The following is a 72,089-nucleotide window of genomic DNA, read 5'->3' as shown; positions in this document are numbered from 1 at the left end:
ACGGAAATCTGGTTGCAGGGCTGAAGACTCTGGTGCTGAAAGCATGCACCCTATCTCATATGCTTGTGAGGATATAAGTTCTTTGAAAAGTGAGTATATCAATACTTTTAGTCTTTAAATTTAGAAATGTTTTTACCTTCTCAAACAAATTTTATGAACATAAATGTGCATTTCAGCAGTGGAAGTATGTACTTCAATCTCATAAAAAAGAAAATCAATAACACATGAAAAGTATATCGAATGAAAAAATTGTATTCCTTTTTATGCCACAAATAATGGTAAAAGGTATGAAAAAATACAATATATTTGTTGATTGGATTATCTAAAATTAAGAAATGCTGTGTTAATATGTAGGTTGTTAGGCTATATAAACTGCAAAATCTTTCCCATGCTTTACTTGTGAGAAGAAGAATCCTTTGTCAAATGTTTGCTAGTGTTCTATATTATTTGTTCAGTAGTAATTTTAACCCCTTCTTTCCTTTTACACTTTATTTTTTAAAACTTGTTCATCTCAGGTATGTGTAGTCCAGTGTTTGGTTACCTTGAAAAAGTCAAGGAGAAATTACAAAATCCTGAGGTTTTCCAGGAATTTTTGAAGTACCTATATATCTACAGCATGGAAATAATTACCAGACAAGAATTGCAATCATTGGTATGGTTTATACATTTAAATTTTATTATCTTCTTTTCTGGTTTTGTTGAAATCAATACCGATGAATATAATTTAGCTGGCATTGAACATTGACCTTTAATAAAATTTTGATAGCTCAATATGGAAATAAAAAATTAGTTATAGGCAAATAGAAACTAATCCTGTAAAAAGTTTCTCTCTCTCTCTCTCTCTTCTAGAAAGGCTTGAAGTATCAATACAGTGAGAGGAACCAATCATCATGGTTATATCTTGCAGTATGATTAAGATTAAACAATGGGTTATGATATTTCTTAAATGACCATTAGCTTTTTACATAGTTTTAATTTTGACTATTTACTGGACAAAGAGAAGGACTTTGCCTTTTACTTTCTGCTCTTGTACATCTATGTTACATGTGTGTTTACAGTATAATCTGTGCAACTCCATCAAAGAAGATTAAGTTTCAATGTCACAAACTACTTCAACTTTATAATGTGCCAAGCTTTGAATTAGCTGAATGTTCTAATAAACAAGCAAACCAACAAACTGATTGATCTGTTTTACGAATAGCTTTCCAAATACATTCAAGTTCCAACCATCTACCATGTTGAAAATCTGAAAAGATTGAATTTTGTGTAAGAAATGTTAAATATCATGAAGTGACTTATCTTTTGTTGAAGATAGTTGAGGTTCACTCAATTTGGTATCAGCTTGATGTGATTCTGTCTTTTAAGCCTTTTACTCGGAGAAATTTGTTCTCTTGTAGTATACTTTGTTTAATTGCTAACATCTAGTGGTTTATTCTTCTAGGTGGGCAATATACTGGGAAAATATGCAGATCTTATAGAGGGATTTGATGAATTCTTGGATCAATGTGAGAAAAATGGTAACATTCCACATCAAACTAAAATTTAAATTTTTTCACTTGTACAATGTCTAGCTTTTTTTATTCTTTATAATGAAGTATTTTCAGCTTCATGTTGTGGACCAAAAAATCTGACTGTTGTTTATTCATCAGAGATCTTTTGGCATGAAGGACATGGACCTAAACCAATGAAAGTAGAGGACAGGGATCAGGATAGGGATGACAAGATGGAAAAAAGGGATCGCAAATGCCTAGAAAGGGTCAAGTCCAATGCAACTGCTAACAAGGATGTTTCAGTTCCTAAGATGTCTCTGTATGCCAGCAAGGATAAGTATGCAATGAAGCCTATAAATGAGCTGGACCTTTCTAACTGTGAACAATGCACTCCTAGTTACCGTCTTCTACCAAAACAAGTATGTTTGCTTACTTGTCTCTTTGTTTTATTTTATATATGAAATTGCTAAGATTCTTTTTCTGATTGTGCTTATATTTTTGCTCACACAGTACCCAATACTGCCAGCTAGCGACAGAACAGAACTTGATGCAGAGGTATTGAATGATAACTGGGTTTCTGTTACTTCTGGCAGTGAGGACTATTCATTTAAGCACAGGTACAAAAACCAATATGAGGATAGCATGTTTAGATGTGAAGATGACAGGTTAGAGATTACCACTGATATCTATTTATCCTTTAAAATACTTATTTTGTTGATCTATATTTTATTGGTTGTGGTCATATTTATACTTTACTGGTTTGTTGATCTATATTTATCTTTCACTTGCACATTGCTGATATTATTTCAACTTATGCTGGCAGGTATGAACTTGATATGCTGTTAGAGTCTGTAAATGCGACAACTAAGCAAGTTGAAGATTTCTTAGAAAAGATTAATGCTAATATAATTAAAGGATACTGTCCAATTCGTATTGAGGAGCACTTAACAGGTATTCTGCTTTCCAATTGATGAAAGAAATTTATTTTGTAGTACAAGGTAATTTCTTGAATTTTTCCATGTTCTGATATGACCTTTTTTGCCTTGTTCTTTTAGCTCTAAATCTTAGATGCATCGAACAAATATATGGTGATCATGGGCTTGATGTAGTGGATGCGCTAAAGAAGAATGCACTTTTAGCTTTGCCAGTCATATTAACCCGCTTGAAGCAGAAACAGGATGAGTGGGCAAGGAGCCGTGCTGATTTTAATAAAGTTTGGTCTGAAACATATGCAAAGTACCATCACAAATCACTTGATCAATGTAATGGTACTGCAATTGCCAAGGGTCATGGTGGCCATCATGTTGGATTTACCATAATGAATCCTAAGAATTTCAACAACAATACAAATGGAAATGAGAGTGTTCTATTAGAAGAATCAAATTCCTGCAAACAACGGCAAACAATTGGGGATAATAAGGTTGAAGAGGATAATTCTCTTGATTCAGACTGCTCTGCACATAAAACTGAGACTGAAACCTTTGGAAGTAGTACACAGCATGGTCAAATGCATTTAATTGCAACCAATCTTGATGAAATATCAAGAGCCAAAAAGCAAGATCATTCAATTGATCGGTTGGTGAATGCTAATGTCTCAATGTCCTCTGGTATGGAGCAAAGTAATAGAAGAACGAATGTGGGTAATGCATCAGGTTAGCAACTTGATTAAACAATGATGACACTAGATTTTTATTATACCATTTATCTTAATACTTTGTTGTTACATACTTACATCATCTAGAGTTATTATCATTAGGGTTTCATTAAGATGTACCCTATGGGAACATGTTAAGAACTCAGTAGTAGAATCTACTGAAAGAAAAACACAAGCATTTAATATCTCTGAAATCTAAAAGGCAATGCTTTCTTCTTTGAGTAATTTGAGTAATAAATGCTAATTTTTATTGCTTAATATGTGCTCTAATGGAAAATTGACAAAACCCTCAATTCAGTTTTCACACAAGTCCTTTTCTTCTCATAAGGGTGTCTTATCTTTGGTCTACTTCTGTTCTGTTGCAGTGTTGCTCACCCTTTCAAATTTTTTTGTTTGTGCATTCCGAGTTTATTTTAAGCCTCTAGGGTTAAACTTATTTTATTCTTTGACTCCTGTACTTGTGTGTTTAGACGTCTATGACTTATGAACATACGAATGTCTTTAATTTTGGATTTTTATTTTATTTTTTATGTTTGAGCATTTATATGTGCACTAAAAATTATTTTTACATATGTTAAAAATCTTCAGTATAGTGGTCATCCCACTATAGTAATTAGTAGTATATAACTGATAACTATACAATTATGAGTCTTATGACAATTATGTGTAGAAAATAACTGCTGGTAGTTATGTATGTAGTTATGTATTAGGAGTATGTAACTGATTGTAGGTTATGTAATTAGGAGTGTGAGGTTATTTGTTGTTTGTGACAGAATACTCTCTGTAGGAGACTTTTATCTCCGGGACAACAAGTGTAGTGCTAGAGAAACGCTAGCAACACACTCTTTTTAACACACCCTCTCTTATTGGTTGAAATTTATTTAAAATTATAAAAAATTATGGGTCCCACATCTTATTAAATGACTCTCACGATTTTGTAGTTTTAAAAAAAAAACCTTATAGTGTGTGTTGCTAGCACTTCTCGTATTGTTATATTGTGTGTGATTTCAATGTTCAATATTATATTTTATTACTTTTATCAGTTGGTGTTCTATCAAACTGAGTCTCTGAGATACACTTTTCTTTTTTCTGCAAGGACTTACTGCTACTCCTCCATCAAGACCTGGTAATGTTTCTAATGAGGGAGGGCTTGATTTACCTTCATTGGAGGTATGGCTTAACCCCCTTTTCAGCTTATGGCAGTCTATTTCAATTTAAAGTGGATATTGAATTTATTCCTCTTAAGAGGATTATTTTTTATTCACTTTTAGTGGAGTTTTTCACAAGCAACGAACCAGTTAAATGCCCATTGTTCAAAGGGGAAAGTATAACTTCCACTCCGACTGAAATACCTTAAAATAATATTCAGTGTTGTCAAAATTTCTAGTTTACTGATGGGGGATCACATATAGTTGTCTTAATTATATCTGTCTTTATTTCTAATTTCAAATGGATTTGGAAAGAAACATACATTGTGTGGATTTGGAAAGGACATACTTTGTTTCTCCTTTATATAAGCATTCTCCTGATTGACATTTTGCCTTGCACTTAACTAGCAATTAAAGCTACTTGACTTATAGATCTGGAGTCTCTGTGTTGCAAACTTAATTCTTACTTCTATGACTTTTTATCTTCCACAATAGTTAAAATGGTTTTTTTTTAAAAAGGTTGGCCCAAATAATTATTCTTGTAGCATTTGGATGCTTTATCACTTGATTTAGTATGATTATCTTTCTGCTATGCATTTTGTACCTAAAAGAATCTCATATCAACCTCTCTAAGAATATTTATTTTTGTGTATTGCAGGAGACATTGTCACAATCTGTCTCGCAAGAGGAAGTTGCTGATCATGACCACAATGATATCCTTGGTAGAACCTTGAATGTCCCTAAACACTTAGGCCGTGACAGGGGATTGGGATTTGAAGTGACACAGAAGATTAATGTCTCACTCCAACAAATGCCACTATCTATTACAAATGGGCATGTGCAACAAATCCAGAAGGGCTTGGTTGACCTCAAAAAGGGAACGAACAAGTTGGAAATGGAAGTGCAAATGCAAATGAATAAGGAGCCACAGGAAGAAGGTCTGGGTGGCCTAAGTGGTATAAATAGTTGCACACCTACAGCTACTCATATACCAGAGGTAATTATTAAACCTTATAACTACTAAATTGCTTAAATATGAAGTACTCACGCACTATAACTTATTGCATATCTCTACTTGATTAAATAGGTAATTGATAGTTTGTTCATTCATTCTTTAGTATGAATCACAATTCACGAGTTATTTGTTGCTAAGAGGATGATATATAACATTGAATCAGATACATTACATTGTCAACTAGTGCCCGTTAACCCTAAAGGTTGTGATTGATGTTTTTTAATGTTGATGCACCACTTCCAGTACCTATTAGTAATATGTCAATAATCAAATATGTAATAGGTACTTTTGTTGTGTCATGAATCAACTTGATTGTATGTCATTACATTACTTGATATATTGTTAACTTTGTTTCATGGTCGTATCCAACACTATCAGCAAAATTTTAGACACCTATAGCATCAAGAGGAAAGGGAAAAACTTGTCAACTTACAAATGTGTCTATCACGACTCCAGAAAAAGAATAGCCATGCACTTCATTTTTCATGCCCACCCATTGGTTTTGACTCATCATCGCATGCTGAGTTATATAAAGATTTTTCAAGGGAGGCAACCAAGAGACTGTATATATTACAAAGGAAATTTTTTGATTTGTTGGTATGGGGTACATTAGTGAAGAAGATTGTTATGATCTTATTCACTTTTGGATGTTTTTGCCATTAGTATATATTTATGTTCATTTTTAACTATGTAATTCTACATTTATTTTACTTTTCTTTTTATAGATTTTAATGTTATGATGATAATTTTGTTGTATTTTTTAAAAATTTACTGTTCGACATATCTTTAGCATCATGTTGGTTGTCATTGCAATTTATGTTCTTCCATCCATCTGATGCGAGGTTGCTATTAAAATAGTGACGTTACAAAGAAAAAACAATTAGTTACATATAATTAATTAAGACTTAAATATCTTTTCACTCTCTATAATGATAAGTTTTTATTATTTCTTTGTAAAAAAGCTTTAATTTTTATCCCTAAAAAAATTGAAATTTATTTTTAGTTCTCAATACTACGTGACACTTGCTAAACACCTGTGTTGAATGAAAGTTCAAGTGACACTTTGATGCATAAAAAATGCGCTCAAGGATAATTGTATTATAAGCATTAGTAATAATGGATCTAAAAGTGTGAATATCATACCCTAGGGATTAATATTGATTTCCAAATAACTACGGTTAAGTATAAGCTAAGGAATCACAATTGAAAGTTATTTCAACGATTAATTGTAAAAGTAAAGATAAACTGCGAGTAAGAAAAATGAATGGAAGTTCATAGATAAAGAGATAGGATTGTGACCATAACATAGCTTAATGTTTCTCCTAATTTTATTTCAATTAAACTCAAGTTTTCTTTCAATTACTAACTAATCATTCTTCTTAAATTGACTAACATACTTAGGCCATATTTTCTAGTCATTTTTTTTCTACTTTATCCCTTATAGTTGTTCATTTAAGGAACATTAATTTGGTATAAGGAAAGTTTTTTCATTCCTACAAATCATAATTCTTGACAATTATAAATTTTAGGAATTATGATTCCTAAGAAAAAAATTTGTTTGATTGATCATAAATATTCTCATATAAGTTTTTTGGGAATAAAAGAGTAATATAATATTTTTTATTACAATCTTTAATTATTTATCTCATTGAATGGCTTAAAAAGAGTAAGTTGATATTTTTATCGTAAAAACATGTTTTTTACCTTGGAAAAGTTAGATTCTCACATCCCCATGAGAAATTTTTCGTGGAAAATGTAGCAAAAAAAATCTTGGAAAATATTTTTCTATAAATGTTATTTTCAAAGAAAACAAACCAAACATGAGAAAGAAACATTTCCAACTTAAGATTTCCAAGAAACTAAAAGTTTTCCTTATACAAAACACCTCCTTGATGGTTACAAAGGGCAATGCCACCTTGAACATGTTAGGGAAGAAAATACTATATTACTTATGCAATTTTATCTCTTAGACCTTTTTGAAGAAGGTTCTAAAAGGATAGACTACATGTAGAGAAGTTAATTAAATTACGATAATTTAATTAGATATTCAAGTTACAGGTTTGTGCATATCACATTCAAAGAATTCAATTAATGTGTAGGTTAAGAGTAGAGGGTTACCAACAATTAAGGGTATGTTTGGATTTTCAGTGGTAGTGTTCCAAAAGTGTGTTTTAGAGTGGAATCAATTTAGGTCATGTTTGGTTGCCTCCAAAAGTACGCTTGATAATAAAATTTGGGCTGAAAACTCAGATTTGGAGAAGTAAGATTTGTGATGCTTTTGTAAACTTTAATTCAAACATTCCATAATCAATTAGATTAATTAGGGTTTTGGAGTGATTAGTCCCAAATAAGAAGTAATGCAACACAACAATTCAATTGTCCGAATAAATGGAATTTAATTGAAACAGGGAGATTAAGGTTCACAAATATGTTGCATACAATCCTAGCTTCGGGATTTAGCTAGTCATAAGCATTGTAAAACACAAAATCACATAAGAAAGCATAAAGAGTAAAAAGGAAGAGAAATTTTACAAGGTTTGACCCTCGTCATGATCTTCACACTCTTCCCTAATCCACTACTCTCTCACTTAGAGAAAATATAATATGCAGTAAACAAAAGATAAAAAAAATGAATTGTTGCCTCCTTTTATTGATAGGATTGTTGGGCCTTCAATGTCGCAAAGGCATGCACAGTCGTGCTTCGAAGTAGTTGTTTGAATCTTGAGATAAGGTTTGACTAATGCAAGATTGTACTTCGATAAACATAGTCTACTTCGTTTCCGAAGTAGAGCTTGGTTCCTCTTGAATAGTTGTGCTTGAGTAAGTCAACAATGCTTCTTTTTCGAAAGCAAAGTTCTTGTCTTGAAGCACGGTCATGCATAATTAAGCACAGTCGTGCTTCATGCTCAAAAACACATATTTTACTCTTGAACATTTTTCTTCTCTTCTTGGGCTCTTGTCCAACATGCACCAAAACAACATTATTTTAGGTAAAATTAAACACCAAGTTAACCAATGTAACATCCCAAATTTATGGACTTTAGTAATAAATAATAAAAAAAGAAATTTTTTTATGGAAATAGTCTTTATATTTAATGGTTAACAAATACCCTTAGGCATTATTAATAATAGTTACCTTTATTAGGAGTTGACAATAACATAATAATATGACCCAAATGTGGAGCCAAGGCCCAACAAGCCCAACACCCACCCACAATTATATATAGAAGAAAGAAGGAAAAGTTAGTAAAAGAAAAGGAAAGCTAGAAAGAAGAAAAGATAAAAATGAGCTTAGATTTAGAGATCCTCAAGCCTAGAGGTTGGTTCCATGAGCACCCTGAGGTGAGTATTTGCTTCCTTTGTCTTCAACATCCCTCCATGGTTATTGTTTCATGCATTTCTCATTTTCCTCTTTGAGCCCTAAGTGTGAATTTTGATAGATTTGGAGAGATGGAGAGGTTATTTGTGTTGTTTGAAGGTTGGGTTTTGTAATATAAGTGTTATGTGAGTGAATGACATGCTTGGGTGTCATTTGGGAGCCATGAATGGCCATAGGAAGCAATTCATAAGCTTTCACAAAGTGTTGTTTAGCAGGTCACGCCCAACGTGAGTCAACTAGGCCTGTGCAAAATAATTGAACTGATCCAATTTATAGTATAACTTAATCGAATTGATCCAAAAAAAAAAACCAAACCAAAATTTTAAAATCTGAATTGAACTCTTTTAGAACTAGTTCAGTTAATTGAATTGGTTTTGTGGGGGCAATTATCATTATTCGGATAGTGAAAACACTTAGTCACTTACTCAGTTATAGTTATACACTTATACTTATTCAGACATTCACTTGCTCATCGTCACTCATTGCTCAAGCCTCTTCTCTCTCTTTCTCTCTGGTGTTGTCTTTCCATCATTGATGTTGAGGCTATCTCTCTAGTGTCGTTGTGGCTCTCTCTTCGATGTCACCACTTCTGTAGCCACCGGCGACGTTGCTCAAGGATCCCTCTCCAATGTCGTCGCTTTTGTAGCCACTATCAGTATCGCTCAAGGCTCTTTCTCTCTAATGTCTCCACTTCTCTAACCATTGTCGCTGTCACAAATTGGTAAACCTCCATTTTTTGTGGGTTTTGTTTTCTACTAGAAAAATGCAATTTTGGGCATTTTGGGTCTCCAAAGTTTCTTCCTTTTTTGTGGGTTTTTCTTTCATACTAGAGACTAGAAGTTTCTACCATTGTACCAAGTAGAAAATTCAACCTTTATGCTCCATTGCTGGATAAACTAAATATTGAAATAGATGTAATGATATGAGATGTGATTTACTTTTTTCTTGTCCTTTTGTAATTGTGTTTATGCAACATTTGTATAAAAATCACTTGTTATGTGAATATGATCCAATTAATTACATTGCTCCGAAGAAGAATAAGCTCATTTCTCACCCCCAATAAAATTAGTAAAAGCCTTATTCAAGAGTAAACACTACAGAAGAAAACAAAAAAAAAAACACAAATTTTATGCATAGGGAAGAAAAAAGGTATCACAATAAATATTGGTTAATTTATCATTGTATGCTTGCTACAAATGCAAGCGATTCAATGAAATTTGAGAAGGGAAGATGGATATGTATGCATAAACAAGTTGCTTAACTACATATTGAGAACATAACACCAATTTTATGTTGTCAAAAGCTAAAACAAAATTAAGAATATGGTTCTTATATATCTTGACTCACAACTTCTAACTAAATTCAACCTTCAGGGGCTTGATCTAGTTGCTTTATCAGGTATACACTCCTTAAACTTTTCTATTTCTAGACTTTTGTGTTCAAGTTGAGTTATGGTTAAATTTTGTTGTCTACGGTTTGCACTTGGAGAATCTATCATTTGATTTATATACTGAACATTAGCATCTGTAATTGTATGGAATGTGAATTACATAATTAGCTTATGGAACATTATTCTCTTGTTCAAAGTTATTTGTTTGTTATTGGATATGCTTGGTGGCAAGTAGTTGCTCAATTTACCTTTCTTAGCTGGTGCCTATTACGTTTTTTCTTCTATATTTTCCTTTTGAATTCATTTGCAAGATCTAGTTTTCAAATGCAAAATATTTACATGGCTGAGCAAAATGAAGCTTTCACCTCTTATACAACAAAATACTTAGTTGAGAAAAGCCAAATGTTTGAGATCACTTCATAGAGGAGCCAAAGCCCAACCTAGAAAAGAAAGTTAGATGTAACTATTATGAAGGTCCGATAAAATTTGAGAATGGAACAACTACTTTGCGAAATAATTTAGACAAATGCAAGAAATGAGCAGGAAATATGAGTAAGGAACAAAAATCAACTTCATCCATGACAAATGCTTCTTGTCCTTCCTTGGCAAGGGTTAGAATTGAGCCACAAGCAATTCAGATTGCAATTATCAAAATGTTTATTGCAATGAAACTCCTTTTTTTATGTATCAAGCAAGAAGCTTTTCGTGTATTTTTTTAGCATTGTAGCACCATCTCTTAATGTCTTCTCACACACTACCCTTGCACGTGATATTTTCAAACTTTGAGATATTGAAAAAGCAAAGTTGAAGAATTTTATTTCCCAACACTATTGTAGGGTTTGCCTCACTGTTGACATGTGGAATTCATCTCAAAATTTGAGTTATATATGTACGATAACTCATTTCATTGACAACAACTAAAACTTGCCAAAAAAGGTGTTAGATTTTTGTCAAGTCTCAAGTCACACGGGAAAGATTATGGCTAAGACGATTGAGCAATGTTTGAGTAGTTAGGGGCTGAACCATGTTCTTACTTTGATAGTAGACAATGTCACATCCAATGAAGTTGCAATCTAAATTCCAAAGAAGAGGCTAACATCTTGGAATAGCTTGATTATGAATGGAGATTATGTTCACATGTGTTGTTGCGCACATCTCGAATCTAATTGTGAGAGATGGGTTGAAAGATAAAATGGATTTTGTTTGTAAAATTCGTGTTGCGTTTAAATATGTAATATCTTCTCCTTCTCAGTTGACTAAATTCAAGAAATGTGTTATGAAGCAAAACACTAATTTTAAAAGGTCTTGTTTGCTTAAATGTGGAAACTAGATAGCATTCCACCTACTTAATGTTGGACACTACATTGAAGCACCAAGAGGCATTTAAAGAGTTTGAAATGTAATATATGAAACATGTTGACAAGTTACAAAATTGGGGTGGTGTTCCTATATTTGAAGATTGGGAATTAGTGTGTCAAATCTTGCCATTTTTTGAAATTGTTTTTTGATGTTGCTTTGCACATGTCTGGTTCGACTTATATGGCTAGCAATTTCAACATGTTTAAGGCCTTTGGAATTGGAAGGAAGATAAAACAAATGTGTACTTCCAAGGATGCGAGTGTAAAAAAGATGGTTAAAGCAATGAAGAAAAAAATATGATAAGCCTTAGGTTGTTCCTGTTTGTCTAAACATGTTTTTATTAGTTGAACTTGTGTTGCATACAAGATACAAGTTGCAATTCTTGCATTGGTTGTTTACTGAAAATCTTTGCTGTGAAGTTGCATTTATGTTGAAAAAAAAATTGGAATCCAAGATGAAATCACTTTTTGAAGAGTACTTTGGTGGAACAAATGAGTTTGAAGCTAACTCATAAGAAGCTCATCTTAATGAAGGAGGTAGTGATGATCCTTATGGTTTCAGCCAAATTTTCCAAACAACCAAATCTAGCATAACTAAACTAAATATTTACTTAAATGAAGCTCTAGAACCATGTCAAGGAGATTTGGATGTTTTTGAGTTGGTGGAAACTAAACTCGGGTCGATTTCTAATTCTATCAAACATGGCAAGTGATTTGCTTGCTATACTCATTTCTACTGTATCCTTTGAATCTGCCTTTAGTACTGGAGGAAGAGTTCTTGATCCACATCATAGTTCTTTCACACCACGAATGGTGGAAGCAGTCGTTTGCACACAATATTGGATTAAGAGTACAAATTTACCATTGTCTTCAAATGAAAATGAGTCTTTTGAGATACTTGAGCAATTTGAACATGGTAACAAGATTATTTTTTTCAATACATTATTGCATTATGTGCTTTTTGTAAATTGATATTGATTTCCTTCACTTTGCCGAAACTATACCCTCACATGACGTAATTTTTTCAGCCTCCTCTATTGCACTTGATGATGAATGAAAAATGGAGATTGTTGTAGATGCATATGTTGTATGAAGCTTTTGATGATTCCAAATAGATGAAAGCCATTTCAACGTTGATCCAAGTCAAAATCAAGTACTTTATATGTTAAAAGAATCTCTTAAAGAGATTGCAAAGGTTTGACCTTAAAAGTTAATCTTTAAAACACCTTACAAAGTTTTTAAGTAAATTTCAATTTTGAAAAAAATATATTTTTCTCTCTGGTAATCAATTACCAGAGGCTATAATCGATTACCAGAAGCAAAAATAGTTTTAAACAGTTTTCAGAAAACGTTTGAATTTGAATTTTAAATGCGTAATCGATTACCAAGAGACTGTAATCGATTACTAGAGGCCAAACTATTTTAAAACAACTTTCAGAAAGTTTTGAATTTGAATTTTAAATATGTAATCGATTACAACAATTGTGTAATCGGTTACATATTTAAAATTAATATTGATTTCCACGCAAATTTTGATATCAAAACTGAAGAGTTGTAACTCCTCAAAATTAACTGTGTAATCGATTACCACGCATCTATAATCGATTACCAGTGAGGAAATTTTGAAAATAACTCTGAAAAGTCACAACTGTTCACAAGTTTTTGAAAGGCCACCAAAGGCCTATAAATATGTGACTTGTGTTCGAAATTCTTCATAGTTTTTTAGAACATTCATTGTCCTATCCTCTCATAAGAAAACCTTTGGCCAAACACTTGCAAAATCATTAAGGAATCTTATAAGTTCTTCAACTTGTATCATTCTTCTCTAAAAGAGACAAACTTTCTTTTGTACTTCAAAGCGATCAATTGTTAATCAAGAGACAATGGGTCTCTTGATTTGTAAAGTTCTCTGAACACAAGGGAAGGGTATCCCTAGGTGGCTCAGAATTTGTAAAAGGATTTACAAGTTAGTGGAAATCTCAAGTGGGTTACTTGAGAACTGGATGTAGGCACAGGGCGTGACTATCCAGTATAAAACTGAGTTTGCAATTCTCTCTTCCCTAAACTCCTTTAATTATTGCATTTTAATTTTACTTTGCATATTTCAAAGAAGTATCAATTGAATTGTTCTTTACTTCTTTTTTTATTAAGTCTGCATATTCCATTTAAAGAGAAAATTAAAATTTATTAGGGAAAATTTTTTAGACTTATTTTACACCCCCCCCCCCCCCCCCTTTTAGTTATTGAGGTCACTTGTTTAACAAGTGGTATCAAAGCTTAATTCTTGTACAAGGTTTAGAAACTTCAAGAATATGGCCTCATCAAACTTTTTATTTCCTGAAGAGAACTCTATAAATAGGCCTCCTATTTTCAATGGCGTGGGTTATCATTATTGGAAAATCCGCATGCAAATTTTCATAGAGGCTATAGATTTAAATATCTGGGAAGCCATAGAAATTGGTCCTTACATCCCTACTATGATAGCAGGAAATGCAACTATAGAAAAACCTAGAGAACAATGGGATGAGGAGGAAAAGAAGTTAGTACAATATAATTTAAAAGCAAAAAATATAATTACATCTGCATTAGGAATGGATGAATACTTTAAGGTGTCAAATTGCAAGAGTGCAAAAGATATGTGGGATACCTTACAAGTAACCCATGAGGGAACAACAGATGTAATAAGGTCTAGAATAAATACCTTAACACATGAATATGAATTATTTAGAATGAATCCTAATGAAACTATACAGGATATACAAAAGAGATTCACACACATAGTAAATCATCTTGCATCATTAGGAAAGATATTTCCCAATGAGGATCTTATTAATAAAGTTCTAAGATGTTTAAGCAGGGAATGGAAACTAAAGGTAACGGCTATGACAGAATCAAGGGATCTTTCTAACATGTCTCTTGCAACTTTATTTAGAAAGTTACAGGAACATGAAATGGAACTAATAAGACTGAATCAGCATGAGGAGAATGATAAGAAAAAGAAAGGAATTGCACTTAAAGCTTCATCCTCAATTCAAGAAGGAAGTGATAAAGAAGATTTGAATGAAATAGATGAATATGATGATTTCAATTTCTTTGTAAAAAGGTTCAACAAATTTCTAAAAAACAAAGGAAATCAAAGAAGATCAAATTTTAAATCAAAGAAAAGAGCAGAAGATTCATCCACTCTTCCAAAATGTTATGAATGCAATCAACCAGAACATCTGAGAGTTGATTGCCCAAGTTTCAAAAAAAGAATAGAAAGATCTAAAAAGAAATCTTTCAATGATAAGAAAGCAAAGAAGGCCTATATCACTTGGGAAGACAACGATATGGACTCATCTGAAGATTCAGAAAATGAAGTTGTGAACTTGAGTCTGATGGCCAAAAATTATGAAAGCGATGAAGAGGTAACATCTTCTGACAATAACTTATCTATTTCATTTGATGAATTACAAGATGCATTCACTGATTTACATAAAGAATCAATCAAATTTGTAAAACTAGTTTCATTTTCTAAGAAAACTATTTCAAACTTAGAAAAAGAAGTTTTAAAATTAAATGAAGAATCAGAAAATCTTAGAATTGAAGTCAAAACTTTAAAAACAATTGACACAAATCAATCTTCCACCATAAAAGTAATACATGATAATAAAGAAACATCTAGCTCTTGTAATTGTTGTAACAAGTTTATAGACGAAATCAAGAATCTGAAAAATTCTCTTGCCAAATTTTCTATTGGCAAAAATAATTTAGATATTATATTAGGAAAGCAAAGATGTGTTTTTGATAAGGCTGGATTAAGATATAAACCTAATAAACAACAAAAAAATTTTAAAAATTTATTTGCATCCACACAAAAGAATAATTCTCCTTACTTAACTTGTTTTTACTGTGGAAAGAAAGGACATGGTGCATCTACATGCTATTTTAAGAAAAATAGTAATAATATTAAAATGATATGGGTTCCAAAAGGATCTTTTATCAAAACTGACACACAAGGACCCAAGAAAGTTTGGGTACCTAAGTCATAAACATGATCATATAGGTTTTTGTGAAGAAGAGTTGGTACATAGATAGCGGATGCTCTAAACACATGACGGGAGATGCATCAAAGTTCACTCATATTTCTCTCAAGAAAAGTGGACATGTGACTTATGGCGATAACAATAAAGGTAGAATTCTTAGAGTCGGAAAAATAGGTATGAATTCATCTACCTCCATTGAGAATGTTCTACTTGTTGACGGTCTTAAGCACAGTTTGCTAAGTGTTAGTCAATTATGTGATAAAGGCTATCTAGTATCATTTGACTCTCATAACTATGTCATTAAAAACAAACATGATAGAAATATAAAGCATATAGGTTATGGATCAAATCATGTTTACATGATAAATTTATATAAAACACCAAATCATGATCAATGTTTTCTCAGTAAAGATGACGATCCTTGGTTATGGCATAGAAGAATTGCCCATATAAACATGGAACATTTAAATAAACTAATTTCTAAAGATTTAGTTATTGGTTTACCAAAACTTAAATTTGAAAAAGATAGATTGTGTGATGCTTGTCAGAAAGGAAAACAAGTAAGGGTTTATTTCAAATCAAAGAATATTGTGTCTACAACTCAACCCTTGCAACTTTTGCATATGGATCTTTTTGGTCCCTCTAGAACTATGAGTTTTGGAGGAAACTATTATGCTCTTGTTATAGTTGATGATTACTCCAGATTTACATGGACATTATTTCTAACTCATAAAAGAGATGTTTTTCATGCTTTCAAGAAACTTGCTAAAATTATTCAAAATAAGAAAAATCTCAAAATTGCATCTATTAGGAGTGATCATGGAGGAGAATTTGAAAATAAAGATTTTGAATCATTTTGTGATGAACATGACATTGAACACAATTTTTTTGCACCTAGAACCTCTCAACGAAATGAAGTTGTTGAGAGGAAAAATAGATTTTTAGAAGAAATAGCCAGAACTATGCTTAATGATACAATTCTTCCCAAATATTTCTGGGCCAAAGCTGTAAATATTGCATGTTACATCATGAATAGAGCTTTAATTAGACAAATCTTGAAGAAAACTCCATATGAATTATATAACGGAAGAAAACCAAACATTTCACATCTTCATGTGTTTGGATGTAAATGTTTTGTGCTAAACAACGACAAAGATAACTTAGGTAAATTTGATGCAAAATCTGATGAAAGTATATTCCTTGGTTATTCCTTGCACATTAAAGCATTTAGAATTTATAACAAAAGAACTATGATTATTGAAGAATCCATCCATGTTTCTTTTGATGAAACTAATCCAATTTTGCCAAGAAAGGATACTCTAGATGATATTTCAAATTCTTTAGAAGGAATGCATATTCATGGTGAAGATCACAAAGGCAAAGGAAAAAGAAATGATGAAGATTTTCAAATTGATGAAACAAAAACAAGTGCAGACCTTCCACGAGAGTGGAGAACTTCTAGATACCATCCTCTTGACAACATCATCGGTGATATATATAAAGGGGTAACAACTAGATACTCTCTCAAAGATATTTGCAATAATATAGGTTTTGTTTCTTTGATTGAACCTAAAAATTTAAAAGAAGCCATAATTGATGAACACTGGATCACAATTATGCAAGAAGAGTTGAATCAATTTGAAAGAAATAAAGTTTGGGAATTAGTTGAGAAACCTGATAATCATCCAGTTATAGAAACAAAATGGGTATTTAGAAACAAATTAGATGAACATGAGATAGTAATTAGAAATAAGGCTAGGTTAGTAGCCAAAGGATACAATCAGGAAGAAGGAATAGATTATGAGGAAACATATGATCTAGTAGTCAGATTAGAAGCCATTATAATGTTAGTAGCCTTTGCATCCATAATGGATTTTAAAATTTACCAAATGGATGTAAAGAGTGCATTTTTGAATGGCTTTATCCAAGAAGAAGTATATGTAGATCAACCCTCTGGCTTTGAAAACCAAGAAAAGCCTAATCATGTTTTTAAATTGAAAAAGGTTTTATATGGCTTAAAACAAACCCCTAGGGCTTGGTATGAACATCTGAGTAAATTCCTTTTAGAAAAGGGCTTTTCAAGAGGTCAGGTTGATACTACTCTTTTTATTAAAAAAAAGTTGAATGATATACTCTTAGTACAAATCTATGTTGATGATATCATTTTTGGGTCCACTAATGATTCTCTTTGCAAAGAATTCTCTCAAGATATGCAAAATGAATTTGAAATGTCAATGATGGGTGAGTTAAACTTTTTTCTTGGTCTGCAAATCAAGCAAACAAAGAATGGAATATTTATCAATCAATCAAAATATAGCAAAGACCTGATTCACAGATATGGGATGGAAAATGCTAAACACATGGCTACTCTAATGAGTACTGTTTGCTATTTGGATAAAGATGAAATTGGTCAGTCAATAGACATTAAGAAATATTGATGTATGATTGGATCTCTTCTTTATTTATCTGCTAGCAGACCTGATATCATGTTTAGTGTTTGTATGTGTGCTAGATTTCAAGCAAATTCCAAAGAATCACATCTTAGTGCAGTTAAGAGAATCATGAGATATCTATTAGGCACTATTAATTTAGGATTATGGTATCCTAAAAATTCCACTTGCAATCTAATAGGATACTCTTATTCTGATTTTGCCGGTTGCAAAACTGATAGAAAGAGTACTAGTGGAACCTGTCATTTCATTGGATCCGCTCTAGTTTCATGGCATAGTAAGAAACATAATAGTGTTACTTTATCCACTGCTGAGGCGGAATACATTTTTGCTGGAAGTTGTTGTACACAGATACTTTGGATGAAACAACAACTTTCTGACTATAGAATAATTCTTGATCATATTCCCATTCGATGTGATAACACGAGTGCAATAAACCTATCTAAAAATCCTGTTTTGCACTCAAGAACCAAGCATATTGAGATTAGGCATCATTTCTTGAGAGATCATGTTCAAAAAAAGGATTGTGTACTAAAATTTGTTGACACAAAGAATCAGTTAGCTGATATCTTTACAAAACCTCTCCCCAAAGAAACATTTTTTGCTATTAGAAGAGAATTAGGACTTTCAGATATCAATGACTTAGATAAATAGTTAATTTGGTTGATTATTATTTACTATCCTTCTGATTGTTAATTTTTTATTTTTCTTAATAATTAAGATTGCTTTTGATGATTATTGTTGCTTGTGGATTAATGATTGTCTTTGATTGTCTAAGTTTGTGTTGTGATAGTCATGATGATTGTTGAGTGTGGATTAATGATTGTCTTTGTTTGTGTTTTGATGATTATCAGTGTTGATAATTGTTTTTGCACTTTTGATTGTTCTTGTGTTTGAGAAGTTTGTGATGCTTGTTTTTTTGTCTACTTTGATCTTTGATTGTTGTTAATAATGGTTACACTAAGTGTGTAGGATTTATGAGTGAACTATAGTTAGTTTTTATGCAAAAGCTATGTTTTAGGGTCTGGTAATCGATTACCACTCGCTGTAATCGATTACCATAGAACACCACCATGTAATCAATTACAACAAATTGTAATCGATTGCCAGAGGGCTTGGTTAGTTACAGGATAAGCATGTAATTGATTATCAGAGGCTATAATCGATTACATATCCTCCCTATCTATAAATACCTCATTTTCTCTCTCCTTGCGCAGAACCTTCACTTCCCTCTTCTCCTTGATGGCGCCCAAACTTACTTCAAATCTTTATAACTTTCTCATTTCTTGGTCAAATCACTTCAAACAAAGCTCAAACTTCTTCTTTTTCAATTCTCTACAAAGCCCACCAATCAAAATTGACTGAAACAAGCTTAAATGGAATAATCCTAGAAGAAACGAAAGGGATCCTCCTCCACCACCACCGCTGCAGGCCATCGCCGCCACGAAACATTCAGTGACCCACCAGCACCAAATCCTCCTTCCTTTTCATCTCCCAGGTCATTAACTCTGTTCTCTTCCGATGACCAGCATCAGAGGTATTATTTTAAATTCTCCAATCGTGTCATTCTTGACCCTAAGTACTTAGATGTTGAATTCTTTGATGGTGAAACATTTGATTGCTACCAAGTGTTTCAAAATTCTGAATTGGTTGAATTTATGTCTCTAAAATTGCCTTATTATCCTGAATTAGTTAGAGTCTTTTACAATAATCTGAAAATTCAGGATGAAGTTATTTTTCTGAGGTGCATCAAATTCCTATTATTGTTGATCAATCCTTATTTTATTCATTGACTAAATTGAGCAGTCAAGGTGTTCCTTTTGAGGGCACTCTAGTTGATGACCGGAAATATGTTTATTCAAGTCATGATGCTCGTAAAATGGTCTGCAATGACCATGCTGATATGACCGGAAGATTGCTTGTTGGGTCATTTACCTTTGAGTGTCGCATGATGCATTATGTTCTTTGTTGAATATCGGAAAGATGAACCTTTAGAAGATGAACCTTTTGTTAAGGTTAAACGATCTTTCGCTATTGGTGTTGGTGCTGTTACTTCTTTCAGATATCGGAAAGATATGGATGGCCAGTGGGTACATATGCAAGACCTGCCACCTCTCATTCCCAATGAACGTACACCGTCTCCACCACCGCAACGAGATACCTCTTCCTCCCTATTGACTGAAGTCCTCACTGAGCTACGGGATCTTAGAGTTTTTGTCGGCGATCGCTTTGATGCAATGGACTTTCGTATCACACGTCTTCAAGACAATATGAGTTTCATCCAGTGTTGCTTTGATCCATCTGTCGATTCTTAGATGTTTCTAGTATTCTATGTCATTCATTCTCTAGACATTTTTACTATTTTGCCTTGTGTTTTGGCTTTAGTTATTTAGTACTTTGGTTAACTTTTGGATATTTTGTTTTTGATTGCTTTTTGCTTTGGATATTTAGTTTGTGATCTGCTTTGGTTTGCATATTTAGCCTTTGCTTGGCTTATGCTTTGGTTTGGATATTTAGACTTTGCTTGGCTTATAATTTGCTTTGGATATTTAGTTTGTGGTTGATTAAGTTTTTGGATGAGTTAAGCTACTTGCTCTGGTTATTTTCTGGATTTTATAGTTTCTCCGGTCTTTTTGGCTTTTTCCAAAGGGGGAGAGAAACTAAGGGTAGATCTTATCTAAAAACAAGGCAATAAACTACAATTTTAAGGAGGAGTAAGGATGAGTGCACGCATTGCAAATCGTATATCGTTTATCTTGCTTTCATATTGTTGTCATCATCAAAAAGGGAGAGATTGTAGGTGCATATGATGTATGAAGCTTTTGATGATGCCAAATAGATGAAAGCTATTTCAATGTTGATCCAAGTCAAAATCAAGAAATCAAGAGAAACGATTAACAATTAGTCTTTTATATGTTAATCTTTCAAACACCTTACAAAGTTTTTAAGTAAATTTCAATTTTGAAAAAAATATATTTTTCTCTCTAGTAATCAATTACCAGAAGCAAGAATAGTTTTAAACAATTTTCAAAAAACATTTGAATTTGAATTTTAAATGTGTAATCGATTACCAAGAGGCTGTAATCGATTACGAGAGACAAAACTGTTATAAAACAACTTTTAAAAAGTTTTGAATTTGAATTTTAAATATGTAATTGATTACAACAATTATGTAATCGATTACCAGTCACAAAAAATTTGAAATTCAAACTGAAGAGTTGTAACTCCTCAAAATTAACTGTGTAATCGATTACCACGCATTTGTAATCGATTACTAGTGAGGAAATTTTGAAAATAACTCTGAAAAGTCACAATTGTTCACAAGTTTTTGAAAGGCCACCAAAGGCCTATAAATATGTGACTTGTGTTCGAAATTCTTCATAGTTTTTTAGAACATTCATTGTCCTATCCTTTCATAAGAAAACCTTTGGCCAAACACTTGCAAAATCATTAAGGATTCTTATAAGTTCTTCAACTTGTATCATTCTTCTCTAAAAGAAAGAAACTTTCTTCTGTACTTCAAAGCGATCAATTGTTAATCAAGAGACAGTGGGTCTCTTGATTTGTAAAGTTCTCTGAACACAAAGGAAGGGTATCCCTCGGTGGCCCAAAATTTGTAAAAGGATTTACAAGTTAGTGGAAATCTCAAGTGGGTTACTTGAGGACTGGACGTAGGCACAGGGCGTGGCCGAACCAGTATAAAATTGAGTTTGTAATTCTCTCTTCCTTAAACTCATTTAATTTATTGCATTTTAATTTTACTTTGCATATTTCAAAGAAGTATCAATTGAATTTTTCTTTACTTCTTTTCTATTAATTCTGCACATTCCATTTAAAGAGAGAATTAAAATTTATTAGGGGAAATTTTCTAAACATTCACTCCCCTCTTAAGTTATTGAGGTCACTTGTTTAACAATTGCTTCTTTTTGTTATTAGGATTATTATATATCTATTTTCTATTAAACTCTAGAGATTCAACCATGGTGCATGCTTATTTTGAGTACTTTGTAATTAAATTGAAGTCGGTTGTTCTAGTAGGTATCTTTTGAGTATCATAGTTAGAGGCTCTTATCTATGAATTTCACATATTGCATTGGATAAGTTGGTTGTTCTGGTAGGTCTCTTTTTATGTTTGCTTTAGTTCTTGTCACGTTTGAAAGCATTGGTAAGCTGTGATTTATTTTATAATGTAGGATGAAATGTAGAATTAAATGAAAGTGAAATACTTTATGAAAAATGTATATTTTTTATTGATGAGTGAAAATGAATGTAAGATGAAAAAATTCTACAAAAAAGATGTAAAAGTGGAAAACAATAAAAAAAAACTGGTTTTAATACCAGTTTATGAAACCAAATTGGATTTCAAAACTCGTTCAATGTTAAAAACCAGTTTAACTAACGAGTTCAATTTATAACCAGTTCGGTAAAGTGGGTTAGTTGTTTGGATTAAAACCCAAACCTGTTAAACCGATTCAGTTTGGTTTGGGTTGATTTTTTTGGATATCAGATCCATGCACAGTCCTAGAGACAACCATGTTAGGGTGTTAGTTTAAAAGGTTCCAGGCAAGACGTAGGATTGTTGAGGTAGGGTGTGAGACTTTAGGTTGAGGGTGGGACTTCCTCGTGTTGGGTGTGAGGGAGGCATGGAGGGGGCTTGAGTTTCTAAACTTCATTTGAGCATGGAAATACCTTAGGCTGAGTGTGAGAGTATTAGAATTAGGGGTGAACATAATTTATCGACCCATCCTCAACCTGTAGAATCAGAGTGAAAATATGCTTTTCAGGCGAATTAAAATGTAAAGGTTGAATTAAATAAAAAATCGATTAAAAATGGGTAAGCTCGAGCGGGTGCAGATTAGAAAAAGAAAATACAAAGAAACCAACACCTAATCATGTTGTCAAAGTTAATAGTAGTAGATGTGTGTGTCTTCCTCTTGACACTATAATTAACTTTTATTATGACTTTTGCAGACTAAGTAAGCGTGATGCAGTGGATGTTAAAAGAGATTTGACATATTGTAGTGTCTAGTGGGCAATACCTTCACTTTTCAAATTATGTTATATTTACTATCTACACTTTTTTATTCACGATTCACATAAAATAAAAATGCAATGGGCAACTATCCTATCATATTTAGATTTATCGTGAAAATAAATGGTTTCATATTTCACTCCTCATTTTTGCTCTTAAGTCTAACTTATCTTCTTTTCTTGCAATAATCTAAGATCCATTTTATCCACCTTAATTTTCTAGATCTTCATTCTCCCCTATTGTCACATTTTTCCTTTCATCTCTGACTCCATCAACAACGATGCTCCACTACATCATAATTGCAGTAGTTCACCTCCATCTTCATGAGCTTCTCAATAGGAGTGCTCAAATCTATGAAAGTTTGTGGAAAGGTTTACCCAAACTAACCCACCCACACTCGCCTGAATACCATTCAATCCAAACCTGATTTAATTTGAAGACTAAATGGATGGTAATGAGCCTCATTTTGTAAGCTTCAATTTTCAACGGATTCATTATTCTTGGCTTGAACCTATCTTATTCTTACCCCTAATTAGAATGAGGATTTGAAGCTATGTTTAATCTTGGGATAATTGTTATGTAAGACTAAAATATCAAACTTATCATGTCACAAACAACAAAATGAAACACAGGTCGTTAACAAATGCATAAAACATAATCAAAATATACCTCCAGCCATTGCATGAAAGAACGGCTTTGTTTGGTTCTTCCAAGCTTTCACTCTCTCTGTAGATGGTGTATTAGACAAAAATGAAAGATGTGAGCTCAGTGACCAAACACATGTGCTATATATAGTCATTCTACCATCAAGAATGCTTTTAGTAGTCATTACCACCCATTGATGTCATTCAAAATTTGGCCTTTCAACTCCAAAACTGATGGAGCACTTGACCTTCTAAGTCCAAAACATTCAGACCACTATTGCAGAGTTAATCAAAGCTTTTAATAGAAAATTATTACATGTTATTGCTTGGATTCCTTATTGCTTATGTTGTTTTTGGATTATAAAAGATTGTATCCTTGAATATGTATAGCTTAATCCTTGTGATGTTGTACTTGTATCCTCGAATATGTATAGCTTGATTCTTGTGATGTTGTACTTGCATTCTTGAATGAAGTTGTGTAGCCATAGGTGTTGTTATCATGTGTTTGTTGCATACGCCTAGGAATGCATGTTACGATAAGCCCTTTTTAATAAAAGATACATAAAACACTTATGACTATGCTTATGCCTCTCAACAAGGTGGGGTGTTTCTCCTTAGTTTTAAAAAAGCTTTTTAAGCAAAGTTATAGTTTCAAGAAATATTTTTAGAAAGGAAATTCCCACGGTGACATAGGGTAGAATCCTTACTTGACACCAACCATGTCCAAGAGTTGTGTATCACAGTGTGTAAAAGGGATAAGGATCCCTCTTGTCACTAAGGTGAGATAAGGTTTTTGAAAGGTTCACAAAAAAGGTTTTATTTTTGTGTACAAGAAAGTAAATAACATTTGTATAAGATAAGCAAACAAGTATAGTCAACATAGTCAACTCTTTGGGCCAAAGGAGGATAATACGAGGCCATAAATAATTAAAGGTTAAACATACGAGATTAAAGTTAGGTATTTTATTAATGAAGTAATTGTTATATATGATTTTATTTTACAAAGTGCATGATGGATGTTTGTATGTTTTTTGTGTTAGAATATATGAGGAGTCATGAGCCTAGTTGTTTGGCAAGTGATGAAAGGTAAATCTATATATTAGATGAGGATGTGCGTAGTTGGATACTACCCTTAAAAGTAAAAGAGGGGTTATACCTGTAGAAAATTTATGTAGGCTACCTAGAGCGGTGATCAAGATGTTATGCCTCACACAGGGGGTGATGCAAGCCTATCCAATGCTTTAGTAAAGTAGACCCAATGAGTGGGCAAGAGTAGAATAATGATGTTTAGATGCCTTGATGCACTATTAGTCTTAGATTGGGCATATGAGGCCAACTCTAAGAGTCTAAGTAAAGGTTAAGGTTAGACCTTAGTAATTAGTAATGTTGATGTGATAGGGTAAATGTTGAGAATGTTAATATCAAGAAAAGAAAAAAGAAATCATGAGATTTAAGTAGAGGACCTCTAGAATAGAGAGTCAACCTAAAGTCTTTAGAGCACTCATTGAGACATTATGTCTTATCCCTTTTAGTCTTATATTTTTACAGGTTAGCATATGGGCGCCTCATAGGAGAAGCTTGGAGCATGGAGTTGCATGCTTAGAAGAGGACTAATATAGTTTGTACCTCCCAATGCTTGGAGTTAGTTTATGTTTATGTATCTTTCTTATGTTTTGTACCACATATAAGTGCCAAAAGCTTTGTACTAGATCTCATTTATGTAATATAAGCTCAAATTTTTTTCCAACATAGTAGACTCTGATATTCTTATGTGCTAAATTTCCATAATTTAGAGATACAAGCAAGAAAATGGTAACATTCTCTGGGTGTTATGTTTTGGTATCAAAGTAGTTCGATTAAGATTGGACTGTGGTTAGTATCATTGGATTAGATGGTATGTTCTGACAATATAGTTAGATTAGTTTAGTGTGTTGATTGTCTATCATACTTTAAATAATTTGTTTTGACATGAAATATTGAGATTGATCACCTCAATACTTTGTGCATTGCAACTAAGAATTATGGCAGATAGAAATCGATGCCTAGAACAACTGTCCTTGAATCTTTTAGGACCAATCCCACCATACAAGCCAACTTGAGAAGAGAAACCTTTGGCTAGAAATTAAGGCCCAGGACATTTACATAGTCTTCTTTTTTAATCCTTACCATTAACTCTAGTTAGTTTAGTGTTAACATAGTTAATGAATGAAAATTATTATTTAAAATAATTAAGGTAATGAAGAATATTTTAATTAAGATAATTAGGTGTCCTTTTAATTAAGTATGGTGTTTATGATTTTATATAAATAATGTAATTATATATAATTAATTTTATAAATTTTTATTTTAATATTATTGAATAATTATTTTTATTACTTTTAATATTGTTCTTAATTTTTAATTTGCTACTTTACTACAAACAATCATTGCTTGTGATATATTAAAAAATAAATTATATTACAAACAATAAAAATTAATCTGAAATATCAAAAGTAATATATTAAAAGTATATTATAATTTGCAGAAAAAATATGATTAAAAATGAGAAATCCCCATTAAATATAGTTAGTCAGATTTTTCGACCAAAACAGTCATTAATAAAACTAGGGGTGGGTAAACGGACCCAGGTCCATGGACTGACCCGCGGGGTCCGCGCGGGTTACGGACCACTTCTATTAAATGGTCCATGGTTATGTCATATTTTTGGACCCACCCCGCTTAATCCGTGGACTATGCGGGTTTGGCCTGCGGAGTATGCAGGTTGCCCGTAGTCTGCATTAGGTTTAATTTGTGTGATACTGACCCAATTATATTAGGTTTGATTTTCTCTTTTTCACTTTAAACTTTTAAAAAAAATAATAGATAAAGAAATATATTAGATAAGATAAAGATATAAAGATAAAAATAAAAGATTTAAATTAAAAGATGATAAAGATAAAAAAGGATAAGATAAGAAAAATAAAAGATTAAGATAAAAAAGATAAGTGATAATCTGCTAAAAATCTTCTTTTTGATATTTTCTCGATCTTTTTCTCTTTTAATCTATCATTTTCATATCTGAAAGTCATAAATAATAAAAATATCAATTCTTATCATTTAAGCCAAAAATAATTGTTAAATAAATATTTTAAAGATATTTTGATATATTTTTATTATAAAAAATAGCTCATATCATATTTAGTAGTTGTAGCAGGCTAAGGACATTTTTTCTCCTCACGTGTGTTTAACAAATATCGAACTAGGCTTCTTATTGATAATATATACTAAAAATTGGTTACTAGTATTTGATATGCAGGATAAATAATATGTAATAATTATTGTCTTTTAATAACTTAACTTGATTTTATTCTAATATTTATTATTATTTTGAGCTTTAGGAAAAGAAGATGAAGATATAGAGATAAAGAAGGTTCAAACTACTTCAAATATGAAATCATTTGTTGTTGGAGATGTTTAAATTTCATATTTTAGATTTATTGCTTGAATTTTCTTTTGTTAAGATATTATTTATTTTATTGATGTAATTGACTAATTATTGAAATTTTATTTACATTTGTATTGAACTTAATTTGATTGTATTATATTTTTGTTAAAATTAAAATTCTTTTAAAACTAGGCCCGCGAACCGGCCCGTTTGACCCGCGGGGTCCACGGGGCGGGGGCGGACCAATTTATTTGGTCCGTGTAAGAAGTAGGGCGGATTTGACTGGTCCGCTACCAATGCGGGCTTATGCGGATGAGCCTTACGCAGGGCAGACCGACCCGCTTATCTACCGCTAAATAAAACAAGTAAATACTTTGATCAATTACATTTTTTGTAACGGATTCGATCAATCACATGATAACCCCAAAAACGTAAATTATAATTTTTTAAAAAGTATAATATTAAAAGTAAATTAGTGAATTGAAAGTAAGAATAATATTATAAGCAATAAAAATATCTTGGTTAAAGTAGCTTATAAGTTAGTCAAAACAACTTTTCAAATACACTCTAAACATTAAAATAAATTATATGTAATTACCTTATTTATATACAACAATCAATAATATATACATTACTGAATTAAATTATGCACTTAAAAGTAATACAATTATATTAATTTAAAATATTTTTATTGCCTTAATTATCTTAATTAATTAATTAATTAATTAATATTCTTCATTTTGTTAGTCATATTAGCACTAGACTAACTATAATTATGATAAGGACTAAAAAGAATACCAAGAAAATGTTAAGGATCTAAAATCAACAATTTTTTTTGGTTAAATTAGTTTTTTATTTCTCTAATTTATTTTTTAGGTTTGATTTGTTCATCTATTTTTTTGGATTTAATTTCATATTTTAATTTTCAAAATCCATTCAATTTGGTCATATTGTCTAAACTAGACTGATGGTGTTAAAAAATGTATATTTTATGATGGTTTAAAATCAATTAATAACTATTTTAAATTGTCACAAACTGCAATTTTGTAACACCATTGAATCAATTTAGATGATAGGATTAAATTAAATCCAAAAAAAATAAAGAACCAACCTAAAAAATAAATTAGAGAATAAAAAACTAATTTAATCTTTTATTTTCAACAACTACTACCACATAGAAGCCTATTTACATGAACTTAAATATATTTAAGCACAAAAGAATCTGTTAAATGCATCAAATTTAATGTTTTAAAAAAAATTGTAGACACATCAACAACAATTATCTTAACTAGTGTAAAAAAAAGGCACACTCCATGCTTTCACTTGGAGGTTACTTATACATATATAATTATATATAATTGGATGTAACTTGTGTTAAAAGATATAGCTATTAGTGAAAGTTAAAATAAAATGTTGTACTAGTCTATAATAATTAAGAATAAAAATATTTAAAAGAAAGATGACATCAAATAAGATTATTTTCTTTATAATAGTCATGGATTATATATATAATTTAAAAATAATTATTAAATATATATATATATATAATAATTATATATAATTAATGTAATTAATTATGTATTTAATAATTATATATTTTTAATAATTATTCTTAAATTATATATATATGATAAGTTTCATACACTAGTAGTTTTTTGGTGCAGTATATACGAGAGAAAGCTTATAAAGGAAACTCGGGTTTTTAATTTTTTTTAAGTAGTTTTTAGTTATACATTTAGTTTTGTTTTTTTGGTACATAATTTACTTTTAGTAAATCTAGAAATTGAAACGTATTAAATATTTTTAAAGACAAAAAGTAAAAATACATTTTACCCCTTCTTCCAATATCGGGATATCACTGACCGGGATAAAAAATAAAAAGTTATATTTACAAATACAACAGTCAAAATTATTATTTTCACACCCAAAACTATTCACGAAATCACACCGAGACCAAACCCTAATCCCCAAAACCTGTAAACCTAATTTTCAACACAAGCCCTCACATAATTTTTTTTTAATTTGTTTTTTGCGCTAACTTATTAAGTTATCTCTCCGATCATCACCGCCTATCCTCGTACCCAAATTGCCATCCTCATAGAATCTTGTCTAGCCCTAATTCCAGTTCACAAAAATAGCAAAGTTAACAAACCAAAATTAGAAGATATATATAAATTTAAGTAAAAAATAAAATTGCTACCAAAATATTCTTCATTAGGTAAAATCTACACCAAACCTACATTAAAAAAACACACACGTCTTAATTTTTATTTAATGAATTTCATTTACATTTTCCCAAGTGGAAAAAATAGCATTCCTTTGTTTAGTGAATTTCTCATGAATTTTATCAGCAACAAAAAAAATGTGTAAAAAAGAGAGAAAAAAATACTACTACTAGTAGTACTTTTTCCATATTTGTGTAAAAATACGGTTCAAAAATATGGTTCTCTAATATATATATATATATATATATATATAGTTTGGGGAGTGTTTTGTGTTTCTGTTTCTGTTTGTGACTGTGTGTTATGTTATGTTATATCCCATTCGCGTCGCATATATAAATACGCATATTGATATCACGTTGTGAACTCTCTCACCTTCATTCTTTTCTCCGCATTCTGTTTCTTCACCCAGAAAAAAATAAAAGCGATTTTTTTTTATCTTTCTTTTAATTTTTCAATTCAAAGTGAGAAAGAAACTCTGCTGCTAAAGTTTTCTGTGTTCTCTCTTATCATCATCTGAGGTAGCGATTGTGCTTTTTTTTTTCTTCTGTTTACTCGAAGATTCAATTTTTTTTATTTATTTTGTTTATTATTTTCGTTTTCTTTTTCCTATTCGTGTTTCTTATCTTTCTATCATTCGTGTGCTCCGTGTATTTGTTGAAAGGCTTGTTCTGCAGTTCGTGCACTTCACAATCACTCTTTGTAATTTTTCTGTTTGAACCCTCTCTTTGTGCTGCGAATTATCGTCACGTTGCTTTTCATTGAAGTAATGCAAATTTTGCTTTCTTGATTCTCTTTGTTAGGATTTGGCTCTTACGAGGGCGATCTGTGTGCAATTTTGGGGCTGGAAATCTTGCTCGCGTTTCATGCTTTTGTGAATTTCCCTGCGGTTAGATCTGCTTCCTGCTTGTTGCTTTTGTTCGAATGTGAAAGTTGGGTTTCTTGGATTTTTCAATTGTGTTTGAGTTTGAAAAGATGTGTTTTTTTTATTGTGTTTTTGTTTATTGTTTTAATTTTTGTTGTTGTAGTTATTGTTAGGAATGAAGAGGTCAAGGGATGATGTTTACATGAGTTCACAACTGAAACGGCCTATGGTGTCTTCTAGAGGAGAACCGTAAGTTCATTTTTATTTTTTTAAAATTTTTGTCTTGTTTTGTGGAATTTTTTTTTTTGTTTCTTCTAAATTTTTATTATCTGCGTTGATGTAACATTTGCTTCTTCAGTTTAAATGCACTACAATGATTGTTTGGTGTTTCTCATCTGTTATGCAAGTTTAGTGTCTGGTGAAGGTTCAAGTGTTTATTTTATGGTTTGACTTGGTGAGATGGTCTTTGTTGGAAGATTATTCTGTAATGTCTCCAGTTATCTGCATTATTCAGCAAGTTAATTGAAACTTATACGAGTTAAATTCTCTAGATTTTGCTAACTCAATTGTATTATGAATAGAATGTTCTGTAGGCATTAACAAGATAAAGACAATGAAAAGTCATGGGTGAAAATTATTGTAAAACCAAAGCAGTTGCTCTAGGTTGTGCTATTGAGATTCAATCATGTTATAGTAGATCCTCTACACTTCTGCTACATTCAGAATTGAATGGTGTCATAATGTGCTAAATACTCAGTCGTCAACTTCTCCAATAATTTGAATATTTTTTTTGAAATTTTTTGTAATGAAGCTCGGGGCAACCACAGATGACGAGTGGCGGTGCTCAGAAACTAACCACAGATGATGCCTTGGCATATCTCAAGGCAGTAAAGGACATGTTTCAAGATAAGAGGGAAAAGTATGATGACTTTCTGGAAGTCATGAAGGATTTCAAGGCTCAAAGGTTTGATCATGTTGTACTACATTCTCCCAACACCAAGATTTTTTATTTGCTTTGTCAATTATATTTTCTTAGTAGTGAGGATCTGGATTTCGTTAGCTTAAATTGATTAGTTTCTCAATTCTTCATTTGCAGAATTGATACATCAGGTGTCATTGCAAGAGTGAAGGAACTGTTTAAAGGGCACAAAGATCTAATTTTGGGATTTAACACCTTCTTGCCAAAGGGATATGAAATTACACTTCCATTGGAGGATGAACAACCTCCCCAAAAGAAGCCCGTTGAATTTGCAGAAGCCATAAATTTTGTGGGCAAGATTAAGGTAAATACATTGTTAATTTTATAATTGATATATTTGGTTAATGTCTTTCAACACATATGGACAGCTTAACTTTTGAATCTGATTGATTGGGTTCTTGTCATGCAGGCTCGTTTTCATGACAATGACCGTGTTTATAAGTCATTTCTAGACATATTAAATATGTACAGAAGGGAAGCCAAGTCTATTGCTGAGGTTTACAAGGAGGTCAGTTCTGTCTGGTGTCTATGGCTATGTTATCAAGTACTTAGGAAAATTTGTTATTTTAGTATTATAATTCTTTAGACACTCATTTTAATCATATATTGGATTTCTCCAGGTTGCTGCACTTTTCCAGGACCATGTGGATCTTCTTAGGGAGTTTACTCATTTTCTTCCTGATACTTCAGGAACAGCCTCTAATCACTGTGGTTTGGCTCGAAATTCTCTCCTTCCCGATAGGAGCTCTGCTATGCCAATAATTAGGCAAATGCATGTTGAAAAGGTTTATCTCTGTGTAATCCTATGTCCCTGTGATTTTATAGTTGGTCACTAAGCTGATATTTTACTTATCTTTATGCTAGAGAGAAAGGAACATAGCTTCACATGGTGATCGTGACCTCAGTGCTGACCATCCTGATCCAGAACTTGACAGATGTTTGATTAGGGCCGATAAGGATCAGAGGAGGCATGATGAGAAGGAAAAGGGCAGTAGAGATTATGATCATGATGGTATATCTCGCAAGCGGAAATCTGGTATTAGGGCTGAAGACTCTGGTGCTGAACCATTGCATGATACTGATGAAAATTTTGGCATGCACCCTATCTCATATGCTTGTGAGGATAAAAGTTCTTTGAAAAGTGCGTATGTCAATACTTTTAATTTTAAAATTTAGAAATGTTTTTTACTTCTCAAACAAAGTTTATGAACATTAATGCACGTTATAGCATTGGAAACATATACTTCAATCTATAATAGAAAAAGAACCGAATCAATAACATATATTATATAATGCAAAAATGTTTCATATTTCTGCCATATATAATGGTAAAAGGTAGAAAAATATGAGCTCTTGTTGATTGGATTATCTATAATTCAGATATGCTATCTATTTTATATTTAATTTAATATCAAGGCTGTTAGGCTATATATACTGTAAAATCTTTTCCATGTTTTACTTGTTAGAACTTAGAAGAAAAATCCTTTGTCCAATGTTTGTAGTAATTTAAGCCATTTATTTTCCTTTTATGATTCTTTTTATTATTTAAAACCTTGTTATCTCAGGTATGTATAGTCCAGTGCTTGGTTACCTTGACAAAGTGAAGGAGAAATTAAGAAATCCTGAGGATTACCAGGAATTTTTGAAGTGCCTAAATATCTACAGCAAGGAAATAATTGCCCGACATGAGTTGCAATCATTGGTATGGTTTATACATTTAACTTTTAATAGCTTCTTTTCTGGTTTTGTCGAAATCAATACTGTGAATTTAATTTGGCTGGCATTGAACATTGGCCATTTGATGGAAATGAAGAACTAGTTATAGGAAAAAAGAGAAAAAAATCCTGCACTAAGTTTTTGTTTCCAGAAAGACTTGGAGTATCATTACAATGAGAGGAGCTTATCAGCATGGTTATTTATCAGGGTGAATGACCAAGATTAAATAATAGGTTATGATAGTTTATGAAGCCCAGACTCTAAACCAACCTGGACACTCAGACACAGCTAATGTCTTAATCTAAAATATAGGACACCTGGATACCGCATACACACACGAGTAACATAACAGAGAGAGAAAATAAACTAATGAAATGAAATTTGAGTGACACAACAAAATATTTCAATGGATGGTATATTCACATTCTCATTTTTATACCAACCTAAGTTTTTTTCTATGAAAACAAGCCTCATAGAAAAAGTTGAGAGCTGTATTTTTTAATATTTTATTATATTTTAAGCTAACTATTTTAAAAGTTAGTGTGCACCCATCCATATGGAGGTGTATCGGCTGAAGTGTTCAAGTTTTATAGGGGTGTTTTTGGCTTAAGTTTTGAAGCTAACATTTTTCTTAATTGGACACCTAACGAGAATTGTCTGACACGTGTTAGACAAGTGTTGGGATGGTGTTGGTGTCAGTGTCGGAAACATGTCTGACATTGCTATACTTCATACTAGACAAGTGTCCATGCTTTATAGAATTATTTCTTAAATGACCATTGGCTTCTTACATAGTTTTAATTTTCATTATTTACTAGACAAAGGACAATTTTGTACAACTCCATATTCATGCATCATGAAAGATTAATTTTCAATAATGTCACAAATTACTTCAACTTTATAATTTGCTATGCTTTGACTTAACTGGATTTCCAAACAGAACTTACTGTTTGATCTGTTTTAGGAAGAGCTTTCCAAATACACTCAAGTTCCAACCATCCTCCATGTTGAGAATCTGAAAAGAGTGAATGCTTTTATAAAAATGTTAAATGATATTGTGAAGTGGCTTATCTTTTGTTGAAGATAGTTAAGGTCACTCAATTCAATTTAGTATCACTATCAGCTTGATGTGACTGTATTTATGGGGTGAAATTTGTTATCTTGTGGTATACTTCATATAATTGCTAACATCTAGTGGCTTATTCTTCAAGGTGGGCAATTTACTGGGAAAACATGCAGATCTTATGGAGGGATTTGATGAATTTTTGGTTCAATGTGAGAAGAACGGTAATGTTCAAGTTCAAAATAAATTTTCACTTTCTACAAAATCTAGTTTTTCTTTTTATTCTTTCTAATCAAGTTTGTCACACAGAAGGATTCCTTGCTGGTCTCCTGAAAAAAAGTAAGTATCATGTTTTCTTTTCTTCTGTTATCTTGGGATATTATGTAGCATGGGCCCACATGAACATTTTCAGCTTCTTGTTGTGGCCCAAAAAATCTGACCGTTACTTATTAATCAAAGTCCTTTTGGCATGAAGGACACGGACCAAAACCAGTGAAGGTAGAGGACAGGGATCGAGATCGTGATAGGGATGATGGGATGAAAGAAAGGGACCGCGAATGCCGAGAAAGGGACAAATCCAATGCAATTGCTAACAAGGATGTTTTGGTTCCTAAGACATCTCTGTACGCCGGCAAGGATAAGTATGCAGCGAAACCTATAAGTGAGCTTGATCTTTCGAACTGTGAACAATGCACTCCCAGTTACTGTCTTCTACCGAAAAATGTATGGTTGCTTCACTTGTCTCTTTGTTTTAAGTATGTCCTAACTCCTAATGAAATCTCTAATATTCTCTCACTGATTGTGTTTTATATATGTACTATTTGTGCTCACACAGTACCCAATACCACCAGCTAGCCAGAGAACAGAACTTGGTGCAGAGGTGTTGAATGATCATTGGGTTTCTGTTACTTCTGGCAGTGAGGACTATTCCTTTAAACACATGCGCAAAAATCAGTATGAGGAGAGCTTATTTAGATGTGAAGATGACAGGTTTGAGCTTACCATTAATTTATATTTATCCTTTAAAATACTTATTTTATTGGTTGTGATCATGTTTTTACTTTTTAGTTAGTTTTGATGTCACTGAAATGTTCAGAGATGTATTTCTACAGGTTCTCTTTGGCTTGCACATTGCTGATATTATTTAAACTTATGCTGGCAGGTTTGAACTTGATATGTTGTTAGAGTCTGTAAATGTGGCAACTAAGCGTGTTGAAGAGCTCTTAGAAAAGGTTAATGCTAATATAATTAAAGGAGATAGTCCAATTCGTATTGAGGAGCACTTAACAGGTTATGTGCTTTCCATTTGATGAATCAAAATTTTCAAAGTACATATATGCTGTACAAAGTAGTTTCTTGATGTTTTCCATGTTCTGATATGACTTTTTTACTGTGTTCTTTTAGCTCTAAATCTTAGGTGCATTGAACGATTATATGGTGATCATGGGCTTGATGTAATGGATGTGCTAAAGAAGAATGCATCTTTAGCTTTGCCAGTCATATTAACCCGCTTGAAGCAGAAACAGGATGAGTGGGCAAGGTGTCGTTCTGATTTTAATAAAGTTTGGGCTGAAATATATGCAAAGAACTATCACAAATCACTTGATCACCGTAGTTTCTACTTTAAGCAGCAGGATACAAAAAGCTTGAGCACTAAAGGTAAAGGATTGTGTTGTCCTGCAAGAACATTGAATTGTTAAGTTTTTTTTCCCACTATTTTAATAAATTAATATTTTTATGGCTTCTAAAAGGTTAACCATGTGATATATCATCTTCCTTTTACTTTCTTCTACTTGCTTATGTACCCCCCTTCCTTGCCTGATGTACCAGGGCATGCATTTGCTTTGATTGTATTGCTTACAGCACAACATAGTTTCTATAACTACATGCAAAATGAGTGACTTATTATTGTTTGAGTGCAGTGGAACTTCAACATTCAAATATGTGGTGATCATGATACCATAGTTTTTTATTCTCCTGAGGTCTAACTTGTAACTCCTTGCTTTTGCTGTGCATTTTACAGTCTTACTTGCAGAAATAAAAGAAATTAGTGAGAAGAAAAGAAAAGAAGATGATGTTCTTCTTGCAATTGCTGCTGGAAACAGACAGCCTATTATTCCTCACTTGGAATTTGTGTATCCTGATTCGGAGATTCATGAAGATTTGTATCAACTCATAAAATATTCTTGTGGAGAAATGTGTACAACTGAACAGTTGGATAAAGCAATGAAGATTTGGACAACATTTTTAGAACCTATGCTTGGTGTTCCTTCTCGACCCCAAGGTCCAGTAGATACAGAAGATGTTGTCAAGGCTAATAAGAATAATTCTGCCAAAACTGGCACTGGAATTGATGATGGGGATAGTAGTCCTGCAACAAATCCTAAGAATTTAAACACTAATAGAAATGGGGATGAGAACTTTCCATCAGAACAATCAAATTCCTGCAAACAATGGCAAACAAGTGGGGATAATAAGGTTAAAGAAGATAATCATCTTGATTTGGAACGCTCGGCACATAAGAATGAAACCTTGGGAAGTAGTACACAGCATGGTAAAGTGCATATAAATGCATCCACGACTGATGAAGTATCAAGAGCCAATAAGCAAGATCATTCCATTGAACGGTTGGTGAATGCTAATGTCTCATTGACCTTGGGTATGGAGCTAATTAGTAGAAGAACAAATGTGGATAATGCATCAGGTTGGCAACTTGACTCAAGAATGATGACACTACTTGATTCTTATTGTTCCATTTATCTTAATAATTAATTCTTACATCTTTGTAGAATTATTATTATTAGGGTTTCATTAACACTTACCCTATGGAAACATGTTAAGAAATCAATAGTAGAATCTACTAAAAGAAAAACAAAAGCATTTTTGTTCGTGAATTGAGTTATTTTAAGCATTAGAGGCTTAATTATTCTTTGATTTTTGTTGTTGACCTGTGTGTTTAGAAGGCTATGACTTCTGAACATTAATTACAAATGTCATTAATTTGGGTTGTATTTAGCATTTATATATATGTGTAGTATAAATTGTTTAACACGTCTTAAATCTTCAGCATTGTGGCTTTGGCCACCATCCAAAATTGATATCTATGGTATTTATCTCAAATTCGTGATCTTGTTATTTGTTTCCTTTCCTTTGATTTTCAACTTTTTTTTTCTGTGATCATGAATGGTATTGGGTTACCTCTTTTTTCTGCAAGGACTTACTGCTACTCCATCAAGACCTGGTAATATTTCTGGTGAGGGAGGACTTGGTTTACCTTCATTAGAGGTATGGCTTAACTCCCTTTTCAGCTTATGTAAATCTACTTTCAAGTTAATGTGCATATGGAAATTATTCCTCTTAAGAGGGTTAATTTTGATTTGTGTTTAGTGTAGAGTTTTACTTAAGTAACAAACCAGTTAAATCCTGTGAGTCAAACACTTTAAATATTCTGTGTTGTCTCAATTTCTAATTTATTGATGGCATATAGTTGTCTTAATTATATGTCTTCACTTCTAATTCCAAGTAAGACATTATAAACAGTCTATAATTGTCTTGATTATATATCTTCATTTCTAATTTCAAGTAAGACAATCAAAACGGTGCAATGAAACAGATTATCTGGATTTAGGAAGGACATAAATTTGATGGCTTTATATGAATGAGATGACTTTGTTTCTCCTTTTTATAGCATTCTCCTGATTAACATTTTGCCTTGCACTTAACTAGCAATTAAAGTTGCTGGGCTTATAGATCTGAAGCCTCTGTATTGCAAACTGGATTCTTATGACTCTTTATCTTGCATTAGTTAAGATGATTTTCTAAAAAGCAAGTTGGCCCAAATAATTATTCTTGTAGTATGTGGATGCTTTATTATTTGATTAGTATGATTCTCTTTCTGTGATGAATTTGATCTTCATATTTAATTTATATTCTTACTATGACTTAGATGTTAAGCCGGAATGCTATATATACTGTTGGTTTTTTGAAAAAAGAGTATCAAGAGCACCATTTCCTTTTTACTTGAGTTTTTAGGCTCAGTGGTTACCATGCTGCTGAAGTTCTCAGTAACACATAATAGTTTGGCTTGCATCTATTTTTTTTCTTTTTAATTTGAATTTTCATTTCATGATACCAAGACAGATTGTGTTTACATGCAACTGAAGATTAGGTGTTAATGTGCTTATGTCATTTTAAGACCAGTAATTCTTGGAACTTAGGCCTAAATGAAAATTAGTCTCTGCTCCAATGTTCTTCTCTTCCTCCTTCATTGTCTGTCTTCTCAGACTTGCTTTTGTTACACATTCTGTGTGTTGTATTGGACTGTACAGTGCATACTATTGGCAACAATGTCCTTATTTTCTATTTTATTTATTCTGACTTAGGGTGCTGATTCTACAAGACCAGTTACATCCACAAATGGGGCCATCAATGAGGACACTAAAGTTCACAGATATCATGAAGAAGTTGGACACTTCAAAAGTGAAAGAGAAGAGGGTGAGTTATCACCTAATGGTGGAGACTTTGAAGAGGATAACTGTGAAGTTTATGGACATGCTGGTTTGGAGGCAGTTCATAAAGGAAAAGATGGTACCATTTGTCGACAATACCAAAATAGACATGGGGAAGAAGTTCGTGGTGAAGCTGGAGGAGAAAATGATGCTGATGACGAAGGCGAAGAAAGTCCCCATAGATCAATGGAGGACAGTGAAAATGCTTCTGAAAATGGTGATGTTTCTGGTACTGAGTCTGCCGATGGTGAGGAGTGTTCTCGAGAACATGAGGAGAATGGAGATCATGAACATGATAACAAGGCTGAGAGTGAAGGTGAAGCAGAAGGAATGACTGATGCCAATGATGTTGAAGGAGATGGTGCCTCATTGCCATATTCAGAGCGCTTTCTTGTCACTGTAAAGCCTCTGGCAAAACATGTTCCTCCAGTGTTGCATGACAAACAAAGGACTGTTCGAGTCTTTTATGGAAATGATTCCTTTTATGTGCTGTTTAGACTTCATCAGGTACAAATGTTTTTTATTTTCACATTTGTATATATTTATGATTATGGTTGCGGATTAACCAGTGGTTTCATTCAGACCTTATGATATATTTCCTTATCCTGCATTTTCTTTTGCTATTTTTGACAGACATTGTATGAGAGGATCCAATCTGCAAAGGTTAACTCATCATCTGCTGAAAAGAAGTGGAGGGCTTCTAATGATACAGGCTCTAGTGATCAATATGGCAGGTAAATATAATGTTACATCCTAGTATAAATTTGAAGATGCATTTAAATATTTAATTATCTATGCAAGATTGAGGGGTGACCTTTTTGCTACAGGTTTATGGATGCCCTTTACAATTTACTGGATGGTTCTTCTGATAGTACAAAATTTGAGGATGAGTGTCGAGCTATTATTGGAACTCAGTCATATGTCTTATTCACATTAGACAAGCTGATATATAAACTTGTTAAACAGGTAACGTGCATAAAACCTATTCTTCTCTACTTAGACCTTGTCATTCCATGTTCTTTCTAATCCTGAAAATTTGTCCTTTGTATTTCAGCTTCAGGTTGTTGCCACCGAAGAGATGGATAACAAGCTGCTTCAACTATATACATATGAAAATTCAAGAAAACCTGGAAGATTCGTTGATTTAGTTTATCACGAAAATGCCCGTGTTCTTCTCCATGATGAGAACATATATCGTATTGAATGTGTAAGCTTTTATTTGTTCCACTTCTCAACTTAGTTCAGCATTTTTATTTTAGTTTAAATGGAGAGTTTGGTATGTTCTATAACTTAGTTTTCTTTCACACATTGCAGTCTCCTGCACCTACCCAATTGTCGTCTATTCAACTGATGGACTATGGATATGATAAGCCTGAAATGACTGCAGTGTCAATGGACCCTAATTTTTCAGCCTATCTGCACAATGACTTCCTATCTGTTGTCCCTGACAAAAAGGAGAAGTCGGGAATTTACCTGAAGAGGTATTTGATGAATAAGAATTGTTGGTTCCTTAGCATGCCAATGCTTAGATAACATTTGTATTTATTTTGGTTTATGTACTTCTGCAGGAATAAGCGCAAGTATGCCATTAGTGATGAATATTCAAGCCAGACCTTGGATGGACTACAAATTATCAATGGTCTAGAGTGTAAGATAGCTTGCAGTTCATCTAAGGTATTTAATAATTTACATTTGCATATTTTATAAATATATACACCATTCTTGCCTGAATCCTACTAATTCTATTTTCTCTTTTGCTCATTTTGTTAATTCATTTGATGTTTGTCCTATTGTGTTTCTGAATTTCCATTGTATTTTCCTGGGAACATGTTGCATGTTAGGTTTCATACGTTTTAGATACTGAAGATTTTTTACATCAAACAAGAAGAAAAAGGAGAACCTTGTATCAGAGCAGTTCATGCCATGGACAGGAAAAGTCCCCAATCATTTGTTCAAGCAGAGCACAACGGTCCTGCAAATTATTTTCAATTTGAAGATGGTATTCATTTTGAGCCCGAGATGGTATGTGATATTCCTTTTATTGCTGAATTTTGCATTTTGGGCTCAATTACTTTCATCTAACACCTGTTGTAGATATAATTTGATAATTTCTAGACACTTCCATAAGCCAATGTGACTTTTTACTTCCATTAGAGCAAACTTTTTGCTAATTCTGAAAGTCAATGACATATTATGTATTAATTTCTGTTTTTTTGTCCATCAGTGTTTTTGGTCATGCATCAATGGCAGGCAGAGGTGCCAGATGGAAATGGCATCCCGTCCAAGAAGTTGAGCAAAGGATGTTTTAATGAAATTCATTTTTCTTGCATTCCTCGCATCTTCTATACCAACAACCAAATAAGGCAACACAGAAGGGAGATGGGGCACAGAGATTGTAGTATAATACTTTGACATGGTGACTGATGAGTTTCAATCATGTAAATAGAGGTAATTTGTGACAAAACCAAAGGACATTTTCTTTCCATTCATCAATAGTTGTTATCGTAATAAGTTTTATTATTTTTCTCTTAATTTTGCTGGCTACTTTTACGAGGTTATTGATTTTATGAAAAATTAGGTGGCTGTAATTGGCCCCCATATTCTAATTCGTAGTGCATGGACCAGTTTCACTTTATACCGATATTTACCCCCTTGCCCCCGTTTTCCTTATCTCGTGTAACAACTTAGCTTGGAATGGAATGTTGGGGGAATGATGTTGGGGCATGTATAATCTATATGATGACTCTTTTCATTTGACATCTAGAATTAATTTTAGTTGTAACTTTTTTAGGATAATTTTAAGGTTCATTTTTTATATAAAAAAAAATGCTTTAGAAGCCGTTGGATGATAATGTTTATTGATGACAGAGAGGGGAGGGGGAGTTTATTTTATATACTATATTTTAATTTTAATTGTAACATTCAAATTGTGCACGTAGTTTTACATTCACAGAAGAAACTGTCTGAAGACCAACAATATCATAAACATAGAACTGTACATGTTTTATTTAATACCATAATTTTTTAAAGGATAAAATGATTGTCATGAATATTTTAAAAATTAACTATTTGTAGTACTTTATTGAAATACATGGTAATGTAAATAATATAAAAGTATTATAATTAATAAATTTAAATAATTGATGTCATTAGGAATTTGAACAGAAGAATAATAAGTAAATTACGCTAATCATTCAACCTCAAAAAGCTATTACACTAATCATTTATGAATCTGTGAAGTTATACAAAAATCTCTTTTTTAACATTTACAATAACAACTTTTATAGGGGAAGTTTGATGAAATATTTTTTAAACATTTCAGGGGATTAGTGTAATGTATATTTTCAAATAGGTAAAATTATAAATTTGGTTTTTCTAGTTGTCTCTAATTTTGATTTTAGTTTTCATTTAAATTTATTTATGAATTTAGTTTTTTATTTATGTCTAATCTCGTAAATTTGGTGACGTTGATTATTACAAACGAATGTTAACTATCACGTGTCACATTCTGATTGAATCATAAACAAGTGTGTCATTTTAATCGAGAGTGAAGTGTAAGAACAACACAACAATGCTAACGTTCCTCATGGAAAGTGTGGTGCATTCTCGGCAACCACCACACAAGAAAATCACCACCAATGTCGATAATTTCATTATAGAAATTCTAACTATCACGTGTCATGTTCTGATTGGACCATAAGCAAGAATGTCATTTTAATTGAGAGCAAAGCGTAAGAACAACACAACAACGCTAACGTTCCTCATGGAAAGTGTGGCACATTCTCGACAACCACCACACAAGAAAATCACCATCGATGCCAGCAATTTCCCCATAAAAACTCTATATATGACCATGTCTATGGCAGCACGGCGAAGTTCGCTAGTGGCAGCCACCACCACTCCCTCTCGTCACGCTTCGAGGACTACAGGGAGATTTTTGCTTGGATTTTTCGGCACTCGACACCACCAGTGAGGTTTTCTTTGACTCCCGAAATGTTGCCTGTGACAACTCCGAAATCTTCCACGACTTCGACGGCCTCAACTTTTGACTCTCTTACAATGACTTGTTTCGCAGCAGCATTTCCGAAGAAGACGATGATGAAGAAGAAAAAGAAGCCTAATATGAATGAATGCAGTCGTGGTCTTAATGTTTGCACTTTTTTACCGTTTGGTTATGAATATTTGATTACTGCATGATCTATTAGTGTATCAAATTTTGTTTTTGTTTGAGTTTTCGCAGTTTAGTGAAGACCAAATTTACAACACTCGATTAAAATGACTCACATGTTTATGGTTCAATTAAAACGTGACACGTGACATTCAATGTTCGTTTGTAACAATCAACGTCAAAATCTGAGCTTGAGAACCAAGTTTGCGGGATTGGACATAAATGAGGGACAAAATTCGTAAATAAATTTAAACGGAGACTAAAATCGAAATTAGAGATAACTAGAGAGACCAAATTTATAATTTTGCCTTTCAAAAATTAAGGAAAGTTAGTGCAAGAATAAAAAAATCGGAAATGCTTATGTAATTTTTCAAAATTTATGAAAGATAGTCTAGTTTAGTCTATATGCTTTGTGATAAAGAGCTACTAGCTAAATAACCGTAAGCATAACTAAGACTACACTACAACTACTAAGAAAAATAGTTCAACAATTCATAAATAATGAATCTTAGGAATACATTGCCTTAATATACCCAACTAGGGGTAACTTTAAATTCTGATGGGCCTGTTACCAACCTCTTCAAAAGAAACCTTGCCCTCAAGGTTCATCGGAGGAAGGTGCCACGAATTGGTGACATGGCTAAGGGGTGAAGCATTATAGGGTGGCTGGAACATTGGCTATGCTCTTTAGGTGGGAAAACGAGACACTGGGGTTGGGGTCAACTGTAGACTTTGAAGGGACGACGAGATCATAGCAGCTAAACCAAATTTCGGGCAAACTTGAAAGGGTCCAATGTATCATTTTTGGCCAGCTTATGGGAAGACCTTCTATGCACTGATGATTGATAATAAGGTTGAAGGCGGAGCCCGAAACATAGTGAGGAAGAGCCGATAGAAGGTGCGACCGTAGAGGGCTTTGAATGGGGTCATTCCTATGTGAGTTGTATTTTGCCAATATTCTTCCAAGCGTAGAAATTTAAACCATGACTGAGGATTGTCACTTGTAAAACAACGTAATAAACTTGGTTTTTTTTTTCCAACTCTACCTTTTTAATATGATATTTTTATAAAATACCTAACTTTTTAAAAAATTTCCCAAACTGAATCACTTTAATCCAAATCTAAGAAAGTCTGGTTTAGTCACCCGACTTTTGTATATTAATTTTTTTAATTTAAATTATTAAAATAATATAAATATTATATTATATAAATATGTTTTTAATTAGTTTCAAAAATATTTTTTATTAAAATAATTTAATGATATTATTAAATATAATTATTTTTCTTATATTATTTAATTTATATAAGAGATTTTTTAGGTGAATAATTTTTTAAAAAACTTAAATTTTGTCTAATAATATTTTTGCTTTAGTAAAAAATTAAAATTTTTAATATCATTATTTTACTTGTCACATTAATTTGTGTGACAATAAACAAATGAGTTATCATGCAAAATATGTTGTAAAGTGAATAGGGGCGACACATAGTTCAACAACAACATAACTTATAACCACCAACTAATCAGTGGCCTTTGATGAAGCATAATGTATTCGAGCAGAATATAGTATTAGAAATCAAAATAATATATTCTGACGAGGCTAAACTTGTGTACAAATCACATGAGAATGATTATGCATGGAGCTTAGGCTCATGCAATTCAAAGAGGCATAATAAGAAATGGATCATCAAGAATATCAGAGGTCATCACACTTGTCTCGCGCAACATCGACAACTCGACAAACACATCACATAACAAACCCAACCAATTGTCAACACAAACTTAATCGTCGCCATCAAGATGTTGATTACAGAGATCAAAATGTTCATGAATTATACCTCATCCTACAAAAAAGGCATGGTTAGTAAAGCAAAGAGAGTTGGAGATGATTCATGGAAACCAGGAAGAATCATATGCCAAGTTGAGAATGTGATCGCTGCTCAAACAAAATCTGTGTTTGAAGGAGGAGAAATCGTACCAGGCAAAAGAATGCTTAAACGTGTCTTTTGGTCATTTGGTTCATGCATTAATGAGTTTGCAGGTTGCAAACCAAACCTACAAGTAAATGGTACATGGCTTTACGGGGAGTATACTAGCACATTATTGATACCTACAGCCCAAGATGAGGCTAACCATATCTTCTCGATAGCCTACGCCATCGTAGAAGGAGAGACAACTTCAACATGAGGTTTTTTCCTAAATAATTTAAGAAAACATGTTACTCTGCAAATTAACATTTCTCTCATTTCAGATAGACACTCCTCGATTATAAGTGTCTACAACAACCCAAGTAACTTATGAATTCAGGACACATCCCATTTCTTCTACCTGCACCACATTGCACAAAACTTTCTTCGCGGTAACTCAAACGACAAACATTTAAAGAAGCCACTCATGTTGACTGGTGATAATCTATTTTATTTCTTCGTTAAACTTTACTTTCAATAAAATTTCATAACATAATAGATTGATTGGATATTTACAGGTTACGCATACACGGAGAAGATGCACTAGCGACATCTTGAGGACATCCGTGCGAATAAGCCTAAGTGCTCAACTCCGACTCACGGTATTCTGAAGTCGTCTCTGAAGCAATGAATAACGGTCAACAAGAATTAAATACACACACGAATTCGACAAACAAACCCAATCCCCACTTCAAACACCCAAACCACAGACCACCCGTAAGGTTTAGAATAATGTTACAATCTCAAATGTGTGATTGTGGTGAATATTAGGCTAAACACTTCTTCTGTTCTCACATCATGGCTGCTTGTAAATCTGTCAATGTTGACCACATGAACTATGTGTCCGCCGCTATTCGCCTTATAACACATTTTGCACGTCTATGACAACTCATTTGGTTTACTGTCACATGAATTAATGTAACAAGAATATGAAGGAGATTAGTGGGATCCTGATGCAAGGAGAAAGAGAAGGGTTGTCCGATTTTAACTCACATTCATACTGAGATGAACGAAGACGAAAATGAACGAGAAAGTAGAAAAATGTGGAATTTGCCGACAACATGACCATAATAGAAATAATTGTCCCAACATGCCTTCATCTTAGATTTTTTCTTGCCCAAATGTGATTGTTTAAGTATTTTATTTATAATCTAGTATAATGTTCTTCTATAAATAAATTAATAAACAAAAAGTATTATCATTTTTAAAAAAACTCTAATGACATAAACAAATAAATTATATTTAGTAAAATAATAATATTAAAAATTTGAATTTTTTTACTAAAGCAAAAATATTAAATCTAATGACATTTTTTAGGTGAACAATTTTTTTAAAAAAATCGAATTTTGTCTAATAATATTTTTGCTTTAGTAAAAAAATTAGAACTTTTAATATTATTATTTCATTAAATATAATTTGTTTGTGTATGTTATTAATTTTTTTTTAAAATGATAATATTTGTTGTTTAACAATTTATTTATAAAAGAACATTACATTACATTGTATTAAACAACAATACTTGTCTAAGGGAAAATTGAAGATGAAGGTAAGCTGGAATAATTGTTTGTTATGGCATTGCTGTCGGTAGATTACACAATTTTTTTTACTTTTTTGTTCATTTTCTTCTTCGTCCATCTCATATGAATGTGACTTGAAATCGGACAACCCTGTGCACTCTTCATTTTCCTTGGATCAGGACCCATTAATCTCCTTCACATTCTTCCACCATCGTGTGTCACTAAACCAAAGAAGTTGTCATAGACATGCAAAATGTTTTGTAAAGTGAATAAGGCAGTAGATAGTTCATGGGATCAACATTGACAGATTTACAGGCAGCCATGACGTGAGAACATTGTAAGTATTTAGCCTGGTATTCACCACAACCACAATCTTGGGATTGTAACATGACCCTAAACCTTCCAGGTGGTTTGGTGTTTGAAGTGGGGCTTGGGTCTATGTTACAATAAATGTGTGGTTGTGTTTGTAAAAAAAATGCGTGTTTGATGACCGTTATTCGTTGCCTCGAAGACAACTTCAGAATACTGCGAGTTGGAGTTGATCATTGCCTAGGTTTATCGACATCTACTAGCAAAGAGTTTTGCAGTCTTAAGTATGTCTCTTCAACCAACGATGACACTAACAAATGTCTTGTGTTTTTTGAACATGGAATCAACCGACTCAGACAAATTTGTAGTTATATGTCCTCAATGTTTCCCCTCGTCAAAGCATTGTACCCAGTATTTTTTTGGTAGCTAATCAAGCTATTCAGTTGCACTTGGCTTATTCACACATATATTACCAAGATGTCACCAATGCATCTTCTCTGTGTATGAGTATCATGTAAATATTCAATCAATCTATTACATTATGAAATTTGATTCAAAGTAAAGTTTAACGAAGAAATCAAATATATTCTCACCAGCTGAGTTGTTTCTTCAAGTGTATGCAGGGCAGAACAAATGGGATGTTTCCTAAACCCATAAGTTAATTTGCGGAGTACCATACCTTCTTAAATTTTTTAGGAAAAATCCCACGCTGAAGTTGTTTCCCTTCTACAATGGTTAGCTCCGTCTTGTGGTGTAGCTATCAATGATGTGCTAGTATACTTCCCATAAATGCCAGGTATAATTTCTCCCCTCTCAAACACGAATACAAATTCTATTTGAGCAACAATCACAATCCCGAGAACACAAGATTGCAAAGCTCCCAAAAGTTTTGCTAGCTTGACATATGATTCTTCCATGAATCATCTCCAACGCTCTTTGCTTTGCTAACCATGTCTTTTTGTAAGATGGAGCATAATTCATGGATGTTTTGATCTCTGCAGTCAACGTTTTGATAGAGACTGTTGGGTTTGCTCTAACAATGGGTTGGATGATCTGTGTTATGACGTGTTTGTCGAGTTGTCGATGATCTTGTTTGAGCATTGGCGCGAGACAAGTGTGATCACCTCTGATACTCTTGATAATCCATTCCTTATCCCTTTTTGAATTGCATGCGCCTAAGCTTCATGTACAACCATCTTCATGTGACTTACACAGGAAGTTTAGCCTTCTCTGGTCAAAATATATTATTCTGCTATCAAAATGATTTATGATGTTGTATTCTTTGACTACTCGAATACATTGTGTTTTTTCATCGATGGTCATGCCAATCTCGAGGGCACCGGTTAGTGGTTGTACACTATCTTGTTGCTGAATGAAATAGTGTCGATCATTGTATTGTGGTAGGTGGTCAAGGTTCAACTCCACTAGACACCTAGGTTGGTGATATTGCAATGGAGGTGACGTTGGTCCGCCAACACTCACGCGAATTATTGAGAACCATGTTAATGTACTAAACGTACGCATGTGAGTGAACAATGTGCAATAATGCATATTAAAGGCGACAATCTAGTGTATGTGAGTGAATAGTGTACAACACTGCACATTAATGGGGTTCTCAGTGCATGTGAGGGTTAGGTACGACATTGTTCCGCATCTCTACAAACATCCATGTAGACTATTATTATTGAAGTAAATTGAAAAAAAATAACTTCAAAGCATGGAACAACTACAAATACAAAATAAAGGCTCAGAAAAACTTAAATGCAATACAACAACAAAATATGTTAAATTATTAATTCTAATTTCAGGGAATTGTGCAACTGCTCTATCTTGGCCCAAATTAGGTCATTAACTTGAGAAGGTGATAATGAATTATGAACATCAACTTTAAGTTCCATACATATTATACTTACCATATTCACAAATATATCAAGCATGCACCAAACACCTTCTTCGTCAATAATTTGAATTGCCCTATATTGAACTTGACCATTGAATTGATATACATGACAACGATACCAAAGTGCAGTAATTATAGGCATTGCATCATTATCTCTAATTGATGATTGTATTGCGGTGATTATGTTTGACAACATCATTGTTGAATTCAACAATAATGATTTTATCTTGTCACCTCTGAGAATTGTATTTGCACTTGAACTTTGAATGATTTCACCATTGATATAAATGTACACATAAATTGGCTCTAACCTCATTTTGCTTGCTCTTTTTGTTTACTCTGACAATTTGATTTGATGCAACTATGCAAAGTATTTGGTGATATAATGCATTTATATATACAATCAATCGCAGGTTCATGGTTCACGTGAATTGGAATCTTGATGTGTGACACTAACATAGTCGTGTTAATGAGCTTTCGAATCTCGAGGCCTTACAATGAGACAAAGTGTAAATGTGCTTTGAAATCTCAAGGCCTTACAATGAGATAAAGTGTAAATATGTTTTGGAATCTTAATACAGTTTATATTATAAATAGATGGGAGGTGCATGTCAATACCACATTTTCATCACCCAACTTCAAACTTTATATCATTTGTATCTAGTTTACCATTTAACATCGTTGTCATGGCTCATAAACCTCTATTGCGTCATCAACACGTTCACCATTCATGTACCACGATTAACGACTTAATCACTTCATATTACCATACAATACTTGAACCAGAACCACAAATTATACCATTATTATTGTCTATCGGGTTTCAACATATTGCCCTAATCAAACAGTGCAGAATTGATCTTGCATTGGTTGAATGATGAAGGCTTGAAACACATACCTTTCACCTTCCATGGGGTGAGTGCACCATCATACTCGATGTTACACTTCATCTAGGCATTAGAGTCAATGGCCATATTGTGATTGGACCTAGCTTCTTACATTGAGATGAGTTATGTGACGAGTTACTAGGGGAAGTCCCTCCAAAAAATGCAAGTAAGGGAGCTGCACTGAAGCTGACATGGTTGCTTAGTATCTTGCACACATCATTGCCTAAAGAACCAACAATACACAAATTACAATGCAGGTGTAAAGCTTACACAATGTTCATGATTGGTGGTGCTTTAATTCCTGATAAATCTGGAAATAGAGTTCATCTAATATATTTGAACCTATTATGTGATTTCAACAACATAAAAAATTATAGTTAGGATTCTACTTGTTTAGCAAACCTATATAGAGAACTGTGTCGAGCACCATCGAAGGTTGGTAGAGTTATGAGTGGTTGTGCCATACTATTGCAGTCATGGGCTTGGTACCACATGTCTTTTATTGCAACAAGAGTCTCATGACCTGAAACAACTTATCCATTCTCTAAAAGGTTATTTACATATAGTGAAATCTAAATTTTAAATTTCAATGATGCGTATTATAACATTACAATGAATAGTGGTTTTGTTTCTTTTACATTTCAAATGGAATGGTGGTAGATTAGAATATAAGACCACACCTCATGGTGACTTGGTCAGGTATAAATCTCGTATATATCATATGGAGAGTCATGAGGTATAATATTATCATGAATTGCACCATCAATATGTACATATTAACATTTACTAATGTTGCATTATTAACATATATTTCAGTTTTCTTGGATCCCATATAGAGGATTTGAAGAACACTTATCGAGACATGCATACAGAGACAAAGAGATTTGGTCTGCATGTATTGCAATTATTTGGTTTTCAATTCTGGAATGACATCAAACAAATCGGGTCAAGCTACAATTTGGACTACAACAAGATATCCCTATTGATCCTATGAATCTTGATCGACTTCACCAGATTGACATGCGAGACAATCATTATAGTGACTAGATGAAATATCATGCGGAGTGAATTAATATCTAGAAGAATAAACGCAATGATGTTTTAACTAGACAATGGGTTGAAGGAATAGTGACACATACACCAAAATATTTGGAACGGTATAGGAAAAATACTATTATGTTGTTGTCTGTTGCACAACAACTAAAGGATCCACGCACAACAACTACCAATAATGTTGTAGGGACAAGTGTTGAACAAACACATTTCGAAATTCCACATCCTCAGTCTATGTTTTGTACTCCTTCACCTGTTCATCAAACTTTTGGATAGACTCGCGAGTCAGTCAACGCAACTAGCCATGAATGGATGACCAATTTATTTGGTGGATTTGAATACACCAAATTCTACGGCATCATATTTGGTTTCTTTACAACAGTTTGATGCACCATGTTCGTTTGAAGAGCAAGGACAAAGTTCTTCAGCTACAATAACCCACAATGAATACACTGACACAGAACAACAACATCATCATCATGAGGGAGGACCAGTCACACAAGAGAGAAGAAATCTGCGATGTAATCGATGTCCACCGTCTTGTGGGACTGGTCATCATCTTGGTCATTGAAGTATAAAATGTTATGATGATGGAATCAACTATGTTTAACTACCCTTATAATGGTTTCATAAAAAATGACCTCAAATTAAGAGTAAAAAGAAGTATGTTTCTTACCCTTAAAACAATGTTTAATTGGTCATCTTATGCAATTTTTTAAATTTATGTCCAATACATTAAAAACATCCATGAAAATTTTATTTCATGGTCCTCACATCAAAGAATAAAAAAAATATATCATGTAACAATTTAACAAAAAAGACCTCAAATTAAGAGTAAAAAATTAAAAAAGTATGTTTCCCACCCTTAAAAAAATATTTAAGCGGTCATCTTATGCAATTTTTTAAATTTGTCCAATACATTAAAAATATTCGCTGGAAAGTTTATTTCATAGTCTTCACGTCAAAGAATCCAAAAAAATATCGTGTAACAGTTTCATAAAAAAAGACCTCAAATTAAGAATAAAAAAAAATATGTTTATCACCCTTAAAAAATGTTTAAGTGGTCATCTCATGCAATTTTTTGAATTTATGTCTAATACATTAAAAATATCTATGGGAAATTCATTTCATAGTCCTCACATAAAAGAATCTAAAAAATATATATTGTGTAACAATTTCATAAAAAAGGACCTCAAATTAAGAATAAAAAATCAAAAAAAGTATGTTTCCCACCCTTAAAACAATGTTTAAGTGGTCATTTTATGCAAATTTTTAAATTTATATCCAATACATTAAAAAATCCATGGAAAGTTTATTTCATAGACTTCAAGTCAAAGAATCCAAAAAATATATATCGTATAACAGTTTTATAAAAAATGACCTCAAATTATGAATAAAAAATTTAAAAAGTAGGTGTTGAACATACTTGCATGTCATTTACCTGCTTGCAATCAAAAAATTCTATAAATACCACTAAAGATATTCGTAGAACTTTCAAATATTCATCTCAATCTCTACAAGAATGTGTCACCTAACTGCATATGTTTGTCTTTACTACAATAGTGAAATCTGCAACACTAATGAGGACATTACCTTCATTAGTAACAACACAAAATTTCTTGGTCAACCAGGTCATAACCTTTATGCAATTAGTTGAATTTGTTCACCAAAAAATAAACATTGAACCACACCAATATATTGAAGAACTCCGCTTCCGATGCCCCATATTTGAGTTAGGACAACCATACATATACACATCTTTTATTCTGAGAAATGATACTGATGTTCGACAAATGTTCAACATTTTTTACAACAACCCAACACTACCATTCATGGAGTTATTTGCTATAATTTGTGACAATAATAGCCCACCAAACAACCAACATGACTCAACCTCCAATGTTGACGACCTGTTATATGAATATGAGAGTTGTTGGGTCAAAGACCATGGTAGTGATAGTGACTTCTCTTCCGGTCTGGAAGAATGCAACATATCTCATTCCCACGCACCAATATCCAAACGAAGTTGATAGTTATAGGTGTGTTGCTTTCGGCCTGGAAGGTAGCTTAATAAAAATTTATTATTAATATAATACTATAAAAATATAAAACCATAAAAATAAATATATTTATAGTGTGCATTCCATGAAATCAAATCTAATAAATATCTTATTCATCATACACCAATTTTAACACAAATAATAATGACTTGTCACTTAATCTTAATAGACTCTAAATATAAATAAATTATGTTAATATTATTCATCATACACACTCACCTTGTATTAATTATTTATTATTTTTATCTTATCTCTACTTTAAAAAGTTTAATTTAAAACTTATTATTTTTATCTTATCTCTACTTTAAAAAGTTTAATTTAAAACCTTTATATATAAGATTAATTATTTATTATTTTTATCTTATCTCTACTTTAAAAAGTTTAATTTAAAACTTATTATTTTTATCTTATCTCTACTTTAAAAAGTTTAATTTAAAACCTTTATATATAAGATTAGTCCAACCCTTAGAGAAGGATGTAGAGAAATAAAAAAAAATAAAATATTATGAGTTCAAATCTCCACTAATTAATCAAATCTTATTAACCAATGTGGTAAAAATATTAATTAAATAACTTAAATAAAAAATATTTATCATATAAATTATATAAGAATATAAAAAATTATAAATAATATAATTTTATATATCTCAAAATAAATCATTCTCATTTGAATTATTAATAAATGTCCTAGCCTAATTATCTGTCTGTACAAAAATATCACCAAAAATCTAGAATTTATTCCACGAACAAGCTTTGCAAATTCAAGTACTTCAAAATCTTCAATTTATGGCGAACGAGCTAATGAAAAATCCCAGATTCTTGTAGGATTCAGATTTGCTGCATTAAAGAATTAATGCAATCGCCTCTTCGACCTCTATCCAACGGTTCATAGTTTTCCACGTCATAGAAATAATGTTACAGAATACCCGTGAAATCTAACTCAATTCAACCAGAGCCACTAGACGAAGATCAAACGATACATATATTAAGAGGTTATATTAACTAAATCTTTTACGAAGCACCCCGAATAAAAAAATCATTTTTATTTTGTCTCTGTCACTTTCCCACCATCCATCATCACTTTTGACCCCTCAGTCCACACCTAACCCTCCAACCTCAAACAAAGTAACAAAAACCCATTTTTTCCTCTTCTTTGCATCATCATTCTCATTCCTTCTTTCTAAACTAACCAACTTTTTTTCAAACAAATTCGATTCTTTCTTCATTTTTAACCTAATTTTCTTTTCGATCCAAAAAATGGCTCTCTCGCGCGTTGTTGCTCAATCGTCGCAATCGAATCTTCTGAAACCCCTAGCGTCGTACTTATCACTACGACGCCGTTCGGTTTCGACTTCGTCAGACCCACTCACGATAGAGACCTCGGTGCCCTTCACCTCCCACAACTGCGACGCGCCGTCACGCGCCGTGGAGACCTCCTCGGCGGAGCTCTTTGCGTTCTTCCACGACATGGCGCTGATGCGGCGGATGGAGATCGCGGCGGACTCGCTCTACAAGGCGAAGCTGATCCGCGGCTTCTGCCACCTCTACGACGGTCAGGAGGCTGTCGCCGTCGGCATGGAGGCCGCCATCACGCGCAAGGACTGCGTCATCACCGCCTACCGCGACCATTGCACCTTCCTCGCCCGTGGCGGAACCCTAATCGAGATCTTCTCCGAGCTCATGGGCCGCCGCGACGGCTGCTCCAAGGGGAAAGGGGGATCCATGCACTTTTATAGGAAGGAAGGTGGCTTCTACGGTGGCCATGGAATCGTTGGGGCGCAGGTTCCGCTTGGGTGTGGCTTGGCTTTTGCTCAGAAGTATTGTAAAGATGAGAATGTTACGTTTTCTATGTACGGTGATGGTGCTGCCAATCAGGGCCAGTTGTTCGAGGCGCTTAACATTTCCGCTCTTTGGGATCTCCCCTCCATTTTGGTCTGCGAGAATAATCACTGTGAGTATGAAATGTGGGGTGGTTTTAGACTTTGTTTGGATAAACTTTTCCTTTAAGACAATTGTTAATCAGCGGCTTTATGACATTGGTTAAAAAATTAAAAGGAGAAAGATCTTTATTGGGATGCATAAAATTGTGTTATCCATGACTTTTTTTTAAGCCCTCCTATTATTTTTCACAATAAATGTTTTTTTCTTTTAGTTCATAAACCAAACCAATGCCCTAAGGGCACGGGTTAACAAGATACTTCATTTAATACTTGTAGGAGAAGAAAATAAGAAGGTAAACTGAATTGAGCTTCTTTCATAAGTTGAAATTAGCTTATCAGTAGACTAATTTATAAAAACTTAATTTATTCTACTTTGTTATTTTTTATTCTTTTGTAACTGCTTATTGAAAATAATAATTTGAAAAGGGACTTTGTTGATTTGGGTTTGGATTAATTTGGTTTGGTTTGTGGGACAGATGGAATGGGGACAGCTGAGTGGAGAGCTGCTAAGAGTCCTGCTTATTACAAGCGTGGGGATTATGTTCCTGGATTGAAGGTTAGAGAGATTGACTGCTGTTGTTGTGTTATAAATATTCAATGCCACTCTGTTCACACTAAAAACATCATAGTGCAGCTTGATTGGTGTTCATTTACCCTGTTTGGTCTATGATCTGTTCGTGTCATGTTTGGAGAGGGCTCTGCTGTTTATTTATTTATTCCTGTGTTGTGTTCTTTCTTCACCCTTCACTATTCATATATTTTCCTCTCTTTTTTCTGTGTTTTTCATTTCCAAACTTTGTCTTTGTTCACATAGTTGAATGTCTGTTTGGGCAACGACTCCAGTTATTGGGTTGTTGATTGTGAGTTAGATCGATGGTGATTGTGTTAGGATACAAGGGTAAGATGTGGTTGGAAGAATAAAGGGGAGTCAAAATAGTTAAAAACAATTAGGGCAGTTAACTAGTTAGAGGAGGTTCAGTTAGAAAAATAAGAGGAAATAAGGGTAGAAATGAGACGTTCAAAACATTGTATTTCACTTCTTTCTCTTCTTGTTTAATGTCAATTAAACAATCTTTCTCTCTCCATTTCCAATGGATGATTCCTAACATTTTGGTCCAACTTGCTGGACGCACTCATTGGGGAGATGGAGACCAAAGCTGAGGCATTGGACAATTATGTGGAGCTTTTGAAGAAAACCAATGATCACCAGAAATCATGGGTCCAGCTGTGCTCATTGTATTTCAGTGTATTTGAGATTGAAAAGTATGTTGACGGAGTTGATTAATGAAATTGAGCATATGTTGGGTTGAAGAATGAAGTAGGGCATCAATCTTGAAGAAAATGCACAAATACAACAGTTAGCTCTAGTTGAATTAGAATCTGGTAGAGATGGGATCTGCCCTTGGGTGATTGATAAGCATAAGCATAAGCCACATATCACCAAGGTGTACACCCGCAAACACCCAAGGGGTGCAAACCACCCAACAGTTACAACCCACCCAAAGGGTGTAAACCACCCAATAGTTACGATTCACCCAAAGGGTGCAAGGTCAGAAGATGTGAATCAAGGGGACATGACCCTTGGGAACAGTCACAACCAATAGAAAGGGGACATGACCCTTGGGAACAATTACAACCAACCGAAAGATGTGAATCAAGGGGACATGACCCTTGGGAATAGTCACAACCAACCATTATGATCCGCCCAAGGGGTGTAAGGTTAGGAGATGCAAATCAAGGGGGCATGACCCTTGGGAACAGTCACAACCATTTAGAATAGTTGTGTCCATTAGATGTAGTATAAATAGAAGTAAACTAGAATGGGAAAGACACTCTAGAATTAGGAAGAATCTGAATTGTGGAGAGACAGACTCTCGAAAACCTGTGTAATACAATATCTCTAATTATCTATAAAAAAATTTGTTTCATCTTTTCAAATCTGTTCCTTTTTGATCTGTTCTTATCCATTTGGTATCAGAGCACCGATTCGGTTCCTGTTTCCAACAATGGTGACAACTCGATCCAATTCTGAAAATCCAGACACAATGGAGAGAATTTTGGAGATGCTAATGGAGGACTGACAAAACCGAGATGCAGAACGACAACAACTTGAAACATGTTTTGCGCGCCTAGAAGCCATGATGGAAAATTTATTCAAGCATTCAAATGATGACACACCCAAAGGTTCCGTCAATAAAGAAGAGACACCCAAAAACCACACCGGCGAAGGAAAAACAAAACGATGGAGAAAATTGGAAATCCCCATATATGATGGGGAATCTGATGTTTATAGTTGGATAAATAAATTGGAACGCTTCTTTCAAATGAGAGATATACTAGAAGAAGAGAAAATTCAAGCAGTTATGGTGGCGCTAGATGGAAAGGTGCTATCTTGGTTTCAATGGTGGGAGACTTGCAATTCTGATATTGGATGGGGCGATTTCAAAGTTGCCATTCTTGAAAGATTCCAAACTTCAGCCACTCTCAACCCTTTTGTCGCCTTCCTTGCACTTAAACAAGAAGAAACGGTGGAAGAGTACATTGAGCAATTCGAAAGGTCCGCTGGAGGTGTATCCACAGATCCTCAGAAGTTGGAAGCAATGACATTATGGCCTACGCCCAAGTATGTCACCGGCTTAAGGGTATTCTTAGGCCTTACTAGCTATTACAGGAGGTTTGTTCATAATTATGGAAAAATAGCAAGGCCATTGACCAACCTGTTGAAGAAAAATGCCTTCCAATGGAGTCCAGAGGCGCAAACTGCCTTCGAACAACTTAAGCAAGCCATGACTTGTTTGCCTACATTAGCAGTATTTGACTTTTCAAAGCCTTTTGTGGTTGAAACTAATGCTTGTGGAACTGGATTCGGAGTAGTTCTAATGCAAGAAGGAAGACCCCTAGCCTTTTGGTGCACTACCATATTCGAAAGAAACCAAAGGAAATCGGTGTATGATCGCGAATTGATGGCAATCGTGAAAGCGGTCCAAAAATGGCGACACTACTTGCTGGGAAACCATTTTATTATCAAAATTGACCAAAAAAGTTTGAAATTTTTTATAGAACACAGGATGCTTGGTGAAGAACAATACAAATGGAGTTTCAAATGGGCAGGATATGATTTTGAAATATAGTACAAGCCAGGGATGGAAAATTTTGCCGCCGATGGCCTTTCCAAGAGAAGTTCCTATTGTGCCATGACAATCTTACAAATTCACGATTTTGAAGAATGGATAGAAGAGATCAAACAAGATGACAAGTTACAAAAAATCATGCAAGACCTGATTATTGATCCCGCATCTCATATGGGCTATACTTTGACGGATCAGAAGTTATTTTACAAGGAGAAATTGGTGCTATCCAAATCTTCCTCCTGGATTCCAATCATTTTGAAAGAATTTCATTCATCATTGGTAGGAGGACATTTAGTTATCTTCAGAACTTACAAAAGAATAGCAAGTCTAGTGTATTGGGAAGGGATGAAAACCAATATCAAGAATTTCGTTGTTGCTTGCGAAGTCTGTCAAAGAAACAAAAGCGACAACTTGTCTCCAGCAGGATTGCTACAGCCATTACCCATTCCTACTCAAGTATGGACAGATATTTCTATGGATTTTATTGGAGGACTGCCCAAATCCAAGGGGAAGGATACAATCCTGGTGGTGGTTGACCGACTCACTAAGTATGCTCACTTCATACCATTAGGACATCCCTTCACTGCTACCGAAGTGGCCGCAGTTTTTCTACAGGAAATTGTAAGATTACATGGATTTCTGTCTTCCATTGTTTCAGATTGTGACCCTTTGTTTTTAAGCAACTTCTGGAAAGCCCTTTCTAAAGCAGTAGGTACACAACTTAAGTTTAGTTCAACATATCATCCCCAAACTGACGGACAAACAGAAGTTGTCAACCGATGCTTGGAAGTTTGTTTACAATGCATAACTGGAACAAAGCCTAAGAAATGGGCCTCTTGTCTTCCATGGGCAGAATTCTGGTTTAACACCAATTATATCGCTTCAAGCAAGATGTCTCCTTTCAAAGCTTTGTATGGACATGATCCCATCACATTCTCAAGGGATCCACCATTCCTTCCCGCCTTGAAGAAGTCAATAAACTAACAATTGCTCGGGATGAATTATTGGCTACTCTAAGAGAAAATTTGTTGAAGTCTCAAGATATCATGCAAGCAAATACCAACAAATGCTGTCGGGACATAGAATATGCAGTCGGTGATTGGGTGTTCTTGAAGATGCAACCTTACAGGAGAAGATCCTTGGCTAAAAGGATTAATGAAAAACTCTCCCCTCGGTTTTATGGTCCTTTCCAGGTGTTTAATAAGGTGGGTATTGTTGCTTATAAGTTGGATTTTCCATCTCACATTAAAATTCATCCTGTCTTTCATGTCTCTCTCCTCAAGAAAGCCATTGGTGACTCATTCCAGTCCCAACCTTTACCACCTATGTTATCTAAGGATCAGGAATTACAAGCTTATCCAAATTCTGTTTTAGATATTTGTGAACTACCACCGGGCATCGTGAAAGTTTTAATTCAGTGGAAAAACCTCCCTCCCAGTGAAAATAGTTGGGAATCTATGGCTAAATTACAAGAGGTTTTTTCGACTTATCACCTTGAGGACAAGGTGAGTCTTTTAGGCGGGGGTATTGATAAGCATAAGCATAAGCCACACATCACCAATGTGTACAACCGCAAACACCCAAGGGGTGCAAACCACCCAACAATTACAACCCACCCAAAGGGTGTAAACCACCCAATAGTTATGCTTCACCCAAAGGGTGCAAGGTCAGAAGATGTGAATCAAGGGGACATGACCCTTGGGAACAGCCACAACCAACCGAAAGGGGACATGACCCTTGGGAACCTTCACAACCAGCCGAAAGATGTGAATCAAGGGGACATGACCCTTGGGAACAGTCACAACCAACCATTATGATCCGCCCAAGGGGTGCAAGGTTAGGAGATGCGAATCATGGGGGCATGACCCTTGGGAACAGTCACAACCATTCATAATAGTTGTGTCCATTAGATGTAGTATAAATAAAAGTAAACCAGAATGAGAAAAACACTCTGGAATTAGGAAGAATCTGAATTGTGGAGAGACAGACTCTCGAAAACCTGTGTAATACAATATCTCTAATTATCTATAAAAAATTTTGTTTCATCTTTTCAAATCTGTTCCATATTGATCTGTTCTTATCAGTGATGATGGTGAAATTGCAAATTTTGATGGATGTGATTGTTTGGGATGTATTGCTATTTTTGAGATTTGCTTTAGTTGTATTAGAAGAAATTGGCAGAGAAGTTGAAGTTATACCTTGCCTTCATCAGTATGTATACTACTGTCTATTGGTTTTGCTTCTTGAGGAAGACATTATATTTGTCTTCGGATTGGTTGATGTTCCCCTTTCTCTGGTGGAATGGAAGAATTTTTTGGTATTATGTACAAGGATTAGATTGTCGTTGGCCTTATTTTTGGCTTTTTCTTCTCCTTAAAGGAAAAGCTTGGTCAAGGAGCTTAATTCTGATAAAAATAAGGGGGAAAAATTGTCGTTGTCTGTTCTTATTAAATAGGGATCATCTCTTTACCAGCACTTTTCAGCAGGAGTTATTCTCCTTGCAGGGCACCAAACTGAGAATGAGTTTCTTTTACCATCCCAAATTTGATGGTCAGACTAAGGTGATCAATTGATGCTTGGAGTCTTATCTTGGAGCAGCTTAAAGAACTAGTGCATTTGGCCATCTTGGGCTGAATTGTGGAATACCACTCATCACATGTCTACGCAAACAACACCTTTTGAAAGGGGTTTATGGTTGTAAGCCTCCAACTTTAGTTAAGTTTGTGGAAGGGGAATCACGTGTGGAAGCTTTAGTAAGGGATTTGAAGGACTGTGATGAGGCACTTATTCAGTTAAAATATTGTTTGTCCAAGGCTCAGGATTAAATGAAATAATATGCAGAGAAGCACAAGAAACCACATGTTTTTCCTATTGGAGAATGGGGTTTCTTAAACCAAGACCTCCCAAAGAACATTCAATTACTCAAAGGATACACTGGAAACTAGTGCCCCCATTTTTTGAGCCTTATCAAATTCTCGAGAGGTTTGGAGAGGCAATGACGATCTCCATCAGGGTTGTCAGTGTCGGAGAGGAAGGAGGATAAGGTAGAGGTGGCAAGGAAATGCTGCTGAAAATCACCTCTGGTGACGGCAAACGGTGGTTGGAAAAGCTGCAGGAAGGGGGTTAGAGATCTGGTGTGGAAGGACCTATAATAACAAGATTCATCCTACGGCTAAAAATCATGGTCTGTGGTGGACCACCTATTAAGGTGGTCCATTGTTGCTTCCGTCTAGTTCATAACACAATGTCAAGATCCATCCATTCATCTGGTGCCAAAACCTTTTCGCTGCAACAGTCTATAAAGGAATTTCATACAAAGCTTTTGACCTGTAGAAAAAATATAACACAACACAATTCAACCTCCTTTCTCTTGTTGTGTCTATCTTTTCAATTATAATTGTCTTTTTTGTTTTTGGGCTTGTAAGCATGTATATATGTATATCATAAATAATAAATAATTTTTATGTTTTATCTAAAACTTTGGCATCGCAGCCATTCCACTGTTTGCTCTACTTCCATAGCAATTTTGTTACTGGTTAGCAGTAGCTTAAGCTTGGCAGGTTGCAATCCAAGATTGATAGCTATGATATATACATGTGCTGATTGAATGTGTTGTAGTCTTTTCGTGAACTACATTTTTTGAAATTTTTTTGGAAGTAAATATTTATACTTTGTGCAGGTAGATGGCATGGATGCTCTTGCTGTGAAACAAGCTTGTAAATTTGCAAAGGAGTTTGCTTTGAAGAATGGTCCCATTGTAAGTAAATTAACCTCTCATTTGTACTTATATTTTTTAAGAATTTTTTTAGCTTTTAGGAATGATTCTTTTATTCTCTGTTATATTATAATTGATTTCTCTATCTTAATTATTTTGTCCAGATTCTTGAAATGGACACATACAGATACCATGGCCACTCCATGTCTGATCCTGGCAGCACATACCGTACACGTGATGAGATTTCTGGTGTGAGACAGGTATCTTACTATGATCATAATCAAATGTCTTATTTGTTTAATTAATATTGAGGAGTTTACTCTATCTTTTATTTTCTCCTGTCCAATCTGATTACAGGAGCGTGATCCAATTGAGAGAGTAAGAAAGCTACTATTGACTCACGAGATTGCTACTGAAAAGGAGCTAAAGGTGATTGAATGAAGTTTGAATTCATGCAGTACTTCAATTGTAAAATGTGATATATCTGTTTGTTTTGTATTAAGTACTGATGCTTTCATCCTGATATCTGTGATCAATTTTTTCCTTGCGTCTTGGTATTTTACTTTTCAAGTTCATGAATAGAAACAGTTTTCTTTATATTGTTGCAGGTCATCTAGGAATGAGTAAATTTTATGTTTAAATGATAAAATTCCTATTGCTATTTTAATGAAAGTATACAGATATTTTTTTCATAATATTTTTGGCTATATTAAAATAGTTGTCATGGAATTCGAGTCCCTGCATAGGTTACCTACCATGTGAGTTGGTAGACTTTAATTATGATACTTGAGCTTTATTTTGACTTTAATTACTTATGCTGTGTGTTGGATGATATGATTTGTTTGTCTATCATGAATGGTGTGTCATGATTTTCTTTAAATTTTTGCTAAGTGCCACAAATTTTCTGCCCATTCGGAACAGCTTACAAGTGTCCTGATATATATTAATGTTAGACAAGGAGTAGTATTACTATTAGAAATGCAAGGGAGTAAGGCCCATAAGGTACCTGACCAACATGTAGATAGTCTGGATGCTGAATGGAATATTCACTATGTGCATAACAGAATTCCCACGTGTCAGGGAGGAGTGAGGAAGGTGTGAGATGTGAATTCTATTAACAAAAATCATGGAAAGCAGGGAAAGGGAAATAGGGAAGGCATTCAGTGATTGGGTGTTAGAGCCTAGTAGTTTAAAGGCCCAATTAAAGTAACAGGACGTAGAGTGGTAGAACTGTCATGGGCCTAAGATTTGGTATTTTGGCTATTATCTACTAGAAGGGGGTAGGAAGGGAAATGCTCAAAACAAGGAGGGTGAGGTGTCAGTTTGTTAGCTTTGTGAAAGGGGTCTGTTGCATGTAAGACTTGTAATACAGCACAGAGGCTGGAGGCTGGTATTTAAGGTAGTTTTTCATTTTGTTATTTTTTTTTGGCTGTAAGCTGGGTAAAGTTGCTTTGCATTCTTTGATCGAGCCGGGCCCTGTGATTGGGAGCAGGTGGGCATTACTCCTTGTCCTTTCATTACCTTTTCAATCCTCTCTCCTTGACATTGAGCAAGGGTTTGGGACCTTTAGGCAGTGGAGAAAAACCCCTTGAACAGCCTGTAACCATTTTCCATTTTTATTTTATGTATGTTCTTGTTGTGCTTCTGTTTTAGAGGAATTAAAGAGGCCTGCCTCTGCTGTAAGATGTTAATCTGAGTTTTTCATAGAAATCAAAGTTCTTATCACATTAATTTTGATGGAACATTAGAATTTAGTGCTGTTAGATTATGTTATATTTTCTTGTTAGATTATATTATATTTTCTGATGTATTAGTGACAGTAATAAAGCTGTTTTAGTTTTTCTACTCTGACATAGTACACTTAGGCTTCTCCCTTGTGTAATCTTGCTTTTCTCTCTGTAATCAGACCTCTTACTTCTCTTGTACTCAAAGGCCTTTGGTCTATATATATGAAAGTCTTTTGGCTGAGTGGGCTAACCAACACACTCAAGACATATTTTCACTCAACTAAGTTCTTCAAAAATGTAGACCATTAACTCTTACAAGTGCTAAAATATTATGCACTTCTTCTTTCAGGACATTGAAAAGGAAATAAGAAAAGAAGTTGATGAAGCCATTGCCAAAGCAAAGGTGAAACTATATCTTGATTGTTTATTCTTCTAATATTAATTATGGTATCCACATATTTTCATCTCCTGCAGTTGCCCTATCATCCTATGTGATTTACAATCTCAGAGTTCTGTGTTCATTTCTGATTTCCAGGAAAGTCAAATGCCAGAGCCATCTGATTTATTTACCAATGTATATGTAAAAGGCTTTGGTGTCGAGGTAGTGATATTTTCATCTCTACTCATTATTTTATATATCTCTTCATTCTTTTATTATCAAATGTTAAGTGAATTTTGCTATTAGCAAATCAAATGATATATCAAAGATTCAGTATTCTTTTGCTTAAATTGGGGAGAATATTACTCCTTCCGTTTCAAAATAATTGTTATTTAATTCTTTGCACAAGGATTAAGAAAGTCATGAAATATTCTCAATTTCAAGGAATATAAGCTCACCTGATTGTGTTACCATTCATTCCATTAGTTCTCTCATTGCACTTAATGGAGATACCAAAAGTTGAGGATAAAGTTGAAAAGAAAAATCATTGATACTTCCTTAGTTTCTTAAAGTCACAAATAATTTGAAACCAATTAAGACCTCTCAAATGAAAATTATTTTGAAACGGAGGGTACTTTAGACAAGAGTTTAGATATTTGAAATCATGAAGGGAAGACTAATTTAGAATGGATGGTTGATTTAATATCTATGCTGTTCAAGTCTCAAAGTGAACACAACCCAAACAGAAGTTTTTAAAATTACATGAAAATTAGATGCAGATGCTGTTACATTCAAGTAAATAACAATTATTAGTGTTACTTAGTAGATGATGTGTTTTATTCAACTCTGATTCGTGATCTTCTGAATTTCAGGCTTGTGGCGCTGATAGGAAAGAAGTTAGAGCTATTTTGCCCTGATGGAAAACTTTTCCTTTGAATTTCTTTTCCTTAGTTTTGGACCGATCAAAATAATGAAGAATAAAAGGTTCAGAAGATCATCTCTGCCTATTTGTTGAGCTTTCCCCAAATTGTATATGAAATTGATTCTTCAGTAGCAATGGGGCGGAAATTAATGTTTTGCCATGTAATTTTGGAGGATCTAACACTCATATGACCTCAATTGATTAAGCATGCAACTAGTGTCCTGCAAATTTGGAGGATTTCGTTATGCAAAACCTCCATGATTGGCAAAATTTTGCCATTATTTTATTTTTAGGTATTCACAAGATTGTGTTCCAATTGAAACCATTTTTTGGCTATAAGAGTCTTTGGACAGTTAAAAATTTGATGCCTGTACATTGCAGATTGAATTGGTGATACAGGTTGGATTATGTTATTTTCTTTTTCTGTTCTTTACTATGTTATTTTCTTTTTCTGTTCTTTACTTCCTTACGTTTATGTCTACTATAAGGAAAGAAATTCTGTTGATTTTATTTTAATGCTTTTTATGTATTTTTATCCAACCTCCTGAAATGTTTTTAACTTAACATCTAAGTCTTATTAGGTGGGGTTGGCTATATAGATCTCATGACATCATTCAACACTGTTAAAAGTTAAAGTTTTAGAAATATTAAGTCAAAGATCTTTGTTGATAATTTCCTCCAATATTCTTTTTAGTATCCCTTTTCTCATTTTTTCTGGGCTAAAAATCATGTAATCTATTTTGTAACTAGTGTTTCTTGTGTGTGGTCTTCTTTATACATGTTTAAATCACTTTAATTGATTTTTGATATCTTTTCTTCATTGGGTGTTTTATCAATCTTTTCTTGTATAACATTAATTTGTATTCTATTTTTTCTTGTATGATTATATATCTATTTTTAAATTTTCATTTTTGTTATTCTCATTTTTCTCTTATGTTGTATCTTTAAAGTTCAGTATTCACTACTATATAGTATGGTTGGATGCATAGTGATGAAATTTATCTTTGAGTTTGATAGGTACTTTTTTATCATAAATGAGCTTCAGTGTTTTTTTCCATTTAAGTTATCTTGCTTGTATCTTATGTGTGATATTCTCATTAATTTTTCTATCATCTTGTATGATTGGTCTCATATATTTAAATTTAGAAATGTGGTATGACATCTTCCAATTTTACGTTTGAGCCAAAATCTTTTGTCTCTTTTAAAATTGCAATGCATATACTTTGTCTTATTCATTCGTAAGCAAAAATCTTTTGATTTAAAAGTCTGCTTCTAGAGTTAAAGCTCATCTTAAATGCAAGTCTAAAGGAGGTAGAGGTGAAGTTGTCCTCAAGATTGATATTACCAAAGCTTACGATGGCATGGATTGGGAGCGCTCCTAGATGCAATGATTTGCAAGATGGGCTTTAGTCAACAATGGATCAAGTGGATCATGCTCTGTGTCAAAGCTATTTCTTATTCAGTTTTGGTCAACAATCGTTAGCAAATAATGTTTGGTCTTCTCGAGTATTACTTAAGGAAGGAGTTCCTACATTAATATATGGACATAATCTTGGCTGAGATCCAAGGATAATCCAAGCCTTTGGACTGAACCAATTTTTGAGCTTGTTGATGTGAAAATGCAGAATTTGATGCCTCCTGGTGTTAAGATGTGGAACCAGGAACTTATCATAGATCTCCTTGAGGAGGTGAATGTGGAAGTTGTTCCCAATACTCCACTGTATGATGCTATTGAGACAGATGCTAGGATCTGAAGTACTGAAAGCAATGGTAAAATTGGCCTACCGTATCATAATGGAGGGGATAGTGGATTGTTTTGACATGGAGGTGCCTAGCTCTTGATCATTGCTTTGAAATCTTAAAATACCGCCCAAAGTCAAGGTTTTCTTATGGAAACTTGGTAGGAACAATCTTCCTGTTCGAATATGGCTAAAGGAAATTTAAAGGGTGTTGACTATCCAACATTGTGTGTTAGATGTTTACATGGTATGGAAAATTTGTGGCACATTTTCTTTATTTATGAATCCAGTGAACAAGAATGGAGGGATATTGGCTTATGGAGTCACATTGCAGATCTGCCCCTCCGCTTTGATAGCTTTCAGGAGGCTTTCTTTCATGTGCTTGAGATTCTAGATTCCCATCATCAAGGCTTGTTTGGGATGATATTGTGGAGTTTGTAGAGAAGCCGCAACCAATGCCTTTGGGAAGGTCAGACCATCAATGCAAGAGATACCATATTACATGTCAAACATGCACTTGCTGACTAGAAAACAGTTAGAACTTTGTCAAGCAACTCAGATTCTATGCTTGAAAATAGTCCTATGCCTCATTGGAAAAAACTCAGCTTGGGTTATTTCGAGTGAAATATTGATGCAACTTGGGATTTGGTGAATTTTTTCCTTTATTTCTCTTCATAATTATTGTTCTGTGATATCCGAAATATTTTTTTCAGATCCTTATAGAGGGGTTCTATAAGGGAGTTTAACTTTCTTTCTTTTCTTCTTGAAGGGTTCAAGTTAGATACGAGTATTTTTAATTTCTTTCATGTGCAATGTGCTTGTATACATTAAAATTCATAGTGGAAGGTTTGACTAAGGTCTGAGTGTAAGTCCCAGAATTGAATCAGTATAAATTGAATTGTGCCATTCATCTTTCTTACTCTTTATCTTTTATTTCAACAATTTATAACATGTAATTGAATCTTTGTTCAATTGATCTTGATTTCTAAATCTTTGTAAAAGTTTTTCAATCGGTTATTGATCTATTACTCTGATTAATTGATTCTTAAAATTGTTCTTCTAATAAGAGAAGGGAGTGAATATCTCCTAAAGTTTTGCAAAATAAAGAAAGGTTTTAAGAAGATCTATTCACTCCCTCTAAAATAATCTGCCTCGTCCGACACGTCTCATTTTGCATTTTTTATTTTAATTTTTGTCGTAGTAAACGTAAACTCATAAGGACTAAATTTTTATTAAAGGAATTAAAATTAAAAAGTACAAACTTACGTAAAAAAAACAAAAAAAAAACTTACAAAAATCAAAGATTGAAAAGAGTCGAACTTACAAGAACCAAAAATCTATTTAAATCAAATATTTGTAAAAAAGATATATATTTAAATAAGCCTTAACATATTAATAAAGCACGAAGTAGTTGCAGGAAGAATCCCATTCCCCCAATTAGATGGACTTGTGCCAGCCCTTGAAATTTGAATCCTTTCTATATCTGCTGTGAAACAGTCTTGCAACATATTCTATTTTTTAGTTTTTCAATTTTTTTTTATAAATTTTAGTCCTTTATTAATTTTCTGTCAATATTTTAGTCTCTTTAAAACTTTTTATCCATTTTTAATCTCTCATTTTATTTTACCGCTCAAAATTAATATCTATTTTTGTACATTTTTAATTCCTCATTCATTTTATATTTGAGACTAATTGCAATAAAAATTAATGAACTAAAAATGGACAAAAAAATTTGAAGGGATTCAAAATACTGATAAATTTTTTAATGAAAAACTAAAATTTGTCAAATTTTTTTAGAAACTAAAAAAAAAAAAAACTTAATTAATCCAATAGAAAATAATGGTTATTCTCATTTTAGATACCCTTTTAGATTACACGCCTAACGATAGGTACTTTATGCTAGTATATGGTAAATGATGAAGCATAGCAGTGGAAGAGGCTCAAAATGGATTCTCATTTTAGATACCCTTTACCCGCCAAACGATAGGTATTTTTATGCTAGAATGGGTATGGTATAGGATGAAGCATAATAGTAGAAGAGGCTAAAAATGGGTTCTCATTTTAGATACCTCTTGTGGTAACAAGCCAAATAATAGATATTTATACAGTAGTATGTGTATGTTATGGATGGATTTCGGAAGTAGGAGAGAGAGAGAGTAGGTGGCTGGTTGATGGAGATGATATTAATTAAACTTGACATCTGTAAGTGGGACTATTGATTGAGTAGCTTAAGAGCATAGGATGCTGGGGGGACAAAGCAAGAGCCGCGGGAAAAATGTAATCAAGTGAAAGAGTGAGCCAAAATGGTGGATGGTAGCTATGTCCGGTTCAAACTGAAAAGGACTTGAGACAAGTCAAGGGGTGTTACTTTAGACACCCAGTATTTTTGTTGGGACACTCAGCACCCTAGGTGAAAAGACTAAATTACCCTTTATCCTAGGTGAAAGGATCCTTTGTTTCTTCTCATGCATATTGGTGCTTGTTTATCATGCACATTGTTGTTTCTTTTCTTGCACACCGCTTCTGCTTCGTCTTCTTCGTTGTTACTTGGTGTTGGTTGTTGTTTCTCCTTATTGGGTTCATCTTCTTTCAGGTAAGTTATCTTTTTCGTATGAATGTGTTAGTTGACTCATTGCTTTGTATTCATCTACTTCTCATGCATTTTTGATTGATTCATTGCTTTGTATTGAATGAGTGTATTGGTTTGTTGTTGTTTGAAGTGCATCAATGGCGGAAACATAATTTTTTTGGGAAAAAAAACCATACGTATGGGTGTTTTTTAATTTTTTTAAAATTGAAAATAAAAAATTTTAATTTTTTTTAAATTGTTTTGTAGTGTAATTATGTTTTGTAATAATTTGTGAAATTTGATAATGTATTGATTTTTTTATTATGTATGGACTTATTTGGTCACTCTTCCTTTTTATATTATGCTGTGTGGGGATAATTTTTGTGATTTATTTGTTAAGTATATTAATATAAGATTAGAGTAGATTAGATTAGATTTCCAAAACAAAGATTAGATTAGTTTGGCCAAAATATTAAATTAAAATATTGTAATATTATATTTTTTTAACTTTAAAAAAAAATTGAAACAAATATTTAAATTCGCTTGTTATGAAAATATTGAAATCATAAAAAATATTTAACATAATTTAAATTTGTTAGTTATAAAAATAATCCAAACCAAAATTTTAAATTATTTAAATTTGTTATACAAAATATTGAAACAAATATTTTAATTGTATAAAAAAATTGGAAGTTATAAAAAATGATTGAAATAAATTTTAAATATATTAAATTTGTTAGTCATAAAAATATTGACATGAAAATTTAAAAGATTTTAAAATTGTTAGTTAGTTTTAAAAAAATTGATTGAAACGAAAATTTATACAAAAATTTTGATGAAACCAAAATTTAAAATTTAAAATATGATTGAAATAAAATTTTAGAATATATTAAATTTGTTAGTTATAAAAAATATTGAAACCAAAATTTAAAATATATTAAGATTGTTAGTTTTAATAAATGATTGAAAGTAAATTTTAAAATATATTAAATTTGGTAGTTATAAAAAATACTGAAACCAAAATTTAAAAATATTTAAAATAATTTAATTTTGTTAGTTTTACAAAAATTTGAAACAAACATTTAAAATAATTTAAAATTGTTAGTTAGTTTAAAACAATTTTTGAAACCAAAATTTAAAATTGTTAGTTAGCTTAAAACAATGGTTGAAACCAAAATTTAAAATATATTAAAATTTTTTGTTTTCAAAAATGATTTAAACGAAAAATGTAAAAGATTTTAAAATTGTTAGTTAGTTTTAAAATCAATTGAAACAAAAATTTAAAATATTTTAACATTGTTAGTTAGCTTTAAAAAATGATTGAAACAAAAATTGAAAATAGTTTAACATTGAAAAAAAATTCACAATAATTTTAAAAATATTGTGCAGATAACGGTTAGAACTAAAGGTCTTGGTCGTGCTTTAGGTCGAGCAATAGGAAAAGCCCTGGGGAGGAGAGAGGCGAGTGACAATGATGCCCCCAACGATAAAGGCCCACTGCATCTGCTCGTAGGCAATGACAACAGGAGCGTGTTGTTGAGGATCTTCCTACGGCTGTAGAGGAATTGAACAAGGAGCAACAAGAAGCACCTGTTGAAGAAGTTGTTACTGATGTTGAGGGTTTTTCAGGTGAACCCCATGACACATCAGTTATGAGAGATTTTGAACATCACATTGCTCTGAGAGTTTGGAATGGAGAGGTATGTAATTGTTAAAAAACATAAACACGTAGTTTACAACTTAATAATGTTTTTTACATGATCGATATTATTGTTTGTAGGAACGTCCTGAGCTAAAGCTATCTTCCCATGGAAGGAAGATGACTAAGTTCGGGAGGCCTGCTCCAGAGATTGAAGGCCTTATGGCTGCCAGCAGACGAAGTCCTTTGATCGCATGTTCCCTAGATACCGGCGATCGAGGACTAATGTCTACTTTTGTGGAACACTGACATAAGGAAACTAGTAGTTTTCGTTTGCCTGTTGGAGAAGTGACTATCACCTTGGATGACATCGCGCCATTGCTACATTTGCCTATCGTAGGGGCGTTCCACAACTTTGAGCAACTTCATGTTGATGATGCTGTTGATATGTTGGTGGAATTACTCGAGGTCAGTGCTGCATAGGCGAGAGCTGATACGATTTAGTGTCATGGTTCTTATGTTCGACTATCGTGGCTGTGAGACGTGTATTAGATGAAGATCGAGGCATGTCACTGGATTGTAGCAGCGCGAGCGTATTTGTTGCATTTGCTTGGATGCATACTCTTTGCTAACAAGAGTTCCACACACGTGCAAGTGATATTCTTGGATGCACTGCGTGACTTGATGCAGAGTGGGACTTACGCTTTGGACGCTGCTGCACTTGTGCACATGTATGATAATTTAAATGAGGCGTTGAAGAACACGACGAGACAACTTGCAAGATATATCACTCTATTATAGGTTAGTTCATATGTTACGAGTTTTATTTTCATTGGCGTTGATTATTATATGTTGTCGTGTATTTTAATGAATATGTTTGCAAAATATATTTAGTGTAGGATCTACGAGCATTTCCTGTTCGTTGGTTCCGCCCTAGCTGCCAAGGATTATGATGAGAGGAGACTGCCTGCATGTCAATGGACCTCTAGCAAGGCACTATCCATGTCGACATATTGCAGGTATCTAGACAGACTGACCCCTGAAGTAGTGTGCTGGATTCCATATGGTGACCACCGTTCATTTAGAGAATTTCAGGACATCTCATTATTTTTTTACCATCTCAGATAGGGTCCCTTAACGGTCATTCACCGATCGGAGAGGGTTGTATGACAGTTTGGATACATCCAGACTATTTCGCCACATCCTACTGCGTCTTCGGTCTCTGTTGAAGAAATGGATGATAGATGGATGCAGTTCAATGACTACATTGCACTTGTAGAGCAAATCTGTGTAGTTCCTGACCAGTGTTCGTCAGATTACATGGATTGGTTTTACATGATTTTGCACTCATTCATGAGTTCGGCACAGCCAGGGGATTCTCCTAGAGTTCCGTCGGTTCAGCAATATGACACATTTGTTCAACCAGATGTGCATCCGCAACTGGTGGCGACAACAACACCTGATGAGGCAGACGTTGATGTGCATCATCTTCGACATGTAGTGATAATATATTTTTTTGGTATTTTGTGTTTGTTGTTTTCTTTTGTATTTTATTTCTAACAATTGTTGTTTTTTTTTAACAATTACTAATAAGTTGGAGAGGCTACTGAACCTAAGGATCTTGACCGAAGGAATAGAAACCTATAATGTTGCTGAAGAATGTCTAGGGATCACATGAAGCTACATTAGCCAACCAATTGTAGGTCACAAATCGAGGTGTAGGCAACATACGGATGGTCATTGAAGTTGTTTTTTTTTTTGCCTTATATATGTCATTTTTAATTTTTTGGATAATTTATTTATTTGGTTCATTTATGTATTCACAGTAACATTTGATTAATTTATAATTTTGGTGCTTTACTTACGGACACGCTTTTAATTATGCGATACAAATGTTTGTCATTCGTTTATCGTTAATTAACCGTTAATGTTGATTTGAGGAATAAATTAATTCGTCCATAACAAATTATGAATGTATGTTTTTTGTAACATTGAAGCATCATAAGTCATTCTCAAAGTTGACAACACACTGTGAATTACATGTATATGTTTAAAAAAATGAATACTACATGTACATATTGACATAGAAATAATTACAAAAGCATGA

General features: G+C 33.3%; 3 protein-coding genes across 9 annotated transcripts in view; all 3 read left to right on the top strand.

The window, feature by feature from the left end:
- Window positions 1-6,048, top strand: part of LOC106799801 (paired amphipathic helix protein Sin3-like 3) — an 8,335-nt gene extending 2,287 nt beyond the window's left edge. For both annotated transcript variants that reach the window (XM_026129757.2, XM_014779333.3), the window contains exons 7-16: window positions 1-89; window positions 516-652; window positions 1,442-1,517; window positions 1,650-1,909; window positions 2,001-2,155; window positions 2,314-2,441; window positions 2,546-3,142; window positions 4,241-4,314; window positions 4,951-5,289; window positions 5,686-6,048. The exon at window positions 1-89 is cut by the window's left edge and continues 212 nt beyond it. In XM_026129757.2, coding sequence (XP_025985542.1) covers window positions 1-89; window positions 516-652; window positions 1,442-1,517; window positions 1,650-1,909; window positions 2,001-2,155; window positions 2,314-2,441; window positions 2,546-3,142; window positions 4,241-4,314; window positions 4,951-5,289; window positions 5,686-5,706 — 1,876 coding nt within the window. In that variant the 3' untranslated portion in view covers window positions 5,707-6,048. The remainder of the gene's footprint in view (window positions 90-515; window positions 653-1,441; window positions 1,518-1,649; window positions 1,910-2,000; window positions 2,156-2,313; window positions 2,442-2,545; window positions 3,143-4,240; window positions 4,315-4,950; window positions 5,290-5,685) is intronic.
- Window positions 6,049-29,526: 23,478 nt separating this feature from the next.
- LOC100781798 (paired amphipathic helix protein Sin3-like 3) lies at window positions 29,527-40,968 on the top strand. 6 transcript variants are annotated; one of them, XM_006585917.4, is made up of 26 exons: window positions 29,528-29,752; window positions 29,896-29,933; window positions 30,035-30,120; window positions 30,260-30,345; window positions 30,908-31,060; window positions 31,193-31,379; window positions 31,485-31,583; window positions 31,696-31,860; window positions 31,940-32,216; window positions 32,641-32,777; window positions 34,003-34,078; window positions 34,164-34,193; window positions 34,330-34,577; window positions 34,690-34,844; window positions 35,017-35,144; window positions 35,259-35,513; window positions 35,878-36,558; window positions 37,069-37,139; window positions 38,237-38,869; window positions 38,996-39,096; window positions 39,190-39,328; window positions 39,417-39,569; window positions 39,677-39,843; window positions 39,931-40,036; window positions 40,204-40,384; window positions 40,587-40,968. In XM_006585917.4, the coding sequence occupies exons 4-25, from the start codon at window positions 30,272-30,274 to the stop codon at window positions 40,354-40,356; spliced, it is 4,188 nt and encodes a 1,395-aa protein (XP_006585980.1). In that variant the 5' UTR covers window positions 29,528-29,752; window positions 29,896-29,933; window positions 30,035-30,120; window positions 30,260-30,271; the 3' UTR covers window positions 40,357-40,384; window positions 40,587-40,968. The 6 variants fall into 6 exon arrangements, with proteins under 6 accessions (XP_040874451.1, XP_006585980.1, XP_040874450.1 ...); XM_014779331.3 differs by having other exon boundaries at window positions 29,529-29,752; window positions 30,270-30,345; XM_041018516.1 differs by lacking the exon at window positions 29,896-29,933 and having other exon boundaries at window positions 34,167-34,193.
- A 12,182-nt stretch (window positions 40,969-53,150) lies between these two features.
- LOC100781250 (pyruvate dehydrogenase E1 component subunit alpha, mitochondrial) lies at window positions 53,151-64,395 on the top strand. The gene is made up of 8 exons (XM_003531990.5): window positions 53,151-54,172; window positions 54,638-54,717; window positions 60,972-61,049; window positions 61,172-61,267; window positions 61,365-61,436; window positions 63,084-63,137; window positions 63,270-63,335; window positions 63,986-64,395. Exons 1-8 carry the CDS (start codon window positions 53,479-53,481, stop codon window positions 64,028-64,030), a joined length of 1,185 nt encoding a protein of 394 aa, XP_003532038.1. The 5' UTR covers window positions 53,151-53,478; the 3' UTR covers window positions 64,031-64,395.
- Window positions 64,396-72,089: the final 7,694 nt, after the last annotated feature.

The sequence above is a fragment of the Glycine max genome, chromosome 8 (assembly GCF_000004515.6).
Source record: "Glycine max cultivar Williams 82 chromosome 8, Glycine_max_v4.0, whole genome shotgun sequence".
Classification (NCBI taxonomy): Eukaryota; Viridiplantae; Streptophyta; class Magnoliopsida; order Fabales; family Fabaceae; genus Glycine; species Glycine max.
Note: the sequence above shows the minus strand (reverse complement) of the source record. Positions and strands in the feature narration are given on the sequence as shown.

Coding starts and splice junctions, on each gene's coding strand:
- LOC100781798 (XM_006585916.4), top strand. CDS start 30,272: ATGAAGAGGTCAAGGGATGATGTTTACATGAGTTCACAACTGAAACGG. Junction 31,061..31,192: donor AAGGATTTCAAGGCTCAAAG/GTTTGATCATGT, acceptor CTTCATTTGCAG/AATTGATACATCAGGTGTCA. Junction 35,514..35,877: donor AAAAAGCTTGAGCACTAAAG/GTAAAGGATTGT, acceptor TGCATTTTACAG/TCTTACTTGCAGAAATAAAA.
- LOC100781250 (XM_003531990.5), top strand. CDS start 53,479: ATGGCTCTCTCGCGCGTTGTTGCTCAATCGTCGCAATCGAATCTTCTG. Junction 54,718..60,971: donor ATTATGTTCCTGGATTGAAG/GTTAGAGAGATT, acceptor TACTTTGTGCAG/GTAGATGGCATGGATGCTCT. Junction 61,050..61,171: donor CTTTGAAGAATGGTCCCATT/GTAAGTAAATTA, acceptor TATTTTGTCCAG/ATTCTTGAAATGGACACATA.